This window comes from Phocoena sinus, chromosome 13 (assembly GCF_008692025.1).
Source record: "Phocoena sinus isolate mPhoSin1 chromosome 13, mPhoSin1.pri, whole genome shotgun sequence".
In the NCBI taxonomy this organism is placed as follows: Eukaryota; Metazoa; Chordata; class Mammalia; order Artiodactyla; family Phocoenidae; genus Phocoena; species Phocoena sinus.
The window spans coordinates 82,414,016-82,479,608 of NC_045775.1; the positions used below are offsets into that span (position 1 = coordinate 82,414,016).

The following is a 65,593-nucleotide window of genomic DNA, read 5'->3' on the forward strand; positions in this document are numbered from 1 at the left end:
ATCATTGAGAAGGAAACAGGCAAAGTGAGCCTTAAAATCTAAAAACAACTGCTTCTTCCCACCTCGGGGCCTTTCCTCCCCAGATGACTTTGCACTGATGGCAGAAGTTTTGCTGGGGAAATGGGTTCATCATTGCTTCTCATGTGAACCTTGCCTGCCTCTGCATAAATATGTTATTTCCTCAAAGCCATTCCTACAAATTGCCTTATCATTTACCAAGGATCTAGACCATCTGCCAGGGTAGGCCCACACCCTCCCCCTTACTGATAACTGGGCTTATCTGTTTGCATTTCTACTTCTCATCTGCTAGTCTGGCTTATCTGCTTATCCGATTGCATGTTCTTTAGCACAATGGACACCATATGGCCCTCAGCAGAAGTAGCTGCCTTGTTGCCCACCTATGGGCACAAATTATGTGCCTTCCAACCCTAGCCTATAATTATCAGGTCACCAGGACCTCTGAAATTTGTTTGTACTGGGCAGATTTTCCATAATTAGAATAGCAAAAATTTAGTTCCCCTCCCCAGTTTATGAAATCAAAGCACATCATGTGCACCCAGAATAAATAACAAATTGTATATTTACAGAGTAAAACTGAAAGACCTAAAGCTACAAGAAACATCACTGAATCTTAATAGTGATTGAAAAAATAAATCCCAGAAGACTATATAGACCATAATTACACCATTTCTAAACTTTAAAACAAAACTACATATCACTGGGGAGTCCCCTAAGCCACACCTATACAGGCTCATACTCGGACTCAATCCTTCTGGGCATGGCGAGTATTTATCCTTTCATTTCTCTGGCATTGAAATCACAGGTGAATAGAACTGGTCTCACCAGGTTCCCTGGGGCCAGCCTTCCTCAGCTCCTGATGGCTGGGTGCCACCCTTTTCCCCACAGACCCTTTCTCATTTCTTTAGTGAGTCCTGGCTGAGGCTGAAACAACCTAGGATTCACCTAGTCCTCCCCCACTCCCAGTCTCACCTGCCCCACCAGAATGAGGAAGCGATACCTTCTCCATAGCACCCTTCAAACTGTGGACTCCCTCTTCTGGCACAAGGCTTTGGGTTTCTGAAGACCCCTCTGCTGGGTGTCTGGATACCATGGACCTGTTAGGACCTCCCACTAACTTGTCTGGGATTGCCTGGTGCTGACAGTGTCCTGCATCTTGATAAAGGATTGCTGACCCTTCCACACTGTGCCATACACACCTGCTTGTACCTCAGATGAAGCTTATTAAGCAATAGGACAGGTCCCCAGAGGCAACCCCACTCAGTGTGCCTTTGGCCCTATCTGGACCTTCCATCCTGGCGGCCCAGGATCTTGCCGCTGGATGCCTTTCCAGGCAAATTCACAGATATATCTTCTCCGGTCTCTTTCTGTTCATTTCCCGTCTCAGTTCACCTGTTTCCACATTTCAGGTGCCAAAAGTTCTTCAGTGATAACTCTAGCCACCCACATTATTTCCTACAGGGCAATTACATGCTCCGTCCTGTAGTGGATGCTCTACTTCATCAGATTCAGTGCACTTCTCCATTTTATAGTCAATTTTGTAAGGTCTTGCTTTCCCCCTCATATCTTAGAAATGGTCTGCATTTCAAAAACAAAGTCCAAATGGATTTTTCATTTTTAGTCTTATGCCTTAAAATTGTCTCATGATAACTACTACTTTCTCCAAAATCAGCATTTAAGATTCTTTAGAAGCTCTGAAATGTTTCTGGGCAACAGAGGATTACCACCTGCTTCCTGTCTTCCCTGAGGACAAGGCAACAGGAGACAGCTTTAACTTGTATGGTAAGTTACAGGGATTAGAGGAAATGCAGCATTTCCCAATAATGAGGGCCGAAAACAAAATTGCTCAGGGTAACTGATGTATGTGGGAGACTCTCTGGATTGAGGAGACTAAAGGTCTTAATGAGGCCATAGTCTCATGAATTATGTTTTCTCGTGTGTTAAATTCACTTCACATTTCTTCCAGGAGCCCAAATGATAAAACAAGAACTCTCCTCCAACTTCTGTGGCTTCAGCTTTGTTTTGTTGACTCACCACTTCCATTCGTTTGCTTTCACATAACCAGAATCCTTTGAATCTGATTAAGCCTGACTTTTCAAGGAAATTTTTGCTAGGCTTTACTTCCCTTCTCTAAGATGAATGTGTGTACATGTACACGTGCCATTCTAACTCTTTATTTCTCCAGTGAATACTGTACACTTCATCTCTCCCTTGAAATGTTGCATGAACTTGAAAACTTGTCTTCTAAAGACAATTTGCTCCATGAATGATAGACAGTGTGATATGTATGTTCAGGAAATGCCACATACTTGAAGCCCTCAGGGAAACCTCTGGTTTTCAGGCTGCTGGGGGAACTGCTCCTTCGGAGTTTCTTACTATAAGAGTGTCACTCATGGGAACCTAGAACCCAGAGGCTTCTTGTCCCAGACAAGAAGGCTCCTGGGACCTGTTCCTTCCATCTAGAACCTAAGTGAAAGGGAGGTGAGATTAGGTCTTCATCCTGAATATGTCCTTAAATAAATGACTTCTGTGGAGAAAGTGAGTTTGGAGAAATGTGGAGGTTTTGTTAAAGTTATTTTCTTTGAAAAGACTTTAAGAAACTCATAAACTCTTCCACAGAGGGCAATGAATAACAACTGGATTGGTGGGTTTTAATTTTTGATTCGGGGAATCTGTGTTGTCTGGTGTGATAGAAGGAAACCAACATTCTGCAAGGAGAATACACAATATCCCTAAGAGACATTTGTTTCTAAAACCCTCCCCATAAGATTGTAAATGAGTTTAAGGGGATATATATTCCCACCTTTAAACTTCAAACTCCCAGATCTCTGCTGTGTCCTCATGCCGCATGGATTACACTACTGGTAAAACATCCCAGGAAGGAGTCCAGGGAGGCCGTTCGCGGTTAGGGGAGGGTCCGTATTTGACAGACAGACTTTTCTGCTTTCTTGCTCCTGGCTCGCCCCTCTTCCCTTGGAGGCCATGGTGATGCGAACGAGTGGCTTCTGCCTCTTCGGGGACCGCCTTTGAGGCTCCAGAGCTCACCTGACTTTCGCAGAGAGAGGCGGGCAACCGGCTCCTTACGCCACCTGAAGAGGAGGGTCCTGGGGCCCGAGAGTGTGGGAGGGAGTGAGGCCGGAGCTGCGGCCCAGAGCGGGGAGGAGACGCTCTGCCAGACACAGGCGCGCCGCGGAGAGCTCAAACTTTGAAGTGGGGTAAGGATTTTAGGGGCCCTTGAGCTGGTTGTTCTTGGGGCGCTGGGAGGTGCGCGGGGGACGCAGACCCCAGTCACCGTGTGGATTAAAGTACGCCCAGGGCAGTGGGGTGGCGGAGCCCTAGGGCGGGCGCGGCGCTGTCCTCACCCCCCGGTGCTGAAACGGGCCACATCTCGGCAGGAAAGGAAGGAGCAGAAGCAAGAGCCAGCTCTGGCATCTGCTCCCACCCGCGGCACACACACAACTCCCTCCAGCAGGGATCAAAGGACTAGAAGGCGTCCCCTGCGCCTCCTAAGTCTATCGCACCCCTTTCTACTCACGTCCCGCAGACGCGCTGGGCCAAGTCGGGCTGAGCCGTCAGGGCAGGAGGCAGAAGAAGCTGGGCTCCTTCAGCAAAAGGATGGACACCACCCCCGAGACACCTCCCCAAGAGACCCTGTACCCGGAGGCCGCGCCGCCTCGTTCCCCGGGCTCCAGATCCGGCTCCCGAGCAGAGTCTCCCCGAGTACGCGCGGCGCGGGGGGAAGTTGTGTCCATGGCTTGGAGGGGGCAGGAGCCAAGGGGACCCCCGCCGGGGTCGGGGGACTGCCTCCGCTGGGCCCTGCTCAGCCGTGAGGATGCAAAGAGACAGGTGGGCTGCGGAGGAGGCAAAGAATGAAAATACTTTGGGGGAGTGAGCAGTCACTCTTTTTTTTTTTTTAACGACAAAATCATAATCCGCGATCTTGGCTGCTCTGGCCTTAGGGACTTAGCGCTCAGGAGCGAGGAGAAGGGGCGGGGTGGGGTGGGCCTCCGGTCCTTTGCAAACCCCTAACCGGATAATCACACGGGCCCTCTGTCCTCGTCCTCCGGCTTTTCTCCCCAGCTCAGCCCTCACCCCCGCCCCCGACGCCCCGAGGGGGGCGCGGCCAGCAGCCCCTCGCTCCCCGGCAACCCTGGGCAAGGACTGGATGACTGGAGGAAGTGCCGATTCATTTTTCTCTCCGTGTGATTCCCCAGTTCACAGCTGCCCTACTTTATGCTGTTGTTGAGACTAAAATTTGTCATTCTGAAGTGGGTATCTCTAGTTAGACACGGCATGTGGCCGAGGGTCAGTGGGGCAAGAGCAGAGGGGACCTGGAGCCCGTGGCTGGGACCCCGTGGCGGTGGACGCGGTGCCGGGGACACGCAATTCGCTCGCTCAGCGCTCTCCCTGCCAGCTGTTCCGCCGGCGCAACCCCTCTCCCGGAAACCAGACGGCCCCACGGTGGGCGCTCCTCACCAAATGTTCTGGAGGGGCGAAGCTGGGGCCGGCGCCTTCCCTGGTACCTCACACCCTGGGGCAGTGACTGGCTACCTGGGTTCGGGCTCTACCCCGGACTGGTCAGTCCAGACCCCTGTCTCTATGGACCTGTCCACCAGCCCCTCCCTCGCACACACACGCACACACACACTTTCATTCATTAAAACGGGCAACGACGTCGTTGTCTAGGCATGGGGTGACATACTCCCTGAATGAGAAATCACTGGAGGGGGCGATGGAAAGCCGGGCCGGGAGGAGGGAGGTGACCCCTGTCACGGCCACTCCCTGAGCTAGGTCCTTGTACGCCAAAGTCCCGGAGTCTTGACAATTCCGCTAGGTCAGGGAAGCGAGTTAGCATTTCACTGAGCTAGCGGGACTCCCTTGGCGGGGAGCGGGTGTGGCAGGAAAGACGCGAACTTCCCTTCGCAAGAACGCCCGAGCGCACGCACTTTTCCTTCTCAGCCTTTGTTCTGTCATAAACGGGGCCCTCGTCGGGCGTGGGATGCCAGGAGAGGGTGACTGGCTGCTCTCCGGGTGACTGGTCCCCACACGATCTCAGTCACTTTATCTGGGACTTTGGCCGGGACTGCGTGTGCCTCTTGCCTTTGATGCGCCTGTGTTTCTGCCTTTTCGGTAGTCATTCACTATCTGCCCGCGATTGCTGCGGCTGGTTAATAATGGGGTTGCCATGGCGACCAATTTCCCGTCGCCATGGTACCCAGGAGGTAAACAGTTGGAAGCCACAGAGGCTCTTCAGTAGCTACCCCCCCCCCCACCCAGATCTTGTACAGGCTGCGGGTTTCCTGTGGTTGTGAGGGAGGGATGGCAATGATCAGGTGCTGTGGTCCCCTCTTCCCTCCCAACCCACACTGTCTAGCCGCCTGTTCACCTGAAACCCTCTCTTAATCCCTGCCAATCACTACGGCCTCCAGGTTGGGATGGGTCAAGCTTTTACCTCCATCCCCCGACTGCTACAATGAGGCTGGGGTAAATGGTTTTCCCTCTGACCTAATTCATGTCAGCTGCACACTGTCTACTCCTGAGTACAAATGACAAGACTAAGCCCTGCGGGAGACAAAATTAATTAAACAAACACAGTCCCTGGCCTCTGGACATCATGGTGTAGAGATGGCCTCTGCTCTGGGCTGCAATAGGGGTGATAACAGTGTCCCCGAGTAGAGAGAAGTGGGAGTGACAGACCCCCCCCAGGGGAGGCCATAATGGAGTTGAAACTAAGGAATTTCAACTGCTGAGCAAGAGGGAAAACGTCTCTCTAGGCAGAGGGACTAGCAGGAGCCAAGATGTGCGTTTGTTCAGGAGAGGATAGATCCTGCCGTGGAAACACATAGACTCGTAATAGGGGCAGAGCTGCGCGCAGCCCTTAGCGCACGACAGTTATCGCGAGACCCTGAGCACGCGAGACCCTAAGTGCACGAGAGCCGGAGCGCTCCAGGCGGTTGGAGGTCTGGCTGACCCGAGGAGCACAGCTGTGGTGTTCCTCGTAGCAGAAAGTGCGGCGAGAAGCGGACCTTGGCCTTCTCTCCTGGGCCCTCCAGGACCTCCGATCTCCGAGCCTGAGGGTGAGCTGGGGCGGGCGGGGGGGGCCCGGGGACAGGCTGAGGGCTGTGTCCCCCAGAGCTCCAGAGTCCTCTTCACTGCCACCCACTGGCCGGGCCCAGGCCTTGAGGCAGCAGCGAACCCCTCCCCCATCCCCGCCTCCGCGACTTCATGGCGGCGGCCGTCTCCATGGGTTGCAGTCCCTGGAGGCCTCGGCAATGGGAGTATATGGACACAGCCATGAAGGTAACAGCTTCAACCAGCTTCAGTCTGTCCGTTCAAGTTTCTAAACTTGGTCCAGCTTAGATCAGTTGTCCACCCCTAGGAGGTGGCCAGAGGTCAGGGTTAAATTGCAAGGGCATTGCACGTCGTGACTGCAGGTCCACCTCTGTCGTGGGGCTGTTCTCAAAGCAGGGCACTTGTGGTGAGCTGGGCATTCACCTGCTTGGTATTTGCTACCCCGTGTGCTCCTGTTGATGCTCTGCGAATGATTCTCTCCAGCTTCAATGAAAAGCCTGAGGGCCGACTGGGTGCGGCGTGCCTGGCTCCCTCAGGGATGAAGGCTGGGCGGGGTCTGGGGACCTGGCCCCGAGGGCGCCACCAGCTGAGATCTGCCTCCTCAGCGGAGCCTGGGCATTGGCGGGAGGACCCAGACTGGGCGCCGGATGAACACTCCCGGGCAGGGTGAGCGACCTGCACAGGCTCCTCTTAGGCAGGACCTGGACCTCGGAGGGCGGAAGTTGAGCCTTGGGCCCTTGCCCTTTCTTGTCAGAATAGAGAAAGACATTTGTTTTGGTGGAGATTTAGGGGAACATCATGACCTGACCGAGACCCGACCTCAAGAACGAAGGATCAGACACCAAGAAGTTAGCAACAACTAACCACGCCCCTCCCTCATCTTTCCTGCAAAAGGGCTTTGCTGAAAACTTTCAGGGAGTTCAGGGTTTTTAAGGCATGAGCCACCCGTCTCCTTTCGTGGCCCTGCAGTAAACCTTCCTCTGCTGCAAACTCCGACATTTTGGTATTGTTGGGACTCACTGTGCATCAGGCACACGGACTTGCGTTCGGTAACAGACCCAGAACGTCTCAGTGGCTTAGCCCATGGCCTATGCGATGTCTGAGGTTCCGAGGCACTGGGGGGCCCTGCATCATGGTGGGGACTCTGCTGGCCAAATCCTGCCACCCAGCCCTCAGCTGGCCTGGAAGGGGGACTGAGAAATACAGCCAGTACTAGGGTGGGCTTTGGTGAGCAGTCTCTGCCACCAGGTGGGATGAGAAAATTCATGCCACTCTTAAGGGAAGGATGAGTAATTTCATTTAAATGGAGCATCCCTTTTAGGCTAATATGATCCAGGTTACAAAAAAATCTTGAATGTTAGGCTAAGACTGCATGCTGGAGAAAATAGGCAACCTCTGAAAGTTTCTGAGTGACATGGTTAGAACTATCGTGTAGAAAGACCCCGATGTTAGTGTAGAAGATTCATTCATTCTTTCATTCCACACTCACTGAGCACCTCCTGAGTGCCAGGCCTTGGATGAGTTGCAGAGGTGAAACTAAAGATGGGAGTTGCGCAAAAAGAATTGTTTCAGCAGTCCTGGGGAGGGGGAACAGGGCCTGGACAGAGGTGGGAACAGAACTCAAGGAGGTCAAGAGCTGTCTCTGGCTTGTTCGAGCCCTGGCATATGGTTAGGGCTCAATGCATTTCTGACTTAGTGAATGGATGAGTGGAAGGCAACAGAGGGGACAGACAGTTGGGTGGTGTAACTGAAGGACTTGGTGATGGTGGATCTGGGGAAGTGAGGGAGAGGGAGGAGTGGAAGCTTATGCAAGGCTTAGCTGGGTGATTAGTTGGCTCCAGGTGTCGTTCATGGGGCATTAACCAGAATAAGACTCAGGGGAGGAAGGGCATATTTGGGAGCAGTTGGGACGGTGCCATTCAGGACATTTAGTTTTGTACCAACAAAAACTTCCTGGATATACTGTATCCTCCCTCACATGGCCCACACCTTGGACCTCATCTGATCCCCTTTTTGAGGAACTTCACACATTCCGTCTTGTACTATAATAATGCAGTGTAGGGATTTAAAAAACAAAACAGGCTTTTGTTCCTCAGTTCTGCCACCGGGTGACTTTGAATAAGTTGTTAACCATTCCAAGTCTCAGTTTCTTCACGTGTAAGTTGGTGGTAGTAGTTATAACATCTGCCTCATTGAGTTGTTGGGAGAAGAAATGAAGCGATTGGTGTGAATTTCTTAGTTCAGTGCCTGGCATGGCAAGTGCTCAAAGTTGGACATGACCATCTTATAATTTCCTGTAATGACAATGCATTACCTTTATATCATATCCCAAAAGTTAATTAAGGGAAAAAACACGCTTTACCTCCTGTGTCTGCAGCTAGCCTTGGGGAAACAGTCCTTGGGGAAGGAAGGGAGGTCCTTTGCCTGGCTTGATGACTCTGTGTGTGTGTGTGTGTGTGTGTGTGTGTATGTATGTGTGTCTGTGTGTGTCTGTGTGTGTGTGTTGGGAGGTGGGAGGAAAAGATGGAATTCTGGGCAGAGCATCTATAGGGCTGGCTACAGAGGTACAGGTTCTCCGGCCCTAGATACATCTAGAAAGCACTTTCATCCTCTTGGAATCTCAACCTGAGCAGCTGAATCCTATTGCAAAATAGTCATTTAGAAACTGAGTGCACGTAAAGCTCAGGAAACCAGAGTCCCATTAGTTCTGAGTCATCTCTACAGAAGACCAAGACACTTTCTAGGCATGAGGCAAGCCCCTGTCTGGTGGTTGAGTTACATAATTGATAACCTTGTTACAATTTCAGTGGGCTCTCTTTTACCCAGAATCTCTTCCTGTCTGGAGGAACAATGTTAGCTTTTCTTCTCAGGCAAGAATTGAAAATCTACAGCTGGTGTATGCAAGCTTCCCTTTGCTTGTGTTATTTCCCTTCGTCAACCGGGAAGCTCAGCTCCAAGCACAACTGGACACATCCTCATGGTCTAAGACCTGAGCTACCCTTTTGGACATTCCTTGGGCAGATGGAGGAAATGTTGATACTTACTGGTCCCAGAAATTGGCCTCGTTTCTTGAGAGGCAGTGGATTAAGCTTTCAGGCTTTACAGTTAGTTTGCCTGCTACAGTCCTGGCTGTGTGAACTGTGTACCTTGGTTTGCTCATCTATAAAATAGGGATAATAGTTGTACTTACTTCATAGGGTTATTGTGAAAATTAAATGAGTTGTTACATGGGGAGAAGTACCTAGCATCATGTAAACTCTCAAAAATGTGATCATTATCAGTATTTTTATTAATAGGATATTTTGACATTTCTCTCCTTTAGTATATTTATGTTTCGTGAGTTTCTTGTAGCAGACATTGTGAGTTTTGCATTTGAAAAGTGTTTTGATTTTAGATTTAACACTACTTCTTTTTTAGGTATAACTCACATGTGATGAAAGTCTTCTAAAGTATATATTTCAGTTATTTTTTAGTATATTCACAGCTGTGCAACCATTAACTCGATATAATGTTTAAACTTTTGTAGGGCCAGGTCACTCGAGATTGCTGTTCTCTTGCCCTCTGTTCAGCCCCCAGCCCAACAAATGCCTGCTTCACCTGTATCTTACACACCTGACTGACCTTCCTACTACTTGCCCCAGCCCCCAGCTAGTGATTATTCTTATGGAAGGGGTGGCGAGGGGCGTGCCCCTCTGCTGGTTTCCCTGGTAACTAATGAGCCCACCTGCCGTCAATTCTCCTATAAATGGTAATCCCCCCTTCCTTTTGGGGGCGAAGACTGCCACCAGGTCCTGTCTGCCCTGAGCCACACACAGTGGGGTGTCACTCCAGGACCTTGCTTCAGACGTGTAAGGTCCCCCCATCCATTAAACCGTTGATGTCTCTGTTGCTGACTCCAGGCTCTTTGTTCGGTCTTAAAGCTGGGCAAGCGCAGGCCTTGTGGGCCTGCGGGGTGCAGCCCAACACTTTTCAACACTCCCAAAAGAAACCCTGAACCGATTATCAGACATTTTCTTTTCTGACTCCCCTCCCCATCCTTGCCCGTGGCAGTCACTAATCTATTTTCTATCTCTGTGGATTTGCCTATTCTGGACATTTCATATAAACGGAATTATACAATGTGTGGCCTTTTGTGTCTGGCTTGTTTACTTAGCATAATGTTTTCCAGGTTCATCCATGTCGTAGCAGGTATCAGTATTTTATCCTTTTTAATTGCCAAATAAATTCCACCTGAATAACATTTCATTATATAGATATACCACATTTTGTTTATCCAGTTATCAGCTGATGGACATTTAGGTTGTTTCCATTTGGGGGCTATTATGAATGATGCTGCTGTGAACATTGAAATACAAGTTGTGTGGACATGTTTTCATTAGGTATATGCCTGTGAGTGGAACTCCTGGGTCACATTGTGACTATTTCTAGCATTTTGAGGCACTGCGCCATTGTTTTCCAAAGTGGCTGCATCATTTACATTCCCACGAGCAGTGTATGAAGATTCCAACTTCTTCACATCCTTACCAACCCTTGTAATTGTCTGTTTTTTTAATTATAGCCATCGTAGGCAGTGTGGAGTGGTTATCTCATCATGATTTTGACTGACATTTCTCCGTAACTAAATGTGTTAAGCATTTCTTCATGTGCTTGTTGAACATTTGTAATTTCCTTCAGAGAAATGTCTGTTCAGCTCCTTTGCCCATTATTTAATTGGGTTATTTGTCTTTTTATTATTGAGTTTTAGTAGTTCTTTATATATTCTGGGTACAAGTCTCTTACCAATTTATGATTTTAAAATATTTTTTCCATTCTGTGGGTTGCCTTTTTACTTTCTTGGTGGTATCATTTGAAGCACAAAGGTGTTTTTGTGTGTGTGTGTGTTTTAATGAAGTGCAATCTGATTTTTATTTTAGTCACTTATACTTTTGGTGTAATATATAAGAAACCATTGCTTAATCCAAGGTTGTGAAGATTTACTCCTATGTTTTCTTCTAGGAATTTTATCGTTTTAACCCTTACATTTAAGTCTATGATCTATTTTGAGTTAATTTTCATGTATGGTATATATTCTTTTACATGTGAATATCCAGTTTTCCCAGCAACATTTGTTGAAAAGACTGTTTATTCTTTCCCCCATTGAGTTATCTTGGCACCCTTGTTGAAAATCAGTTGGCCGTAGGTGTATGAGTTTATTTTTTGTACTCTCAATTCTATTCCATTGACCTATATATCTATCCTTACACAAGTACCACTCTGTCTTGATTACTGTAGCTTTGTAATAGGTTTTGAAATCAGAAAGTGTGAGTCCTCCAACTTTGTTCTTCTTTATCAGGATTTCAAGTTTGTTTTGGCTACTCTGGGTCCCTTGAATTTCCATGTAAATTTTAGAATCAGCCTGACAATTCCTGCAAAAATTCCAGAAGGGATTTGATAAGGATTGTATTGAATCTGTAGATCAATTGGGGAAGTATTGCCATCTTAACTATTAATTTTTCTAATCTGTGAGCAGGAGATAATCTTTCCACTGATTTATGTGTTTTTAATTTCTTTCAACAATTTTTATAGTTTTCAGCGTACAAACCTTTCATTTCCTTGATTGAATTTATGCCTAAGTATTTTATTCTTTTTACTGCTACTAGAAATGGGACTGTTTTCTTAATTTCATCTTATTATCTATTGCTAGTGTATAGAAATACAGCTGATTTTTCTATGCTGGTCGTGTATCCTGCAATACTGCTAAACTCAATTAATTCTAATAGTTTTTTAGTGGATTCCTTGTGATTTTCTATATATCAGATCATGTCATCTGCAAATTGAGATAGTTTTACTATCTCTGCCTCTGATGCCTTTATTTATTTTTCTTGCCTAATGGCCCTGGCGAGCCATCCCATGTTGCAGAGAGGTGATGAGAATGGATGTCTTTGTCTTATTCCTGATCTTAGGGGGAAAGCATTCAGTCTTTCACCATTATGTCGTTAGCTATGGCTTTGTCATAGATGCCCTTAATCAGGTTGAGGACGTTTCCTTCTAGTCCTAGTTTATTGATAGTTTTTAACTTGAAAATATGTTGGATTTTGTCAAATGCTTTTCTTGTGTCTGTTGAGATGATCACATGGTTTTTACCCTTTATTCTACTAATATGGTGTATTATGCTGATTGACTTTGAATGATAAATCAACTTTGCATTCCTAGGATAAATATCACTTGGTCATGGTGTAAAATCCTTCCTACGTGTTGCTAGATTTGGTTCACTAGTATTTTGTTGAGGATCTTTGCATATTAATATAGTTTTCAAAATGCCCTCTCACGTTAAGTTCTGATATTCAAGTTGTTTATACTTATATTGTGCCATGTCCAGAGAATATTAACATTATATAGTTTTTTCCCCTTTTTGTTTTCGAAGCTCTGGAATATTTTTATTTTCTCCACATAGGATCACACTCACAGAAAATATGAGAGGACCCTTGGGTACAGTATTTGCACTGTAGAGTTTTGTCCCATCATGGAACTTCTGAAACAGAAGGACCTTTAATAATCAACTTGGCCTTGGTTTTCAACTCTGTTCCACAGAGTCCCCTAAGGTATTCTGTATGCATTTTAAGGGTTTTTTAAAAAAATGTATATTTAAGTATTTTAAAATCCCAAATAAATAAAGATAGCATTGATTGACCTGTATTCCATACCAAACTTTACTATATTGGATATCATGGTCAAAATTAACTTATGTCCCACTGATTGTCTTTATAAAATTACAAAATACGTTTAAATAAAATACTACAAGTGAATGTTTTATGCATTGGGTTCCTATGAAAGATTTCATCTGCAATAAGTCTATGTCCATCAGTAGATGAAGAAACTAAAGTGCTGGGTCACTCGCCCAAATTGGAGGCTGAGCTGAGAAGAGACCCCAGCTCTCCTTTCTCTCAGTTGAGTGCCCTTGACTACCTATATTGTCTTTCCAAAGTCATTTGTCTCAAACAAAAGATATTACTCAAGGGACTGCTTGAAAACACACAGCCCTCGTCATTGGGTTAGTGTAGTGACGTCTGTTCTGGTCCTTGTGTTTGTTCTCTGGCTGGTTCGCAGGTCTCAGAGTGATTCAGTGCCTCAGCATTGGACGTTTTCCCTTCTACCCTGAAGTTCTCAGATGGAATAGGAAAGAAGGGAAAGGCAATTAGAAGTGTGCTTTAGACAAAAGTTCCAAGGCATGCAGACCTTGTGGGAGTTATTGATTTATCTTTGGAGTTTAATTTGACACAGTGAGCCTGTCCAACCTCATACTTACTGAGAATTGGCTGAGTGCTTTTGCCTAGAACAATGATGAGAAAGTTGAGTTGTGGAGGATTGAAATGGATGAAGCCCAGAGAGAGGTTACTTCTGAGAAGAGCAAAGACCCCAGGTGGTAAAAGTGGTCGATCTCCATTGGAGAAGACAGAGACCTGGGCCAAGAGTGCACATCCAGCAAGACTGGGGGGCTCCCCTCTGATTGGGGTTCCCATTTATTTGGCGTGGCTCTGTGTCTAGACTTGGCGCCTCACTAATTGGACCTGCCAGTCCCCGGCTGAATAGGAGTCATCACGCAGGACAATGATAATTCACAAAGACCTCCAGTGGGTTAGACGGGCATGCATGTTGGGCTGCAGGCACCTCTCTATTGATGAGATACATTCAGGGTTTGAAAAATGACAATGTTTCAAATGACACAAATTGAACCAGGACTGGTTTTCATGTCTAAGCCATAATAAAAAAGAGGACAGAACATGGACAATACTTTTTTAGTATGAAAAGTTAGTCATCATAAGTGGGGACCAAGGTTTTTTTTCAGAAGCACACTTCAATTTAGAAGAAAGGGTTTCCCATGTTTTGACCTCCCTTGTTGCTCACTTGCTCTCTCCCTCATAAATTCCCATCCATTCTTAAATAGGATAGAAGTGTTCAGCGTGACTCATTCACAGGAGTGCTGTGAGGATCAAGTGAGTTGATACACCCTGAAGTTATCAGAACAGGACCAGGCGAAGAGTAAATGCTAGTAAATGTACTGTTGTAATTATCAGGGCCACCATTACCGTTACTCACCTGGTCCTCCTCCATTTATGCCACCTACTTTTTATTACCTACCATGTGTATATGCTGAGTATTTTGGAGGATAACATATTCTAAGTAAAAGGAAACAATTCTTGCCTTCAAGGCTTTTGGAGTTAATAAAGGAGTGAAAAAAATATATCTGGAATGCAGGCGAGCTTTGTTAGATTCCTACCTACTTAGGTGTCCCAGCCGAGAACAGTGGAGAGAGTTAAAGATGTGCACAAAAGACAGTCAGATCCTTAAAGGTGCACAGCACAATGGCTAACACATAGTACATGTCGAATAATGTTAAATAATTATTGTGATTGCTCCTCCCGTGAGGAGCCTTCTCAGACCTCAGTGGTCCCTAAGGCAGAATTAGTACCCCCCATCCACATTGTTCCCCATCATGCCTCTGTCTCTATTTCAGCACCTCTCTTTCCTCCCCCCGCTGTTTACATACCTGTTTTCCCAGGCAATTTTGCGCTTTCAGAGACAGGGACCTGTCTTCTTCATCGTAATCCTCAGGGCCAGGTGCAATGCCTAGGACGCTGATGGAGTCAATAAGTGTGTCGGTGGGAAGAAAATGTGTTGGGTTTAGTGATGTTGTAAAGCAAATGGGAATTGTCTGGAATGGTGTGTCCTTAGTTCCCAGTCAAGCCCTGGAAAACGCACATGCGTTTGGGAGATGCTCACAAACGGCTCAGGCCTGGGATCCACTTCAAGGTCACCCTGGTACTTGGCAGGATCTTCTTCCCGTGCTTGAAAATTAAAATTATATTTGTGCACTTCTCATCTCCTGCAGCGGGCATGATAAACAAAGCAAAACAAACCACAACACAGACTGCAGGGTCAGACTGACCCTAGCCCGCATTTCCGTACCTGCAGAATCAGCCTCGCTACTACCTCTTGGGGTTCCTGAGGATGAATGAGCAATGGGTATGCAGGTGCCTCACACTCGGGGGGCCCTGGCGGGATGGCAGTTTCCATTTTCAACAGAGCCTCAGGATCATGTGTTGTACTTTCATCATCTCATTTGTGAGTTCTCCTAGAGTTTATGGGGCCGGGAGATGTGAAGACACCCTGGCGGTTGGGGAATCACTTAGGATGTCATGGCTTACAAGCTAGTAGATAAAGGGAAAGAATTAAGTGTTTGTTCTGCCTTTCCTGTATGAACCATACCACTGAGCAGCCAAATAATAAGTCAGATTTTCTTTTTTAAGAATATTTCAGCTAACTGATGAAGATGGAATGCTAGAATATCACCAATTTGCAACTCCTAATAAATCAATAGATCCAGTCAGTGATCACCAATGGCTGCTAAAATCACCCAAGAAAATATGGAACCCAAATTTGAACAAGCCCTGAGTACAACTTCTAATTTACGGGAAACATCGTAGAGTTGGAATTGGCAAAAATCCATATTGTGGGAAATTCTGCAGTACAAACACTTACGTTTCTTCCGTAAAGAGAAAGAAGAGAAACGCATAGAAACTTTAGATTTAAAAATACCAGTGAGATACATCAACCAATCAGAATATATAGACTTTGTTTGTGTCCTGATTCTTTTAAGTAATTTTTTAAGACAACCCTTATGACATTTATGAAACAATTAGGGGAAAAAAGATCTTAATGATTTATCTTAAACTAACATTTTCCTTTAATGATGTACATTTTGCCCTGTCCTACCCAACCTCATTCTCCTGGATAAAGAACACGGAATTAAGAAGGAAATTAGGTTACTTCTAACCCTTGAGGGACCTGGGTCAGGAGTGCGCACGGCCCACTTACCATGTCTAAATAACTAAAAAGCATTCTCTTAGCTGAGGTAATCCCCTCCTCCCACCATTAAAAAAAAAAAAAAAAAAAAGAATTTTTTGGGTAACGGCATGCTGGCAGGCAACTTTTTTGGGGAGTGGTTCCAAGGAAGAGAAGTAGGGGTCTTGGAAGAGAAAACAAGGGAGGCAGGGGAAACTACCCCAAGTGTACATTATCAAACTAATCACCACTCTGGGCAAGTCGTTTGATCCTTCTAGGGCTTCTCCAAAGAGCCATGTAGAATATATGTCTGAATTATCTTCCTGAGGGGACAGAAAAGGGGAGTATTTACCCATGGTTCCAGGTTCTGTTAGTCAAGGGTTGCCCAAGGGGAGTTAACTCTCTAGCACTTCGGGTTTGCACGTGTGTCAGAATGGCCTTGGAACATAGCGGCATGGGGACATTTGATCTCTGGTCCCCCATCCATGGCCTGCCCCCTTCTATTCCCAGCCTTGAGTCCACCCCAAGCCACAGGGGGCCTTTCACACACATGCGTGGACAATCTGCCCACACCTCCAAGCTCCATTCACCTCACCCTCACACATAGCTCCTCCTGCACCACCTGTAGGTCTAGGGGCAGCACATCAACACCGTTCTCGGGAAGACAGACCTGGGAAGAGGCCCAGGCAGCCTCTAGAGCCCGTCCACAGAGAATTTGGGGGTCCCGGGCGCCCAGAGCATAGTCTAGAGCAGGGCATGGGGTTCTGGGGAAGCATGTTCCCTTGGCCCCATGGACTAGGGCTGGAGGGGAGTCAGAGTGGGGGCCTTTAAAGGTACTGGTCCGAGGCCTGTTAGGAACTGGGTGGCGCAGTGGCAGGCGGACGGGCAAGCGAAGCTTCACCTGCCACTCCCTGTCGCTCCCCATCGCTCGCCTTACAGTGATCCATACCCGCCGCCTGACTCCTTGTCCGTGGAAAAATTGGCTTCCACGAAACCGGTCCCTGGTGGCAAAAAGGTTGGGGACCGCTGCTTTAAAGAATGGGGCCCCAGGCAGGACCCCTACTGCTCAGGCCAAAAAGTAATGCCAGTTCTTTTCCACCCACTGGCTTTATCGGGCTCTGGAGTCAGACAGGTCTTTGTTAACCTTGGCTCAGGCTGCAAGCAACAACATTAGGGAAACTGCTCACCTGTTGAATTTCTTCCTTGGAAAAGGGAGGGAAGAAGGCTGTTGTGAGGATTGAAGGAGACAGTATTACACGAGCAGCCACTCTGAGCCTGGCACGTGGGAGCTCTCCACAGGGAGCAGGTCTGCAAGGGTCCAGAGGTGGCATCTGGGGTCAGGGTTTGTGCCCAGGATGGAGGGGACAGCTGAGGGGGCTGAGGGAAAGGGCACAGACTGGCTGCAAAGAGCTTTTTCTCTGTTTGGTACAATTCTCATGAAAATACACAAAGAAGAGTAATTTAATAGATTTTCCACGGAGTCCCAAAACTTCTTTAAGACTTGTTCTAGGGACTTCCCCGGTGGTGCAGTGGTTGAGACTCCGCACTCCCAATGCAGGGGGCCCCAGTTCGATCCCTGGTTGGGGAACTAAGATCCTGTATGCTGCCTGGTGCAGCCAAAAAAAAAAAAAAAAAAACAAAACCAGACTTGTTTTAGATCCCACTGGACCATAAGCTCCTTGAGGACAGAGCTGCATATCATTTTCTGATAAAACCCTAGCTCTTAGCATACTGCCTGGCACATAGTAAGTGCTCAGTAAAAAAGCACTGGATGGATGATTTCAAATTTGGTGTATTTCTTTTAGTGGGAGGCTCTTGGTTCCTATGTGGCTTCATAGTTTCTGCAGACATCTCAAACTGGAATCATTCTCTGCCTCAACCCTGCCCCTCCCGCAGTCCCTGCCTCAGTGGGCAGCACCACCAACCCCCATGCCAGCGGTCACGGCAGCGTGACCCCTCATCCTTGATCAATTACCATGTCCCGGTGCTTCTATCTATCTGGTAGTTGTGGGGTTTTTAAAATTTATTTATTTTTATTTTTGGCTGCATTAGGTCTTCATTGCTGCGCACGGGCTTTCTCTAGTTGCAGCGAATGGGGGCTACTCTTCATTGTGGTGCGTGGGCTTCTCATTGCGGTGGCTTTTCTGTTGCAGAGCACGGGCTCTAGGGGCGCAGGCATCAGTAGTTGTGGTGCACAGGCTTAGTTGCTCCCTGAATATATCCTCCCCAGTGTAGCCAGAGTGGCCTTTACACATCTGACCACATCCCTGATGGGCTCAGAGGTAAAGCCCAAGCTCCGTGACTCAACTTTCAGGACCCTCTGGTATACGTCATCTGCCCCACTAGACTTGTAAGATCCTTGAGAACAGTCGTTATCTTATATTCCTTTGTGTCTCCTGTGGTCAGCCAGAAACTAAGTTACATAAATGAATACAGTTTTTAAAAATCAAAACTATTTTTTATCTATTGAGAAAATTATAAAATTTAAAAATTGTGGACTTAAACTATCAAACATCAGAGATAAACCAGGACTATCTGAGCCACCAGCTGCCCCTCCCTGAGTAACCCGTGGTGAGCAGGGACCACATCCATGTTGGGTACTTCAGTGCAGTGCTCTGGGCTCCTGGCACTGACCTTCCTTTGGATATGAAATTAATTTAGTCCTGGAATTAGTCACTGGGCTATTTCTGGAAATCACCATCTTTCTCTGGAGTGGTCTGTACTGACTTCTGACACACTTAAACCATGTGGCTGCTCAAGAGAGCCTGTGCCCATCTGTTTCAGAGAAACTGTCCTCAGGAATTCATCTTCCTTCTGGAAGATTGTGATCAGAAATCATGCAGTTGGCCTGTCTTCGTATCCATCGCGCCAGCTGTGCACTCACATCAGTTTTCTTTTCTCATCAGTCAGAGGGCCACCTTCCAATGTTTGCTGAAGGGAAAGTATTCACGGTCAGATTTCTAGCATAAGGATCATGCCATTGATAGGTTTTATCTATTTCTTTGCTTGTACAAGCTGTTTGACATCACTGAGTCTGTTTAGTCATCTTTATTTTTTTATTTTCTTTAAATTAATTAATTTATGTATATTTGGCTGCATTGGGTCTCTGTTGCTGCACGTGGGCTTTCTCTAGTTGCGGTGAGCGGGGGCTACTCTTCATTGCAGTGCGTGGCCTTCTCGTTGCGGTGGCTTCTCTTGTTGTGGAGCACCGGCTCTAGGCATGCGGGCTTCAGTAGTTGTGGCACGTGGGCTCAGTAGTTGTGGCTCACAGGCTCTAGAGCACAGGCTCAGTAGTTGTGGCGCACGGGCTTAGTTGCTCCACGGCATGTGGGATCTTCCCGGACCAGGGCTCGAACCAGTGTCCCCTGCATTGGCAGGTAGATTCCTAACCACTGTGCCACTGGAGAGGTCCCTCAATTTAGTCATCTTTAAATGGAGACAAAAATTGTAAATATCTGATGAGGTTATTGTGAAGATTAAATGAGATGAAGTGAGTACTGGGTTGAACATCACATTGTAAAGGTTTTATAAATGTCAAGTACTTAGGTTTTTTATACTTTGTTTTAAAACAAGATTTTGGGGAGTTACTAAAACATGTGCAAAATTATAAGATTAACATAGGGTAAATGAGAAAGCCAGAGTTAGGAGGGACACTGCATCGTTAAAGAGAATCATGAGGGTTTTAGCTTTCTTACATGGGATACCAACTTGGCCATTCATTCATTCATTTGCTGAATCAGCGCTTAACTTTGAGCAGCCCTTGGGAATTCCCTGGTGGTCCAGTAGTTAGGACTTTGCGCTTCCTCTGCTGGGGGCCCAGGTTCAGTCCCTGGTCGGGGAACTAAGATCCTGCAAACCACGAGGTGTGGCAAAAAGCAAAACAAAACAAACAAACAAAAAAAACCTTTGAGCAGCTCTCAGCATGCAGCATATACAAAGGAGTAAAAGACCTTGTTTGTGCTTCTGGTTCGCACAACTAGCCCGGAGAGATCCAACTAAAACACAGTGTGGCAGGAACTGGGAGAGAAATGGAGGAGGGCACGTGTGCCAGGGCTTGCCTGGGGGAGTAGCCCTCCCATACCAGCTGGGTTTGCAGTTACTTCCTGGGGGGTCCTGATGACATATCTGCTTTGTGTTCATGTTTCAGCAACCACTTTGGAGCTGAATGTGACAGAGCAAGAAGATGGCCAAGATTAGCACCCAATACTCCCACCCTTCCAGGACTCACCGCCTCGTGGTAAGGACCACGGACAGGGATCTCGATAGCATTGAGAACGGCCTCAGCAGGTAGGATGGGCTTTTAACTTCGTGCCTGGAACAGGTTATTTCCGTAGCTGATCTAGACCTGTGGGAAAGACTGCCTTAGCCTGTGGGCAAGCGCAGGTCGGAGGGCGGGCTCTGTTCACAGCACTCCTTCTAACTTCATTTTCCATGTCCCTTACTCCTCACGACCCACACTGAGGTAGTTTTTATTCTCATTTTAGAGATGTGGGAAAATGAGGCTCCAAAAGTTACATAACTTTTGTAACTTTTTTTCTAGAAGGCAAGAAAATGAAGACCGTTATGCAGCTGATTAAATTCTACTGTAAAAATGTCCCCAAACTGCCACACTTTCCCTTGTATACATCAAACATTTATCGGGCTCTGTCTGTGCACCAGCCACCGCCCTGGGCACTGGCTTCCAGGAGAAGGCCAGGACTCAGCCGTGCTCATGTACCTGGGGGGAGTGGGCCGTGCCTTGCCAGCAAAGCCATCGGCCCCATCAGTGACATCCCGACACAGGCAGCCACATGGAAACTTGGGGCTTTGAGTTCTACTTCTAGCCCTGTTCCTAACTTACTAGTAGACCTGGGAAAACTCACTAACCCCTCCACGCTTCAGTTTCTTCAACTGCAAAATGGAGCAGCATTGGGAAATGGGAAATGGGAAATGGGAGAGTATCTATTTGGTGCAAATGGACTTACATTCTTATGTCTCTTAAATTCTCAGTGAGTTGATTGAGTTGAACAAGAAGAAGCTTTATTTCCAATATTTATGTTATTTTTGTCTCACAAGTATAACACTCAAAACCTCCCTCCCATGAAAACTGCATATTATCTGACGGCCAAAAGTGCAATTACAGTCCTCAATCCTCACATCCCTGGCACTAGGCCCTCCTCCATCGTTTCTCCTCACTAACTTATATATGTCACTTCCTCTCTCAAATGCACATTTGGTTTTTCCTACGTCTAGGTGCTTTGTCCCAGCTCCTTAGCAACTCAGCTAATAAATGATAGACAGCAATTTCCCTATCTTTGCAAACTTACGTAGTCTTTGGACCTCCACCTTCTGGGATTCAGGCAAAGGAAGGAAATCTCAAAGCATGGCAACAGATATTCCCTCCAACTCTTTTAAGTTGGTGCTTGGACCCAGGAAATTTGATAGACTCAGGGGCATCAGAAATTCTCACCCTACTCAAATTTCTCCCTCCTAACTGGCCGACTGTCAATACTTGTGTTCCACAACTGAGGACTCCTTCCTTTAGGTTAAGGCATTGCCCTTATTTAAAAGGAAGAGGAACACTATTAGGACAGTTATCTGCTATTAAAACTTTGGTGTGTGTTAATAGTTTCTTTCCCACACCTGAGCTAATAAAACCCCCTGAAGAGGGGCTTAAAAGAGGATTGCGGTAGAGGGGAGAAAAGTCCCAAGCTTGGAGCACAGCAGGAAGTCAGGCTCCCTGGGCAGCAGCAGGCTCCTGGGATCTTGGGCCCAATGGGAGAAGGAAGAAGCTGTTAGGATCAAGAAGAATTTGAAGCAGATGGAACTTTTCCCCATTGCTCCCTTTTGCCTCGAGCGGGATGAAACCAGAGCATCTCGTGGAGCTTCCAGAGTCCCTGGAGTGTCAGTCTGGCTCCGCCCAGTGAGAAGGCGGGCTTGGCGAGTGGGCTGGGGCTCCTGCCCAGAATGCCTGCTTGACCTGACACCACCACGAGCCAGCTCTGCCCGACTCGTCCTGGCTCTGCCTCGGCCGGTGGCCGACAAGCTCCGTCTGGCTTGCGGGCTGTTCAAGAGCCTCTGGCTTCCGAGAGCCTCGCTCTGGGCTCACACTGGGTCCATGCACGCTCCGGGGATAGGTTGTCCACACAGCCAGCGCTCTGAAGTGATGCTCTTGGACAGTACTCTGCCATCTCACAGGTGAGCAAATGCCCTCCCATTCCCCACCCGCATCCCCAGGCCAGCATGGTGACCAACAGCACAGGCTCGGGGTCAGACTGCCGGGTTTGAAAAGTGGCTTTGAAAAGCTGCTCAACAGCTCCAAGCCTCAGTTTCCTCATCTGCAAAATGGACTAGTACTGACCTCAGGGCAGAAATGAGGGTAAAACAGGGTACCCCTGCCACGCAGTGAGTGCTTCATCGGTGCTCACTGCGGGTCTTGGAGATGCTGCCCCTCCTATGGGCCTTCTCTAGCATCCCAGCTGAAGCCTTCTTCACCTCCTCTGACCTCAGATGGCCCCAGCTGTCCCGACATCTGGAACGGGCCATTTCCTGCCTGTGCCCACATCAGGCTGTCTCAGCCTGACCACTAGCCGAGTCTCAGTGCCCTCCACTTGGGGCCGTGCCCAGCTACATACGTGGTAAAAGCTTGTTGACAGATTAGTACAGAATCCCGTGGAAACACTTGAGAGGTTTCAAAAGGAGAGAGAGGAAAAATGCTTCCTTCGTGAGAAACATTATCTCATGGAGGCAGGAGTGGGTTAACAGACAGAAGTTTCCAGAATGGCTCCTTAGCATCACCAAAGATTGAGAATAGGAGTTCAGGCTGAGGGGAGCAGCCTTGGGCCGGAAGGCTGGGTCCAGAGCCCTCCCCTGCTTCCCAGAGCAGCCCAACATCTGTCAATTCCCAGACTAGTTTTCCCTGTAAGATTGATTTCAGCAAAGGACTCTGGCACAGTCACATAAAATTTTTAAAGTTTCAAATCACTATTTGCAGGGAGGAAATGCTGTTTGAACAAATCGTAGATCTTTGCCTTGAAATTCCAATCCTTTTAGAAAACTTTTGGGAGAAATAATTATGAATGTGTGTCCTTAAATATTAATCATTCTTTATCCTCAATGATATCACACAGCTGTGCTGGGAACATATGCATTAGGAACATATGCATTTGCTGAGTGCCCCCCAAAGCGGGGAGTATCATTTCCCGACCCCTGAGACATCCCGCCTCCCAGGTCCTTCACCAAGTTAGAGACCCAGGTTTTCTGTTTCTCTTTTAAATCGCTGGGCCCATTTCCTAGTGAAGAGTCATAAGGAAGGATGAAAATGTTTCCTTTGAACAAAAAAATTAAGTTTACACCTTGAAAAGACCAGAAATAAAGATGTCTTGAATTTTGCTTTTCCTATTTAGATCTGTTTGGGTGACTCAGTTATTTGAGAGCTGGCTGGCATATTTTACAGATACTGCAACAGAGAAAGACTTCACAGTCTGCCACAGAGGATTGCAGCCTGGGACCGAGGGCACCCCAAACCCCAGATCAGTCTCCTAGTGTAGCTATTTAGGTGAGCTTTTGGGCATAAGGGGTTGTGTCCTACAGAGAAGGAGTCTTCTTCATGCTTTACCCTGAACAGAGCCCAAAGCAATTTCCACAAAAGAAAACCATTTTCAACCTGCTTCCCCAGGACCCAAGACAAAAATGCAGTAACTTCAGTTCCCTGGTCACACGTGGCCGGGGCAGTACCTGTCCATCACTCTAGTTCCTCAGGGCTTGAGAGCAGGAAAAGTAAAATAAGGTATCATCTTCTCCACCCTTGTTCCAAAAGGCCACTTCTGTTTCCTCTTATGTCCCCAAAGTCACTGAAAGAAGACACCAGATCCACAGAGCACAAAGTTAATCACCAGTTCCCGTTCTGATGAGAACCTCTGCTCCCTCCCAGTGACAAAAAAGCTTCACCTTGTGGACATTAATTCCTCTGTATAAATAAACTCAGAAGATGAGCTTTACAGGTTGAAAATGACCTTGTCTTTCAAAACAGTCACTTCATTTGTTTCACCAGTTGCCCTTGATCTTGCTAGTTACTAACTTCACAGGGCTTCTTCCTTGCAAAGGCACCATCACCACGGAGAACCGGAGACTGTGGGTAGAAGGCAACTTCATGTTGTCCTGGCCTGGTCTGCTTGTTTTACAGAGACCTGAAGCCTGTCGAGTCCTGAGCCAGCTCCGGGCCAGACAGTACCTGGCCCGCACTCTCTCCTGCCTCTGTATTTCCCTGGGAAGTTCTGGATCCCTGACCTTGCACTGATTGCCAGAAGTTTCTCCCTTTTGGCAGTACCTGTGTGTCCTTGGGGACACAAAATATCACCTCAGACATTTGGTTCCTCTCCTCCTAGCCAATCTCCTCTTCCATTTACCTCGTAAAAATCAGTTTCTCTGAGGAATAACTAATTGGGTTTGCTATTTAAATACCCCCAGGCATTTAACGAGGGTAGAAACTATGGAGCTGGGAGAAAGACAGCAGGGTAGAACTCTGGGCATCAAGAAACAAGTGGGGAGATGCATCAAGAAGAAAAGACCCCTTGGGGCCCTTGAACTTACATCGTATAAGACCCTTCCTATTCTTCACAGCTAAATGTGCCTTTCTGGACTTGGGTGTTTGACCAATACTTAAATCAATATGAAATCAATTTTTCCTTTGTTTTCTTTTCGAAGACCAGGAAAATTGAACTCAGGGAGGGTAAGTGACCAGCCCACAGTGCACTTAGTTAATAGGTGCTGGGTTAGGGATTCGAACCCAGGCCTCCGGGCTCCCCACTACGCCACCTCCCCTTCATGTAGGTGTCAAAGGTCCAGGCCACTTGCAGTAGCTCTCACTGCTGCCAGCTGCAGGCCTGCTTTGAAATCTGGGGTGAGTTCTGCCCTTCTCACCCACCCACAAGCCCTGATGTCATGGGCATTGAGTCCTTTGCTGCTAATGCAGATAAATCTGGTCTCAGGATGTACCCCCCCCATCCCCCCGCAATGAACAGAATCCAGACTGGTCTCAGGATGTACCCCCCCCATCCCCCCGCAATGAACAGAATCCAGACTGGTCTCAGGATGTACCCCCCCATCCCCCCGCAATGAACAGAATCCAGACCAGGCAGAAATGCTGGCCCACCTGCTCCATGCCTAGAGCTCCCTGAGGAGGGAGCTGCTCGTGGGGGCAGAACACCTCGTCCTGGGATTGCCTCTAGATCTTCCAGGCACACATTCTGTGGCAGAGCTAGAGCCCAGCTGTTAGTTGCTGCCCGCACCCCAACTCCCCACCCCCAAGCATGCCAGCTGCTAGGATCCAGGCACTGGAGAGATGGACTCACTTGTCCCCCTGCCGCCTCCTCCTCCTGTAACTGACCCGGGTGCCTTGCAACATGCATTCCCACCTTTGCAGTACGCAGAATATTAGAAGCTCAAGGGTATTGTAGCTTCCTAACTGCAGCAGGGCTTCTGGTAGGGTCTCTCATATGTATAAGGATGAGGTGTGAGTGGTCTCTTATGAGTATAGAGAATTCAATTAGGCGGTTTGGAAATAAAAAAGCCATGCCCACATTTGTGCAGCCGGGGGAATCAGAGCCATGTGTCTAGTGGCATGCCACAGGGCTCAGCTCTCAGCCGTGTCCTATTCATCTTTTGCTTTAATCAGTGCCATATATGAAAATACAGAAGGCAGATTCATGGAGTAGGTGAGAGCAGGCTTTGAAAGGAGATGGAATGGCATACAAATCTCAGCTTTGCCACTTGGCTGTGTGACCTTCGGGAAGTTACTTAACCTCTCTGAACCTCAGTTTCCTCTCATACAGTTTTTATGTGGATTAAGTGATCAAATGTATGTGGCTGACATACAGCAAGCAGTCAATAAATGGTGTGTACCTTGGGTATCACATCTGTGAATGAGACGGAGTTGGGAGGACCCTGCATACCAAGGGTGCCAGAACATCAAGTGACTCAGATAAATGGGAGAGTCCAATACTTATTTCCAACAAATCAATTGTACATGCATAAGACAAGGCCTTCTGGCTTAGCAGCAGCACATGTTATAAGACATTGGGTTTTGGATGATGGTAGCTGGTGATGGGGCACCAAAAGCATGTCTTGGGCTCCAGTGACAGCAGGGTGGTTCTCTGTCTCTGTGCCCAGTCAGGCAAGAATACAGGAACCTGCTCACAGGAGAATGACCGTGACAGGGAAGAGACTTGAACCTGATGAGGAAAGGCTGGGTGAGCTGATGCGTTTAGCCTGGAAAAGCGAGGCAGCACAGGTGTGAGAGCTCTCCCTTCATGGAAGGCGGTCTTTTAGAAGATGAAGTTGCCTGACTCCACGTGGTTCCAGAAAAGAAAAAAAAAAAAAAGTGTATCCTCGATATGGGGAAGCTGAGGGAGAGAAGAACCTGCCGGCAATCAGGGCTGTGCAGAGAAGACCTGGAGGAGCCATGGAATGGTAGTGAGCTCCCCATGCTGGAGACGGCAGGGAGGTTGCAGAAAGGAAGAGGCAGCGGCTTGGCGGCTGAGATACAGGATTCTGACTTTGAATCACTCACTGGGGAGAGATAGAGCCTTTGCCCTGACATTAATTCTTGCTTCTTCAACCGTGTTGCCACCTTGTTAAGAAGGCTGATTAGGCTGGAATAGGTCATGTGATCGAATTAATTTGTCTTGCCTGGGCTCTCCAAGACTCATAGAATGAAGTGCAAATCCCTGGAGGCCAATGCCTGGATGGCTTTTAATCAGGCTGATCAAACTTCAGCCCTAGGAAGTTTTAAAAGGAAGGGAAAAAAGGAAAATTACACCCCAGCAGAGAGGTCTTATTCCAGGAAGTTCAACAAACACGAGGCTCTGCCGATGCTCAGACTGAGCTGTGGACACCTGTCCTGTGGGTGCTGTTGCTTTTCGCCCTGAGTTGCACAGGTGAGGTCCCCGCCCCCCTTCCCTCCGCATTACAGGGGACACAGGCTAGGGCTTGGCAAAAGGGCACAGCAGAAATGGATTTTCATTTGAAAGCACTACACAAATGCACGTGGAGGGCTAGGCCAATTCCTTACAGTATCGCCGGACCCTCCTCTTAACCAGTGGGCTCCCGCAGTACCCACACACTACGACAGAGGGCGAGGGAAGACCTCTTGAAGGAGGCGGCACTTGATCCGACTTTAGGAGATGGGATTTCGGTATGCAGAGATGTGTGTGAACCAAAATCCTTGTTCTGGAATCCTTGCGTGGAAACAGCTGCTGTGGCTCCAGATGCAGGTCCGGGACCTCCCCGCCACCACCCCGCCCCCAGTGCTCTAATAAGGACCATTTGCTGCTGGCCTGCCCTTTTCACCTGGGCTATGGGCAATAGCCTCCTTGTCATAAAGGAAAAGCCACTTTCTCCTGAAAGCCAGGACCTGCTGGCTGCTGCTGGAGTCTGAACTGAAGTGGGGAGCTCTGGGGTGAGGATCTGTGACAGTAGCTTTCCTCTTTAAGCAGGGCATCTGGCCATCTCGGTCCTCAACGTGTCCAGGAGGTTGGAAATCAATGTCAAGGATGAGCTTGAAATCAATTTTGCTTGCTGCATATTTGATTTCCTAGGACCCACTTGCCATGTGAGGAGACACCGTCAGAACTGCAAGAAGGCATCACCATGGAGACCAGAGGACTGGCTGAATCCAAGCGAAGCTCCTTCACCAGCCAGGGGCCCACCAGGTAACCGACCAGTCTCAGCCCTCACCTTGGGAAAGGGCAGACGGAGGCAGAAAGAAGGTAGATAAGTCTCAGGAAGAAATGGTGGTTGAGGGTAGGGTTGCAGATTTGGAGAAGAAAGGGGCAGGAGAAGCGGATTCAGAAATCTATCAGGGAGTCATTTCCTCTTGGGTCAGGTGTTCCGAGCTCAGAAAAGTCTAAGAAAAACTGCCTCTATCTGAAATTGCTCTCATAAAAAGTGATATTGAGGTACGTGCTCAATTCTGGAAGAATTCAAGAAAAAAAAAAGCCAACCAGAGAAGTTTCAGAAAAGAATTCAGAAGAAAGATCAGCCAGCCGTGGGAGACCGTTGGGTGGATCACGGTGGCACACAGAGGGCAATCGTGGCTCTGTCGGAAATAGCCCCTGGCAGGTCCTCACTCGTATGGGTCTAGACTTCATAGCTTACGTCCTCGCAAAAGTATTTGAAAGATTAACTAGGCTCCGAGCTCTGTCTCCCTTCTGATGACATCTGTCCTCCCGCTTCAGTAGCTGTACCACCTGGAGGAAGTCATTTCACCTTTCACGTCTCATCTAAAGATGCATCTAGTAACATGAGGGCTGCGGCAGAGCCCACTCCTGCCCCACGACGGGCGCTCAACAAATGTTGGGCTCATTATTTCCTTCCACTGATATATTTTTTTTTTTTTTTACCAAAGCCAGAGTTTCATACAGTCACGTGTTCTACAGGTTTTGCTTAAGAGTATTGCAAAAAAATTAATTTATCTAGTTATTCTTCATGGTTTTCATTGTGGAGGATTATTTATTTCACTAGCCACTTACAGCTGGGCATTTAAGTGATTTCCAGTGTTTTTTGTCTTACTAATAAAATATCTTACTAATAAAAGGCCTGTTGATCGTAAGTTAGAGAACACCTTCAACTAGCTCAAATGAAAAGGGTAGGGCTGGGGCAGGGGCTGGTGTAAGCTAAGATCCAGGCCACCTGGTGGAAACGGAGCCAGTGGGGCTCATAAGGGGCCGTGGGGAAGCAGCTGCCTTCCCTCTCTCGTTCCTCTAGCAACACTTCATGATCTGTGTGCTTTTTGCCTGCATGCCTCCTACATTTCTGGCTTTCTCGGCTCACACCTCAGCAGGCACAGGCTGAACACAGCCTTCACCATATGATCCTGAGTTGAAACACCCAACCCCATCTTGGAGTGGTTTTTAGTTCCGAGGCTCGAGTGACTCTGTGGGTCAGTCGTCTGTCCCCGAGCCTGTTGGCTGAGGCTGGAGCTCCGGGGAGTATGACCTTGCTTCTCTCCCTCAGCAGAGGGAGGACGTGGGTGTGGGGAGTGTCAGAGCGGAGAGGTTGGGCTGGGCAGGCACCTTGCCATTCATCTGCCGCGGCCGCTGTGAGCATCTCTGTTCGTGGCATGTTGCCTCACTTCAACTTATCCCCTTAGGCTATGGTCACAAGTGTGTGATGGGGATCAAGGTATGTGACAATTCATGACTCCATGCCAGGTTGCTCAGAACTGATTTCTTGGGGACAGTGGCGTGCACAGTGGGTGCCCAGTCAGGAAAGCTGAACTCCAAGAAATAGTTGAGTCTGTCTTTCCGTTCCCCCCTGGCCAAGACGGGGAAGCAAGAGGCAGGGCTGAGGGAAGCTTTTTTACAGAAAACTGAAGCTAAGATGAGCTCTGGGCGTGGACTGCCTGGTCTCAGGTGCTTGCGGCCCGGGTGGCGTCCGCTCCAGGAGAGAGGTCAGGGCACGTTGCACAGGAACTTCTGCACAGGGCTGGGGAGAAAACAAGAGTTTGTATGAAGAGCAATTCATAGGACAAGGGTTGGGGAAAGAACCTAGGTTGTATCTGGGTGCTTGTTCCTTTATACCTTGCTCTGAATTTTATCACTATTCGGAAATTGTATTTTTTACTGTGCCTATGCTTACCAGTCGTAACAAAGAGCTCTACATGGGACAGAAGGAAAGATGAGCAGAAAAGCTTGCTAAATGGCCCATTGGCAGGATCGTGCCTTTGATGGAGTCCAGGTGTTAAAGGGACAAAGCCATAATGAAGAAATGTCCCTTATGGAGGAGGCTGCGTCCCAGGTGGCAGAGGTGGAGGGAAGAAAAGGCTCTGGCGAGTGGGGGCAGGGGGTGGCGTGCAAACCTGAGACCGGCCCTGGGACCCACATTCTGCCGGCATCTCTGCCCCTGCCCCAGCCCTCTGGGAGGGGGCTTCCGTCTCCTTCCGCACCGGCCTCGCTGCGGGTCTGTGCCCTTCCAGGTTGTCACGCCTCATCATCTCGCTGCGTGCCTGGGCCGCCAGTCACTTAGGCCACGAGGACCAGAGGCCTGACTCTTTCCTGGAGCGTTTCCACGGAGCCGAGCTTAAGGAGGTGTCCAGCCACGAAAGCCATGTCCAGAACAACGCGGGCAGCCAGGAGCCGCCAGACAGAGGGAGAAGGTAAGGGAGGCGGGGCTGCCTGCCCCAAACGGGGAGGGAAGCACCTGCTGCCCCCTCCGTGCAGTGTGGATACCCGCCGCCCCCCGGGTGGCCGGGAGCACCCGTCCCTCAGCTGTTCCCTGAAGAAGGGGTCTGTCCTGGGGGAACACTCATGCTCTAGGAGTCTCCACACGAGCCCAAGAAGCCCTGCAGGAGCGGAAACCCTTTAACCAGAGCCCCCAGCCTCATGGGCAGCTGACCCTGTCCTCCGCGGAGCTCCCGCTAGCGCCCCCTGGAGTTGGTGCTCTCAGAATCGCACCTGGGACGTTAGCCTCACCAATCTCTCCGTTAAAGGACCCTCATCCTACTCACCTTGCACTGTGATCCGCCTTGCTAAAAAACTGGGGCTTTTGTACCACGAACCTCAGGGAGTACCTAGATGGTACCCACAACTTTATGGAGGGGTATACGTACATTCTTCTGGGGAAAAGGTCCAAAGGTTGGTTAGAACTTTGAAGGGGAACCATCCTCGCCCCAGGTTGGTTTAAGAACCGTGGGGAGCACAGTAGGTGGGAGTAGAGTGGGGGATGAGGAAAGTGTCTGCTTTCTAGTAGGAGAAGGGTCTGCAGAACAAGGGCTCTGAGCACCTTGCACGGCCCCCTGCCCAGTGGGGAGCTTGTGGCTGGTGCTGTCTGGTGCCTGCAAGTAGAGAAATCTGCAGGGGCTGGACTGACACCCCGCAACCCCCATGCCCCCCCCCCCCGCACAGAGCTGCTGCCTCCCCTCCCCCTCTTCTCGTGTTCTTGAGAAGTCACCCCAGCCTCTGGTGGGCGGGGAGACCACTGGGCGACCGTGGGTTGAATCCATTGTCGCTGAACAGCAGAGGGTCTCTTTAGGACCCTTGGGGCAGTTGAGGGAGAAGAGGTAACACGTTCAGGGGAAGCAGACCTCCTCTCAGCCTCACAAACAGGAGGACACTTGCTCAGAACCTGTTTTAAGGAAAAAGGGGCTTGAAAAAGATCTTTTGGCTGAATTCTCTAGGTTATGCCAGGGTTTAGAAGACGTAAAGTGTGAAAAAAGAAGCATGATTGCTGCCGAACAGACAGTCCCTGTATAATTTGCTAGAGAAAATGCTGTCTGTTTTGGAGTCAAAGGAACAGAAGGGCTCGGTTGCGGGCCCCTCGAAAAGGCAAAGAAAACCCCTGGGGAGTAAAGGCCATGAAGCCTCAGGGGAAACAGATGAATCTTTTTGGAGCTTTGATTTTATTTCCAGATTTGGGGCAGGGGGTTATGTTTATTACAGGTTATGCAGTGCATTGCAAAATGTACAAGATGTACAAGCGTATTTAAGATAGATTATGAGAGTTCAAAGAGATGTCTTGCCAGAGACATTAGGAGACGTACATTAGTCTTCTCTGCTGGGGAAAGGTGTGAGCATCTCTGGCTGAGAGCCGGAGGCCCAGTGGAGCAGCGTTCTCAGGCTCCCTTTTCCCATGAGCTTGGACTATAAACCCTCGGGCTCCCTGGGCTGTGGGAAGGGGACCGTGGAGGGCCTGGGTGCCGGCTGGATGTGTGCAGGGCCATCCCAGGTTCCCAGGGCCGGGCATCCCAGGCTGTGAGGGAGCACCAGGACCATGAGGCCCACATGCTGTTCGCTACTGAGCCAGAAAGACAGGAGGGCTGGCAGCTAAGGACGAAGGGAGGGTGGAGGAGGAGGAAAGAGTGGGGGAGGAAAGGAGGTTTGCTAGCAAGCCAGCCAGGCTGGTTCAGTTCCTTTTAGGCAAGCAAAGACTTCCTTGGCTTAATTGATCAAACTTCTTCTCCACAACTTTAGACTCGTGGAGATGAACATTAGACTCTGCCCATTTCCCTATGTGACCAGATTAACGGGGGGTTGACCCCATCAGAGCCAAGCTCCAACTATGCCACCAATGCCTGGTCACTTGCTGGAAGGTTCAGAGTGGGCAGGTGAATGCATAGGTGCAGGATGGGAGCAGATCAATCAGGGAGGCTTCCTGGGGGAAGAAGACTTTGAATTTTCAAGGCCAAGTCCCATCAGCCAAGCAAAGTGTATGCAGAGGTGGGTCTTAGTTCTCCTGTGGGTTTGGCCCGATGAGATTATGGCAGATCATGGTGCAGCTCACGGGCAACTGCACCCCAGAGAGCTAAACTTTCCTCCATAATCTCCCAGTTTTGATTCCCCAGGGGAATTTTAGATGATCTGAACCGATCCTGAAACAAGCAGTTAGAGCCACATCCTGGATGGGGAGAGGGAGGCTTGGGAGGGATGAGCAGAAGTACCAAAAAGGCATTTGGCTGGATGTTCAACATCATAGAACAGGTGTCCTGAGAGTCAGGCTGGAGTGTCACCAGCGCCTGGCTCTGGGCCCTGGGGTCTCCTGCCCTGTGAATGGTCTGCAGTCACCACAGACAGGCAAACTGCCCTCTAGCCCTGTGAGGCCAGGCTGGCTTTCTAAAACCAGCTGTCAAAGATGTGAAGTGGCAGGTGAGCTCAGGGAGATCACGCCTTTTCCTAAAGAACATCACCAAGTACTGCCCAATCCAGCTTTCAGTAAACGTGCTTGGTTGTGAAACCAGCCCCTACCTTCTACCAGATTCTCACATAGATCTGGGATGGCAGGCCCTGGAGTTCTAAGATGAATGTGGGGCAGGGGAAGGGGGAGGATGGGCTGAAACCTGGGGCAGCTCTGCCCAGAGTCCTTTTTTTTTTTTTAATTAATTAATTTATTTATTTTTGGCTGTGTTGGGTCTTCGTTGCTGCGCGTGGGCTTTCTCTAGTTGCGGCAAGCGGGGGCCACTCTTAATCGCGGTGCGCGGGCCTCTCACTGTTGCAGCCTCTTTTGTTGCGGAGCACAAGCTCCAGACACGCAGGCTCAGTAGTTGTGGCTCACGGGCCTAGTTGCTCTGCGGCACGTGGGATCTTCCCAGACTAGGGCTTGAACCCGTGTCCCCTGCACTGGCAGGCAGATTCCCAACCACTGCGCCACCAGGGAAGCCCAAGAGTCCATTTTTTGTCCTGAGAACTGGAAGCGGGCCCTGTGATGGGGTTTCCAAGGGAAGGGCCCTGTGACAGCCATGTCTCTGCAGAGGGGGCAGCAAGTTGCTGCTGCTGCTGACGATGTCCATTCTGGTCCAAGGAGCTTGGCCTGTTCACCCAGGAGCACCCAAGGGCAGGCGCCACGCCGGGTGGTCTCTGTGCTCCCCCCTCCATAGCGCCTGGCCATACTAAAACTGGAGGACGTTGAGAGGAATCGAGGCTAGGATGCTGGATGGGATTCAAAGAGTTAATCTTCAGTTATTCAGAAGCCTCAGTTTACCCAGGTGTTCATCCTCTCCCGTTCACCAACACTAGTCACAAAACAATGTCTGTCCCTGACAATAACAATTCCCTCTGTTCAAGCTGTGTGGAAAGGCCCGTGAGACAGGGGATGGGAGTCCCAGAATAACCGCCTGGGGGCAAGGGGTCCCCAGCAATTGGACTTGAGTTCAGATTCCCATGCTGTGCTCTCTTTACCTCCCCGCAGTGACTGGCCCCTGGCCAGAAGCAACACCAATGCCTGCAACAACTCAGAGGAGGAGTGAGTACCTCTGCCCCCTCCCACTCCCTGCGGCCAACCACCTCCCGGTAGACACCCCAGCTTTGTACTGCTACCTCCCTCAAACCCCACCAGACCATTCTAGGGTCCTGCTCCTTCCATTGGAAACCCATCCCCGTGGACAAATGGGGAGAGGGACCTGGTCTGTGTGACTTCTTTGGGCAGGTCCTTTTATCTCTGTGTCTCTCATTGTCCTCATCTAGAAAGCGAAGGGGTTGGCTCGGTAAACATTTTCAGTGCTAACACCTCTGTTGCTATGTATCTGAAGGTGCAAAGCTGGAGTCCCTTTACAGAGCAGTGGATAAATCTCCTTCATGATGAGAATGCACTTTCCATTCTACATCCTCAGGCTCCTGTGTGCCAGTGAAGTGCCCTTGTCTTCAAGCCAATTCAGGCCAATTTGGAGGGCATGATCGGGACCGTGGAAAGAGGAGATTTAAATAGTTCCAGAGATTAGCCTCTTGAAACCGTGACCCACCGTAATTCCTTCCCGCCACCCGATGCTGAGCGGGCAGAGTAGTTTGATGTGTGATTCTGGCAACATCACCCAAGAGCCCAAGCAGACGGTGTGCGTATGTGTGTGACCATGTTTGTGTGTGAACACGTGTGTGTGTGTGTGTGTGCCCCGCTCTCCAGCCTTCCTTTTCAGAACACCGTGGAGGTAGGAGCGGAGGGGGGTCTCAGCTGGAGCTTAGGGGAAAACCTTCCGTATCAGCCGAGAAATGCCAATTCCTTGACTTCCAGCCGACCGAGAACTGTGCCGAGGCTTTTTCTCGTTATTTCCCTTTGTTCTTCTGATAGAACTTCTTTCCATTTCCCCTCCGTGAACCTTAGTTGCATTTGGGGGCTTTTTTGTTTGTTTTTTAAATGTATTTTTTTAATTGAAGTGAGTTTACAGTGTTGTGTTAGTTTCTGGAATACAGCAAAGTGATTCAGTTACACATACGTATATTCTTTTTCAGATTCTTTTCCATGATGGTTTATCACAGGATATTGAATATAGTTCCCTGTGCTCTACAGTAGGACCTTGTTGTTTATCCATCCTATATATAATAGTTTGCATCTGCTAATCCCAAACTCCCAGTTGATCCCTGCCCCATCCTCTCCCCCTTAGTTGCATTTTGTTTACATAAATTGGGACATGAAATCCAGAGACCCAAATGCCAACAGTCAAGAAAAATGAAATGATTTAATCTGCAAAATGATAGCTACTGTGATATGTGTTTGATGCCCTTGGAAACCTGGTGTTGAGTCCCGCAGTCAGGCAAAGGCTCAGGGCACCAGAAACCATAGGTAGAGGTCTTGTGGGTGGGTCTCCAGGCTTCTCCATCCTGGGGCTGGGATGTGGGCAAGGATGGCGTGGATGCCGTCAGCTACATCAGGCTCTTATAAATCTTTTCAGATGGGCTCGTATCGTGGGTCCACACTGCAGCCAAGGACTGAAGGACAAAATTGGGGGCTGCCCCCAAATGGAGCCACCTGGGTACAGAGATACAGAAGTAATTCTTATGAACACCTTCCCCCATTCTTCCACCACATTTCTAGCATTTTCACTTAGTCCCATGGGTTCTGAAAGTTTCTTTCTCCCGATCAATCTGTTCTCAGCCAAAACCAGCCTCGTTTTGTAGCTCTGTGTTGGCCCCCTGGGGCAGTGCTGGGTGGATCCCGGGACACGGCTGGATGGCACGGGGTCTTCCCTAGGCCCTCAGCAGGTTGGTAGCCAGAGGAAAGTCCAAACCTTGTAACCTGGGGCCACAAATCCTGAACAAGGGTGGCAGAGCCTGGTGTAATTAAACTCCCAGCAGGGCTAAGTGTGCCCGATAAGCTTGTGGGCAGCGCCCTCTGCTGGTGACTTGACATTAAGACTTCAGCTGCAGAAAAACCAGTAGATTCAAGAGAACAGAGGATGGGTGAGTGTCCTTGCTCTTCTCATTTAAAGATTCTAACAACTTTTGTTCTTAGTTTATTAATATGCTCATTGTCAAAAACTTAGAAAAGACAGAAAAGCACCCACGAGGATACACCCATAAAAAAGTACACTCTATGTTAGCAGTTGAACCCCATTATCAGAGACAACCCCTCTTCACATGTTGGCAAATATCCCTCCAAGTTTTCTCTAGGCATATATATTGAATAGATAGATACGTGGATACATAGATACACAGATACATAGACAGATGCAATATGTTTAATATATGTACTGGTTAAGTGCATTTGCATCCCAACTCAACCACCTAAGAGCTTTGTGACCATGAGCAAGTTACCTGACCTCTCTGTGCATCAGTTTCCCGACTTGTGAAATAGGGATTGTAACTGGCGTCTTACAGAGTTGTGTTAAGACTATTCTAATACATGTGAAGTGCCGAGTACATTGTAAATGATCAATCAATATTGACTACTGTGGGAAGCAGAGTAATTTCACTACCACAACCTCACCAAAAGTGTTTCCATCCTAATCCCTGGAACCTGTGAGTAGATTATTTTACATGACAAAGGAGATTTTGCAAATGTGATTGAATTTAAGGACCTGCAGATGGAGAGATTATTCTGGATTATCCAGGTGGGCCCAATGTAATCACATGAGTTCTTAAAAGCAGAAGCGGGAGGTAGGAGAGTGAGCCAAGAGATATGAGATGGAAGGAGGAGAGATTCGCAGTGTGAGTGGGACCGTCCTGTCATTGCTGGCTTTGAAGATGGAGGAAACGGGGAGGGAGGCCTGAGCCACGGATGCAGCAGCCTCCAAAAGCCAGGGATAGCCCTCCATCTACAGCCAGCAGGAGAACAGGGACCTTGGTCCTGAGCTGCAAGGAGCTGGATTCTGCCTGCAATCCCAGTGAGCAGGAAACAGATTCTCTCCAGAGCCTCCAAAAAGGAACACAGCCTGAGGGCACCTTGATTTTCATCCAGATTATACGAATTCTTCCAATCTCCAGAACTGTAAGAGAATGAATTTGGGTTGTTCTAAGATACTACATTTGTGGTAATTTGTTATGGCAACAGTAGAAAATCAGTAACACAGCTTTCGATCCCAGAAGTAGAATGCTGCTGTAACAAATACCTAAAATGTGGAAGTGGCTTCAGAATTGACCCTAGGTAGGATCTAGAAGAATTTTAAGGAGCATGTTTTTGTTTAAAAAGCCTAGATTGCTTTGAACAGGTTGTTAAAAGAAATATGAATGTTAAAGACTCTACCGGTACCACAGGGAGATAAGCTCGATGCTTTGTGACCACCCAGAGGGGTGGAATAGGGAGGGTGGGAGGGAGGGGCTATGGGGATATATGTGTGTATATATATATATATATATATATATATAGCTGATTCACTTTGTTGTACAGCAGAAACTAACACACCATTGTAAAGCAATTCTACTCCAATAAAGATATAAAAAAGCGGGGAACAATCATCAGAAAAAAGACTATAGCAGTGAGGGTTCAGAAGGAAAAATGGGGAGCATTACAGAGAAAAACCTAAGCTGCCTACATACTTAATACCTAAATGGTCGAAACAGACTATTAGTAGAAACCTGGACTTTAGGGGTGCTGCTGGTGAGGGCTCATAAGGACGTGAGGAGCAGGCTTTTAGAACCTGAAGGAAAGGGGATTCATGTTGTTTAGTGGCAAAAAGCTGAGCGGGATTATGTCCCACAAGTATGGGGGAAGCAGAATTCGTATGCAATGAGCTTGAATATTTAGCTGAGGACATTTCTAAGCTAAGGTACTGAGGGTGCAGCCTGGTTTATTCTTGCTGTTGATGGTAAAACTTAAGAAAGAAATTGAGGGAAGAACTGATAAATGAAAAGGAAACAAGACTTGATGACTTGGGAAGTTCTCAGCCTGCTCAGATGGCAAAAGAGAATAAGTTTTAAAAAGTCACTGTCAGGAAAGCATGCCTTCAGGAAAAAGCCGAGGGTGCGGCTGAACTTTTGCTAATAACTCGAAGATCAAAAGCTCTGAGTATTCAGTCACATAAAAGACCCTCTGAAGAGACCGAGGGTGTGAACCACGGCTCATCTCAACAGAAGCCAAAAATAGAGAAGAGATTTCTCAGAAAGATCTGTGGATGAGCCTCTGTCTAGGGGAGTGGATCCCTCTGGTATACATGACCCATTAAGGTCTAAAAGATTTTATGGCCGCAGAAACGCTGCCAGCTTGGAGCTGAAGGATAGAAACAGTACAAAATGAGGGAGAACTGTTAGACCTCTAAATTCTAGATGCAGAAAGCAGGCTGATAAAAAACTACTCAGCTACAAGCAGGTGCTACCTTTCGTGAAAAAGGAAGGATGACTGAGGGCGGGGCCATGAGCTATAGAGGTTTGTTCTCAGGCCTTGAAACATACTGGCCCATGGACCTGCTGGATTTTGAAATCACGCGGAACCACTGACTCCTTTTGTCCTCCCATCTTCTCTCTTGCTGAACTAGAATATCTACATCTGGTGTCCTATGCCTGCTCCTGCATTGTGTTTATGGAGATGATTCGTTTCTTTAGTTCCACAGGTAGGGAGGACTCGTGTCTCAAATGATTCACACCCAGAGTCCACACACACCTGATTTAGATGATGAGATTTGAGACTTCTCAACTGATGAGACTTAGATGATAATTTTGGACTCTGAGTTGATGCTCTAATGGGATGAGGCTGGGGGATTTTGGAATGGGGGTGAAGTCATTTTGCACATGGGATGCAAGGAAATCTTTGAGGGCCAGTGAAGACTGTAGTAGGTAGCCCGGAGGTGCCCATATGCTAATCCCCATATCCTGTGACTATGTTACCTTACACGGCAAAAGGGGGTTTGCAGATGTCATGAAGTTTAAGGACCTTGAGATGGGGAGATTTTCCTGGCTTATCAAGGTGGACCCAGTCGAATCACATGCATCCTTAAAAGTGGAGAACCTTTCCCAGCTGCAGAGAGATGGCATCTTGAGAAGGACTCAACCCGCTGTTGCCGGCTTTGAAGATGGAGGAAGGGCGCCACGAACCAAGGATGCAGCAGCCCCTAAAAGCTGGGAATGTCCTCACCTTGCAGCCGGCAAGAAAATGAGGATGTTGGTCCTATAATTGCAAAGAACTGAGTTCTGCAAACAATCCAAGTGAGCAGGAAACAGTTTCTTCCCTAGCGTCTTCAGAAAGTATTACAGCCCTGCCGGCACCTTGACCTCGATGAGACCCCTACCAGATCTCTGACCTACAGATCTGCAAGATCATACATTTGGGCTGTTTTAAGCCACTAAGTCTGTGCTAATTTGTTCTGGCAGCAACAGAAAACTAGTACAGCTATTATTAGAAAATCTTTTGTAGTCTACTTTTTAACTTAGCGAAATCTGAGGAACATTTTCCCCTGTCACTGAATATTCTTCCCCAACCTCGTTGTAAGTGGCCTCATAGAATTCTGTGGTTGAAGAATTTCCTCTGTTGTATGATCAGATTGTTTGTGCTGTGACTTAGAAATAATGGTGGTGATGATTCTTCTGTATGCATGTTTGCACACACCTTTGATTATTTCCTGGGGAAGTGCCGTGTAAAGTGCATTGGTCCTTTTCAACGAGTGTTTAACTAGCAGACACTTATTTCTCAGCCCTTCCTTCCTCCAGGGGAAGGAACAGGGGAATCAGAAGGGCCTGTGGGTGATTCCGGGGGTGCCCTGAGGCAGGCAGGGTCTTTTACCCTCCACCTTTGTTTCCTCAGGCTGTTCAGTGGGCAATAATGCGTGCCTTGCAGGACTACTCTAACCGTTAACAGGTAACCCTTGTAACCGTGTCCAGCCCATGAAGGACGTGCAATAAAGAAGGGGAAGCAGAGTAAAGCTGCGTTGAGGAAACATCTGCCCTTACAGGCCCTTCCTGCCGATGCAGACAGGAGGGCGAGGCCCCACCTGCAGCGCCACATCCAGCAAAGTCTGGAAGCATCTGAGCGTGGCTGCGTTTGCCTCAGACGACTTGAAGACTTGCTGCTGCATAGCACACCTGTGCCTGCCTAAGGGTCTTGCTTCCTTCCTGTCCCCTGGCTTTCCCATCAAGGGCCAGGTTTTCATGTGACCCCAGAACAACGGAAAAGCCACCCCCTTTCCTCAGAACAAAGAGCGTTCCATGTGACTCCCAAAACTCTGAGTGACTTTTCCACCCTAAACGTGTGGATTTGGGTTTATTTCCCATTACCTCAAAAGTTTCCAGTCTCAAGCTGCTTGTGACCTTCTAGGGACTCACGGAAATAGGTCAGAAATTGTAGAATGTTAGACTGAACCATTGTGTACATTTCAATGTATACAATGGATACTTCAGTGGAGGTGGTACCCTCCCCCTTCAGGAATAATAATAATGATATTATTCATGAAATCAACAACCTCATTTCATCCCAGTGTGCTAGAAAGATTGGTTTCCTGCACCATGCCCTCTCCCCCATGTCACTGTGGCCTACCCTCTCCCCGTGGTAATGACCTTGGTATATGAAAATTGCTAAATGTCACCCTGTGTCATCCAGTGACAAGGCGAAAAAGGAGAAAGAAAAAAAGGAAGAGAAAAAGGAAAACCCAAAAAAGGAGTAAGTACTGGGAGAAACTGCCCCCAAAGAGGGGGTTCCATGGTCACAGCAGGCCTGGTTCCACACCACCCGGCCCTGGCCCTGGGGAGGAGAGAGACGCAGTCAGGCCTTAGGGTCAGCCCTGGAGAGAGGGCTGCTTAGGGCCACAGAAAAGGAGTTGGTCTCAGGCAGGGATCAGGCCTGCTGAGATCACGTGAGGGTCTCGTTCTGCAGGGAAAGTCGGGGAGCCCAAAGGGGGGCTTGTAGGTAGGCAGGTTTGCCTACAGCCTCAGGTGAGCAGTTCGGGGCTTCCCTGGGAGCCTGCTCCGGTGCCCTCCCCTTGGGCATTCTGTTTGCCCACAAGGTGGCCGTCCACACAGTGGAGCACGTGGAGCCCTTTCCCTGGGTACTAGAAAACACTATATTCACAAACTTTAATCCAAACCCAGTGGCAATGAGTGTTGGGCACGTCCAAAGCCCAGTCAATCAGCAGCTGATCTCGGACTTGCCGAGTTGAGGTGAAAACAGGCAACTCAGGGTCTCCTCTGGGGAGCGGGAGCAGCTCTGCAGGCCTAGGCGGGCATGGGGGGGGGGGCAGATGGGGTGGGAGAGGAGACGCGTGGACCCAAAGAAAGATCTCCAGTACCGCCTATAAATTCCAATCCTCTGAAAATCCTGAAAATAAACACCGAAAGCACCCTAAGCTATTTCTTCCATTCAGTGTTGGCTGACATACCTCGATGATTCCCAGGTTGGTGGTGTTTGGTGGAGAGGCAGGAAATGTCTTTAGAACATCTGCACGATTGCAGTTAGTGAGGTGGAGAGAGCACATTCCCAAGGGAGAGCTCTGGGCTCCCAAGCTCCCAAGTTCAGTCCAGAGAGGAGCTGTCTCAGAACCACCCAGGACAGTGATTAAATGCACATTTCCAGACCCCAGTCCTGGAGGGGTCTGGCTGGGCCTGGGAGTCGGCATTTTCACAGAGCTCCCCGGGATGGTTCCACCATCACTGTGCTCCATTTTCCTTCTCGGCACCCTGAAGGCTATGGATGATACCCCAGGACATGGGAATGTCATCACTGTAGTTTTGTAGTCACCGGTGGCTTCCTGGGGTGCTGAGCTGGGAGAAGGCCTTCGGAGTCTGCCCTGCTCCCAGCCTGGGTGGGGGCACCCATATAGGGACACCCACGTGACCCCCCCTGGGACTGACAGCACCCTATCTGGGAAGCCATCTCTAGCTGAAGCCCGCAGTTGCCCTGGGGTCTCTAAGCTAGGCTGGGTCTCTAAGCCTTTCCAAAGCTGTGGTCTTTCAACGCACTGCGCTGCTTGTGTGTCGGTGTTTCCAGAAAGAAGAAGGACACCACCGTGGTGGACCCCTCCAACAACATGTACTATCACTGGCTGACCATCATCGCCGTGCCCATCTTCTACAACTGGTGTCTGCTCGTTTGCAGGTAGGGGCGTGGGGCGGGGCCTCAACACAGAGCTCTGAGTCCCTGGCAGCCACCATCCAGCTGCGTGTGCCTCAGTTCCTCCTGGGTCCCCTGAAGCACTGGGGGAGGCCTGGCTTTGAGATCAAAACCATGGTCCTGGCACCTTGGAGCCTCCTTGATGGAGTCGCAGGAGGAAGATGCAAGGGCGAGCCGTTGCTCTTCTGAGGGGAAGTGGGAGGGGCTGGGTCACTCCTGAGCTGACCTGCAGGACAGGGATGCAGGCGCCAGGCGCAGTTCTCAGGCTGTCGGCTGTGGGCCTTGGGTTTTCTGAGCCGGTTGGGATGCAGGGTGAGCTGCTGCTCTTGTGAGGGCGGCCGGGGCCTTGGGGTGCTCCCGAACTGCTAATTTGTGGGGATGGATGTGGCTTGTTCTGTTGTTAATCTCTCAGAAATTGTTATATCTTTGTTGGCATTTAAAATGGCCCCAGAAAGGGCAAGTTCTCAGCCCCTTCATCTGAGGCCTGGATAAACTGCTCCCCGGCCAGGGGAGGGGAGCAGTCTTGTCGCTACTGCTGCAAGGCAATGGGGCCCACTCTTTGGGGTCAGTCCCAGCTCTTCTTAGGAGCTCGGTGACCTTGAGACAGAAAAGCTTCTGAGAGCCTGGGTCCCCTCATCGGGGCTGGGACGCTGATGCTGGGGTGCAGCCCTGTGGGCTGGGCTGTTAGCGGGACGAGCTGACCCCAGGTTTGTAGCACAGAGCTGCTGCCCGCCTTGGTCCTTCCCTCCTACACACCTGCCCCTTCTCACACTTGTTTAGGGCCTGTTTTGATGAGCTTCAGTCTGAGCACCTGATGCTTTGGCTGGTCCTGGACTACTCAGCCGACTTCCTCTATGGCTTCGATGTGCTAGTCCGAGCCCGGACAGGTGAGTGGGCCCAGGGCCGCAGACCCCACAGCATGATTCGGGGGCCACCTGGGGGCTACAGGGCAGGTTCAGGGAGATCCAGAATGGTAGCCCTTGGAGTTCCTCTTCTTGGACAGTGAGAGGAGCCAGGGCATGTTACCCCATGGCTTTTAGAGGAGGTGTAATATACTAAATTTATATTAGTTTCAGAACTAAAATCTAAAACAGGGCCTAGAGGGATATGACTTCCTTCAGATTAAGACAGGCTGGGACCTGGGACCCTCTACCAGAGTGCTTGCACTTGCCGCTAGACAAACATCTCCTATAGCAACAGGACACAAAGAATCTGTAAAGGACTAAAAATAACTACATGCACGTGCAGACCACCTAAGCGCCCCTCCAGCCCAACCCACCAATCCACCCCCATATCCTTTAAGGGACAAGCTCGCTCCCACCCCTCAGGGAGCAAGCAAGGCCACCTGTTACTGTTTTCACTCCCTTGTGCTGCAGCATGAGTCCCAATAAAGGCCCGAATTCCTCATCTGGGCCCTTATCAATTTCTGTTGATTAAAGAGTCCAAGGACACCAGTCGGTAACAAGATCACCTCTAGTTATGAGTGGGGGCTAAAGCCCCACCCATGCCTCAGTCTCCAAGCTGTGCCTCCTTGGGCCTCCTTTTTCTGATTTGCACAAAGGCATCACATAAGCTGGTGGAGGCCCTGCTTGTCATTTCCAAGATTTTTAAACTAAAAACTGTGCCATGGTTGTGGATATAAAAACCACTGGATCACAGCAAAACCTCAGGGTGGCTTCATGGTATACAAAGCGTTCCGAGCATGTCTTGTTTTCTCATGAGAGCTGCTGCAGAAGACAAGAAGTGTAGGCATGATTATTTCCATCTTACTGCTTTAGAAACTGGGGCCCAGAGATGCTGAGTGGCCAGCCTAAAGGCCACAGTCACCACCCAGCAGGCCAGATGGGTGCCCCCCCTGCTCCAGAATTAGTGCCCTGCATCGTAACTTAGAAGATCTCAAGAACACAGCTTGAGGCTTGCCTGGGTGACTTGGCCAGTCCTGGTGGCCTGCCACTCCATGGTTACACAAGCCTATGGAGATGCAAGAGCCCCGTGGGTGGCTGACTCGTTGCGGGGACTCCCTGCATCAATCAGGCTTCGGTGGGACAGGCAGCCCTCACCCAGACGTTGACCCCACCCCTTTTTGTGCTTGGTACTGTCCTTGGCAATCTAAGATTCAGCAGAAGGCTGGGAGAGAGAGGGGGACAGGTAGGCACAGACACCAAGAGGCCATGGATCATACTCCAGGAGAAAAAATCGTCAGAATTGAGACAAGATTATTAAGGAGGTGTTGAGGAGTCCCAAGGCGCACGAGTGCAATGTAATGATCTAGGCACTCAATAAACACGAGTGTAACCAAACAAATAGGGGATGGGGAGCTGTGAAGCCAGGTGTCCCTAACGTGACAACAACCTTGATGTTTGCTTATCACAGAGGGGGTGATCCTACCTCGGTCTAGCCCTCAAAGTGTGGCCCTGGACTAGCAGCATCACCTGAAAGTTGTTAGAGATGCCCCAGACCTAGGGGACCAAACTCTGGGGGCAGGTCCAGCTCTGTGACTTGCAGAGCCCTTGGTGTGTCACTGTTGCTCACCCAGATCTAAAAAGCATTTGTTACATTAGTCTCTCTACTCTTTTGCATGTTTGAAAATGAAAGAAAGAAAGGAAGAAAGAGGGAGGGAGGGAAAGGAAGGGAGAGAGGGACGAAGGGAGACGGCAGGTCATGGCCTATGTGGTGGATTTCACCAGTAATAACGCTTCACGACTCCCAAGGTCCAGCCCCTCTCCAGACCAGGGTGGGTCCCAGGCTTCATGTGTTTTCAGAGCCCCTTGGGTGACAGTAATGTGCAACCAGGAAGGAGAACCACTGTGTTCCTGGGCAGGGTTTTAGAAAGAGAGGTTGCGGGACTTCCCTGGTGGCGCAGTGGTTAAGAATCCGCCTGCCAGTGCAGGGGACATGGGTTCGAGCCCTGGTCCGGGGAGATCCCACATGCCACAGAGCAACTAAGCCCGTGCGCCACAACGACTGAGCCTGTGCTCCAGAGCCTGTGAGCCACAACTACTGAGCCTGCGTGCTGCAGCTACTGAAGTCTGCGCACCTAGAGCCTGTGCTCCACAACAAGAGAAGCCACCGCAATGAGAAGCCCACGCACCGCAGCAAAGACCCAATGCAGCCATAAATAAATAAATAGTTTAAAAAATAAAAAGACAGGTCATACGCCATCGGTGACTTGTAAAGTCAGTTTGCTAGGCCATGACCAGTGTTTTCAATTTTTTTTCATAAATTTATTTATTTTTGGCTGCGTTCAGTCTTCATTGCTATGCGCAGGCTTTGTCTAGCTGCATCGAGCAGGGGCTACTCTTCGTTGCGGTACATGGGCTTCTCACTGCGGTGGCTTCTCACGTTGCGGAGCATGGGCTCTAGGCGTGCAGGCTTCAGTAGTTGTGGCTCACAGGCTCTAGAGCTCAGGCTCAGTAGTCGTGGCGCAGGCTCAGTAGTTGTGGCGCACGGGCTTAGTTGCTCCGTGGCATGTGGGATCTTCCCCGGACCAAGACTCGAACTCATGTCCCTTGCATTGACAGGCAGATTCTTAACAACTGCACAACCAGGGAAGCCCTCAAATTTTTTATTGTTAATATTTTCAAACATATACAAAACTGAGACAGTAGTGTTATGAATCCCCACATATGCTTACCCAGCTCCAAATGTTATCAACATTTTGCTTATCTTTTTTCATTTATCCTCCCACTCCCTGTTCTTGGATGGAGTTTTTGTTTTTTGTTTTTTTGTGTGTGGTATGCGGGCCTCTCACTGTTGTGGCCCCTCCCCGTTGCGGAGCACAGGCTCCGGATGTGCAGGCTCAGCGGCCATGACTCATGGGCCTAGCCGCTCCGTGGCATGTGGGATCTTCCCGGACCGGGGCACGAACCCGCGTCCCCTGCATCGGCAGGCAGACTCTCAACCACTGCGCCACCAGGGAAGCCCTTGGATGGAGTTTTTTAAGGCAAATCTCAGACAGTAACCACGTTAGCATGTAACCTTAACTAGGGTCCCATTTTTTAAGTATAACTTCCATTTATCTCTGAAAATTTAATAAGCATTCCTTACTACCATCAAATACCCAATCCACATTCAAATTTACCTAACTGATCTAGGTTTTTAATTGAATAAAATAGATCAGATCGTTGAATAGAAAATACCAGAGTGCATTTCCTGTAGTAATGGTATGTGTGGTTTGTGGAAGTTGTTTCTTTTATATATGTATAACCACGTTTTGTGTGGTCTTGAGGTGAGATACCTTTCTGCGGGCCATGGTCATAACAAGGCCGTTTTGATGCCCACGTGATCCATCTTCTTCATCAGGCTTCCTGGAGCAAGGCTTGTTGGTCACGGATGCCAACCGGCTGTGGAAGCACTACACAAAGACCTTGCACTTCAAGCTGGACGTGTTGTCCCTGGTCCCCACGGACCTGGCTTATCTTAAGCTGGGCATGAACTACCCAGAACTGAGGTTCAACCGCCTACTAAAGTTGGCCCGGCTCTTCGAATTCTTTGACCGCACAGAGACGAGGACCAACTACCCCAACGTGTTCAGGATTGGGAACTTGGTCTTGTACATCCTCATCATCATCCACTGGAATGCCTGCCTCTACTTTGCCATTTCCAAGTTCATTGGTTTCGGGACCGACTCCTGGGTCTACCCAAACATCTCAAACCCAGAGTATGGGCGCCTCTCCAGGAAGTACGTCTACAGTCTCTACTGGTCTACCTTGACCCTGACCACCATCGGCGAGACCCCACCCCCCGTGAAAGATGAGGAGTATCTTTTTGTGGTCCTCGACTTCCTGGTGGGTGTCCTGATTTTTGCCACCATTGTGGGCAACGTGGGCTCCATGATCTCGCACATGAATGCTTCGCAGGCTGAGTTCCAGGCCAAGAGTGACTCCGTCAAGCAGTACATGCAATTCCGCAAGGTGACCAAGGACTTGGAGACACGGGTGATCCGGTGGTTCGACTACCTGTGGGCCAACAAGAAGACGGTGGACGAGAGGGAGGTGCTCAAGTGCCTCCCTGACAAGCTGAGGGCCGAGATCGCCATCAGCGTGCACCTGGACACTCTGAGGAAGGTCCGCATCTTCCAGGACTGCGAGGCGGGGCTGCTGGTGGAGCTGGTGCTGAAGCTGCGGCCTGCGGTGTTCAGCCCCGGGGATTATATCTGCAAGAAGGGGGACATAGGGAGGGAGATGTACATCATCAAGGAGGGCAAGCTGGCTGTGGTGGCCGAGGATGGGGTCACCCAGTTCGTGGTCCTCAGCGATGGGAGTTGCTTTGGCGAGATCAGCATCTTGAACATCAAGGGGAGCAAGTCGGGGAACCGCAGGACGGCCAACATCAGGAGCCTCGGTTACTCGGACCTGTTCTGCCTCTCCAGGGACGATCTGATGGAGGCGCTCACCGAATACCCTGAGGCCAAGAAGGCGCTGGAGGAGAAGGGGCGGCAGATCCTGATGAAGGACAACCTGATCGACGAGGAACTGGCCAAGGCCGGGGCGGACCCCCAGGGCATCGAGGAGAAAGTGGAGCATCTGGAGTCCTCCCTGGACACCCTGCAGACCAGGTTTGCACGGCTCCTGGCTGAGTACAGTGCCACCCAGATGAAAGTGAAACAGCGGCTCAGCCAACTGGAAAACCAGGTAAAGAGCGGCCTCCCGCCTGACGGGGATGCTCCACAAACAGGCCAAACAACAGTGAAGACGCAGATGTCTGTCTCCCGCCTCCCAGAGCCAGCTGTCAGTGTGGTGCTGCATGGCGCGGGACTTGGCCAGGGCTGAATTCCAGCTTTCCTTACCCTTTGCGAGCCGCATGGCCTCAGTTTCCTCATCTAGAAAATGGGACTCTTTCCATCTGCCCCAGTTAAGGGGCAGGTTGCTGTGAGCTCCACAAGAAGCACTGCATGCAGCAGGGCTTTGTAAAGTGTGGGGTGTCCCCTGCTCGAGAGTATGAAAGTGTGAGCACAGAACTCTCTTAATTTTTATCCACAGGGAATTTTTAGACTTTTGAACTTCATTTTTTTTTTTTTTTATAAGTGGAAGATGATTTAGTCACCCACCCGCTTCTGCCCCTCACTTTACCCCCTTTTGCTGAGGGGGATGTAACAGAATCTGAAGTACATGTGGTAACTCAAATTCAATACACGAGACGGTTTGGGGCTTGTTTCTGACTCTGATATATCCTCGTGTGCTCTTTGGGATCCTAGGAACCCTGGCCATTGGTGCTGCAACAAGCACAAGGGATAAAGCCAGGTCGCCCCAGTTGAGGTCACTTCGAGTCTGAGAAGCAAATCCAGGCTCCCTGCCATCCAGCTGCTGTGAAACCGGAATCTGTTTCATAGAAAAGAGCATCTCCGTTAGGGAAAGAGACATCTCCTAACTCGCCAGCGGGGTTCAAAGACAACCTCTCTCCTGGTACCTGAGTCAGGGTTCTGGGGCAGCCTGTTCTGACTTGGTGGGGAGACTTATGTGGAGGGGAAAGGCTCCCAGGTTGGAGGTTGGAATGGGGTCCTAAGCCAAACAAGCTGACCACTAGGACTTTTAGGAGATGAGACCCTTAGGCCATGTCTTTGCAAATGGCTCCTTGACCCCTGAAGAGGAAGCCTTGCTCTCCCTTGGAATTACATCCTGAGGCAAAGCTCTTAGCTGAAAATGTGCAGAGTGTAGAACCTAGCTCTTTTTGTCTAATCCAGTAAATAGTATTGCATTAACATTTTATATAAGATATCTCTAGATTTGGGTTCTATGTTTGTGAATTATTACCTTAATGGTCCATCCTTTGCTTAATACACATTGTAAATTACCCAAAGACGAGTCACGTTCCTGATGCAGAGAAGCCGTATATGTAGGTTTTCCTGATCCTCTCTTCCATCAACCTCTCTGTCTCTGTCTCCCCTTCTTCTTCCTTCTTTCTATTCTCTTCCTTCTCCTCTTCTTTCTTCCTGTTCTCTCTTGTCCTCGGACAAGATGCCCCATTTGCTTTGAAGTCTCTGTGGTCCACTGTTATATAATCCATATCCTATGTAACTCGGCCCTAATGTAGTTCATCCAAAAGGTGCTGCCTTTTCAAGTATGTATTTTGGATTTACATGGGTCTCTTCTGGTTTTTACTATGAATCATTTGACCATTTTAACTTTCTAAAAGGAATTTCAAAGGCCTATTAAAGGAAAGTGTGATCCAAGCTCATATCAACAGCAAAATGTAACTAGCAACGTGTTATCAAAATGCATATATTTTAAAAAGCCTTTTGACTATTAATGTTGCCTACATTCGTGTTTGCACAGGAAAAATAGAGACCTGGATTTTAAAAATACTGGATGACTCCTGCTTCATAGTTTGTTATAAGGGAAGATTCAGTCCTGGGGTATGTTTCTAGGGCAATGAGCCCGGCTTCCCCAGAAGAACGGGCGCTGGTGAACAGGGACAGCACATGCTCGATGTGAAGGGGATAAGTACAAAAGCAGGTAAGAAAGTGCAACTGAAGCGGCAACGTTTGTCAGAGTGAGTGATTCAAAGCATTCAGATATATAAGAAGTGTATCCCAAGCAGGATGCTAAGATTCCTGGCATCACTTGTCCCAGGTCACCATGGGGGTTGGTCAGGCAGTTCAGGAAGGCATGGATGGACAGGAAGCTGGGTAAGCGTTTCCCCAGCTTTGTCTGTGCTTATGCCCAAGGAGTTTGGGTGGCAAGTTAGAATATGGGCCTTGGGGAATCAGGACTGCTGTCATGCAAGTCACAGCCCTGCCCCTTGGGCAGCTTATTTTGCCTCACTAGGCCTCGCTTTCCCCACCTGAAAAATGGGAACCATATTGCCTACCTCACAGAGTTATAGTGAATAAACTTTAAAATAACACAGTATAATGGGGATGGCCCGTTCAACTTCTTGGCTGTACAAAAAGTCACGTTATCGTCCTAGAGAAATAAATGAATACAATTTCATCTAGTTAAGATGAAAAGATTGTGCCAAGATTGTTGGGAAGTTGGGTCTCGGGTTGTTTTCAGGACTACCGTTCACTGTCTTGGAACCGGAGACAGGGTTTGTGGTCTCCCAGCCATTGTGCTGCCCCTGGAGGCCATTCTTCCCTCTGTACTGGGTTCAGCCATGGGGATCCATGCTGGGAGATAGCTTCTCTTTGTGCCTTTTGTGGGAATCTAAGCTCATTGAGGTCTGTGTGTGTGTGTGTGTGTGTCTGTCTGTTTGTCTCAAAAGAGAGAGTCTCTGAAACAAAAAAGAAAGAAAATGTTGGTGGGCACCCCTCAAGGTATGGACTGATGCAGGATCCCTGGCAGAACCCTGGGGAGGTGAGAGGTGGCAGGACCTCAGATGAGCGGGCTGGAGCTTTTTGGCTCTGGGGAAACCAGCCTGGTAAAGAGTCCAATGCCTCAAGCTTGGAAAGTCCCAAAGCTTCCAGGCCTCAAGGAACCACACAGAGCTGGGCAAAGGATATCTTGGCAGTAACGGTATAAGGAGCATCTGAAAAAATTTGTAACTCAACTGATTCAGTAAGAGAGAAGACTGCTTCATCCCCCATGAAACACTGGCCCTCAGACATACGATGCTACCAACTCCCAAAATTAAGCAGGACCAGAGACCTGCTGTAACTTTATCAAGTACACTCTGGTCCCTCTCAGACCCTTCTGCCAGGGTTCTGTCAAATAGAAGGCAGCCAAGGCAGATTCCTTCTCTGGGTCTGGGGCCATTAGTAATACCCTGAGGAAGGAGAGGTGAAATGCAAACCCTGAATGAATCAAACGGAGAAGAAAAATGCTTCTCTGAAGTGCAGGGAGTGATTTTGTTTAGTAAAGTTGAAGACTTATTCCTGTAACATAGCAACCACACTTCTGGCTCCCATACACAGGTAAGCGTTCACACATGTGTACCCAGAGACACGTACAAATGTTTATTGCAGCGTCATTTTAGTACACAAAAGAAAATAACCTAAATACCAGAATCTAAGAACACCCTTGCAGCCCACAGTTATTACAAGGGTTGGGGGGGGCACCCCTCTCCTTTCAATTTAAAGCCGGAAACATCCTGTGATCTCGGTCCTAAACGGGCTCCTCCTCTCCCTCCCACTTTGCACCCTCGGTCCAGCCTCTCTTCTGACATCACACACGAGCAACCCCTGTCCCTCACTGGACACTGGCCTCGCACTCAGCTGCACACAAATGCAGTCAAGGTTGGGGGAGCCTCCGAGACCCACTTCCGAACCCCTACAGTGCTCCCGGAGCCCTCCAGAAAGTTTTTCTAAGTGCCAAGCAATTGCCTGGCCCCCAGGGTGGGCGCTCCCTTGCACCGCTGGGGCACAGCTGGTTCGCAGAGTGCACTGGTACGAGCCCGGGAGCCTGAAAGAACAGAAGGAGCACCCCTGGGCTTCCCAACTGTGCAGCCTCCTCTGCAGAGAGGAAAAGCAAGTGGCTTTCGGCGCCTGGATTGTGGGTTTTTTCTGTCTGGTGTCTGCCCCCTGGTGGGTGAGGCTGGTCTAGAAGCTGGTGCAGGCTTCCACCGCTGGGTGGAGCTGGGTCTTGGCCCTCTGGTGGACAGGGTCGTATCTAGAGGTGGCTGTGCGCTCAGGAACTCTTCAGGCAGCCCGTCTGCTAATGGGTGGGGCTGTGTCCCTGCCTAGTTAGTTGTTTGGCCTGAGGCTTCCCAGCACTGGTGCCTGTAGGCTGTTGGGCGGGGCCGGGTCTTGGGGCTAATGAGCCAAGGTGGAAGCCCCAAGGAGCATTGTTCCCACACTAGAATGTTCCCCAATATTGCTGCCACCAGTGTCTGTGTTCCCCAGGTGAGCTGCAGCCACCCCCTCCCTCACCCTCTCTGGGGCACTCTCCAAGACCAGCAGGTAGGTCTGGCCCAGGTTCCTGTCAAATTACTGCTTTTGCTCTGGGTTCCCGTGAGCGTGAGATTTTGTGTGTACCTTTATGAATGAAGTCTCTGTTTCCCCCAGTCTTCCCAAAGACTCCTGAAATTAAGCCCTGATGGTCTTCAAAGCCAAATCTTCTGGGGGCTCATCTTCCTGGTGCAGGACCCCCAGGCCGGGGGGCCCAAAGTGGGGCTCAGAACTCTCCTGTGGGAGAATCTCTACAATATAATTATTCTCCAGTTTGTGGGTTGCCCACCCAGGGGTATGGGACTTGATTATATCACAAGTCTGCCCCTCCTACCTGTGTTGACATGGTTCCTTCTTTATGTCTTTAGCTGTAGAAGGTCTTTTCTGATAAGATTCTGGTCTTTTTTATTGATGATTGTTCTGCAAATAGTTGTGATTTTGTTGTGCTCGTGAGAGGAGGTGAGCTCAGGGTCTTTCTACTCTGCCTTTTTGGTCATTCTCCCCTCATCCTCTCAAATCTGACCTGCACTTTGTCCCTCAACCTTGGACGTGAGCCTGGATATAACTTGAACCTCAAAAATAGTCATGGGCCTTGAACCAAATCCTGGACTTGGACATTGGAAGTAGACCTTTGACCTTGCACCTGAACTTTGAACCTGGAACTCAGACCTAGCCCTAGACCTTGGACCTGATCTTTGGACTATACCTCAGGTCTCAACCTGGTCAAAGGCCTTGGCTACTGACCTTGTCTTTGGACTTGGACCTGAAAACCAGACACCAGACCTCAGCCATGTACTTGGATTAGTCCTGAACCTTGACTCTGGCCTTAAATCTGATCTTTAGTTATAGATCTGAACCTTGATACATGGTCCTCAAACCTGGACCCTAGACCTCAGTCCTGGACTCAGATATGACCTTCATCCTGGAACTTCATACTGAAACTTGATCTGCCCTTGAACATTGAACCTGGAGCTTGGACATGAATTTGAAATGAAACATGTGCTTGACATTATTATACTTTGGACCTAGAACCTAGAATTTGGAACTGGACTTCTAAACTTGAATGTGGGGACTTCCCTGGTGGCGCAGTGGTTAAGAATCCGCCTGCCAGTGCAGGGGACACAGGTTCGATCCCTGGTCTGGGAAGATCCCACATGCCGCAGAGCAGCTAAGCCCATGTGCGCCACAACTACTGAGCCCACATGCTGCAACTACTGAAGCCCATGCGCCTAGAGCCTGTGGTCTGCAACAAGAGAAGCCACCGCAATGAGAAGCCCACACACTGCAACAAAGAGTAGAGTAGCCCCCACTCGCCGTAACTAGAGAAAGCCTGCGTGTAGAAACGAAGACCCAACGCAGCCATAAATAAACAAACAAACAAATAAACTTGAATGTGGACCTTTGGTTTAACCTCAGATTTGGACCTAGACCTGACCTTGTTCACAGACATGGGCCTGGACTTTAGATCTGGACGTGGATACTGAACTTGGACTTTGGACCTGCGTGAAGTCATCAGGGCTCGTGGCTGAACTGTTCTCCTATACTTTGGTAATGAACCTAGACCTGGACCTTGAACCTGCACTTGGACACTGGTCCTTCATCTTTGATCTGGATTTCTCCAGGATCTTACGGTTCACTAGACCAGCCAGGGGTGAAGACAGAAAAAAGCTAACTGATTATTCATTGCTATAATCATGCTTTCTTTATCCAACCCAATGAGAATTGTGGATTCAGTGTTGAAAATAATCAGGTATTTTAAATGTCAGTCCATTTCAAGGTCCTGGGCTCTAGGCATTGATTCCTCCCCCCCGTCCTCCAACATTGTATTTTGAAAATTTTCAAACAAGCAGCAAAACAAATAATTGTGCAGTTAAACAACCATATACCCACCACCTAGATTCTACAATTTACATTTTACTGTATTTATTTTATCACTATCCATCTATCCATTCTTCTATCCATCCATTAATGCACCTAATTTTAAAATATATTTCAAAGTAAATTGCAGCTATCAGTATTCCTCCCAAATACTTCAACGTGCATATTATTAGAGTTCTGTGTTTATAGATTTTTTTTCTATTGAGGCAAAATGCCTGTGTGAACTATGAAGTACACAGATATTAAGCATATATCCTCTGAGTTTTGATAAATGTATACCCTGCAACATACCCCTATCCAGATGTAGAACATTACCAACACTCCAGAAAGTTCCTCACACTCCTTCCCAGGCAACCTCCATTCCACTCTCAGAGGCGACCACCTTTCTGAGTTGTTTCCATCAGAGATGGCTGGTTTTTAAAAAATATCTAACAAAGGTTTTATACTAACCTTTCCTGATATATGGGGCCCATGTGTCAGTGGTCATGGCTTTGAGTGGCTTTTTGTGAATGCTGATGGGAAGTGCGACACCAGGCCAGGTCAGGCCCTGATGGCTCATCAGGGGGATCTTGCATTTGCTGATGGATGACCTAGAATCCAAGAATGGGGGCTGGCTTATGACCAGAAAGTACTAATTTGCCTTGGGACGGCATGGAACTGGGATTTCCCAGACCCAGGCTCTAATCAGTTAAGCTAATAGGAAGAGAGTTGGAGACACATGCCGTAATACTCCCCGACGCGTGGAAGGCACTTGCTTGGTGTCTGATACAACATCAGGTGCTCTGCATTTCTTTTATATTCAACCCTTGAAGGCAAGGAGTAGAATCCCCATTCTACAGCCATGGAAACTAAAACTCAGTAAAAGTTAAATATCCTACCCAGTGTCAAATCAATTGAGATAGAGAAAAAAAGCACCAAATGTTGGCATTGAATTCACCCATATGCATTATCTGTGATCAGAGCATAAACATTTATTAGTATATATTTTGTGGCAAATTTTGGATTCGCGATTTTTTTTCTAGCAGGATAGCATGCCTGCTAAACAAAAATGAAGTTAAATGCAGCCCAACAAAAACCTGGACTAATGAGAATTTCACATTCTCTTAATGATTTACTAGGGTAATCACAGCATAGAAGAGAGAAATTTATCTGAATTAAAAAATTTTTCTTTGAGCCAGTCATCGGATGAGTCTGTAGCTCAGCTGTCCTCACCCTCATCCCCACTGAGACTTCAGTATGTATTTTATAAGAAAAAGAACAAGAACATTCTTTTACCACAGTGCAGTTTTCAAAAGCAGAAAGTTTAACTACTTCCTGATTTAATACTTTTACCTGATCTGTGATCCGTATTCACATTTCATTGAGTCCCAAGAAGCTCTCCTTTTTCCATGTCCAGGATCTAATCCAGGTCCAAATTGCATTTACTGTCACATCTCCTTAACCTCCTTTCATCTGGAACAGTTGGCTCCTCAGTCTTTTTTGGTCTTTTGCTCCTTTGACAGTTTTTTGTGGTTTTTTAAAAAAAAATTTATTTATTTATTTATTTATTTTTGGCTATGTCGAGTCTTCATTGTTGTACACGGGCTTTCTCTAGTTGCACTGAGCAGGGGCTACTCATCATTGCAGTGTGCAGGGATCTCATTGCAGTGGCTTCTCTTGTTGTGGAGCACGGGCTCTAGGTGCGCAGGCTTCAGTAGTTGTGGCTCGCAGGCTCTAGAGCGCAGGCTCAGTAGTTGTGGTGCGTGGGCTTAGTTGCTCCGCGGCACATGGGATCTTCCTGGACCAGGGATCGATCCTGTGTCCCCTGCACTGGCAGGTGGATTCTTAACCACTGCGCTACCAGAGAAGTCCCTGTGCAATTTTGGGCCCTAAGATTTAAATGATTAAAGGTTGAACATCAAATTGGGCTCCAAGGATCCAAACAATGAAAGTAAAAAGGCAAACACTGTAAGTCACATGACTTGTTATCAGAAACCAAGAAACCATGCCATTCTTATTCAAGGGGCTTACACATTTAGCATTTTTATACATCATGCCTGAGTCCCCCACCCCGCAACAGCTCTATCAGTGTACATGCCCACCCCCTGTCTGAAAGAGCAAATTCTCCCAGTCTTGCTGGTGGTGAGTGCGGTCAGTCTTTAATCACACATCTCCACTATTCATTTCTTATTTTGTGAATGATTTTTTTATTCTCTTTGTTCATTTTTCTATTGAGGTTTCATCTGATTACCTCCTACGCTAAATTCCATTCTGACAAAGATCGGGTCTTTTTTTTTTTTTTTTCTTATCACAGTTTACCCAGCAAAGGGCCAAGCGCAATAATAGGTGTTCTATAGTTAGGTGCTGAAAAGTTGAAGGATTGAAGCTCCTTAGGGTAAATTCCCGGACGTGGAATTAGTGAGTCAAAGTGTAGAAATTCTCCAAAAAAGGCTTTTGATGCCCATTAAGTTGCTCCCCCAAAAGTTTACATCATTTTACAGTTTATAAGAGTAACTGTGTATTATCACTTTTTTATTCTTTATCAAGCTGATAGTTGGGAAATTATCTTATTTTAATGCGATTTATTTCACTATAACTATAAATGGATCTTTTATATAATAATTGGTTATTTATCATTTTTAAACCCCTGTTTATAACTCTTCCTATATTTCTGTTTTTCTTCTCTTTCTTATTCATTTGTGAGACGGTATTAGGAAAATGAATTGGTACTCCTTTGTCAACATGTGATCCAATTTCCCCTCTGCTTAGTTTTTGTCCACAAAAGTTTCCACATTTTTATGTAGTTGAAGTTATCAGTCTTTTATTCGTTTTGGCCTTTATGTCATAGTTAAGCCTTTTCATTCAGGATATAGAAATATCCACCCATGTACACCTCTAGGATTTTATGGCTTCATTTCATATATCTGAATTCTTTATCTATTTGGAAAGAATTCATTTTGGTAAAAGGAGTTAAATGAGGTTGAGACCACAAAGTTCCAGAGCAAAGGTTTTGATGTAGATAAGATATACACAGTGAAGTGGGGAAATCATAGATGTGGATGTTCATGTCATGTGGACATGAACTCACAGGCATAGAACAGTTCCAGCATCAGGTAAGACCCCCTAGTGTCCCTTCCCAGTCTAGAACCCCCTGAAAGATAACCATTTTGATTTCTATCACTAGAGATTAGTTTTGTCTGTTCTCAGACTTCATATTATGGAATCATATTGTATTTGCTTTCTGTAGCTGACTTCTTTTGTTAAACATAAAGTTTTCAAGATTCATCCGTGATGTTGTGTATAGCTGTAGTCCATATTCTCATTGCTGTCCACTATTTCATTGGGTGAATAGAACATGATTTATTTATCCATGCTGGTAGTGACGGGCTTTGGGGCTGTTTCTGTTCTTGGTCATAATGAGTAAGGTTGCTATGAACGTTCTTGTGGTGGATGTATGCGTTCATTTCTGTTGGGCAAATATACCTATGGATCATATGTTTTTATCTCATGTTTTCTCACAAAGTAATGGGATGGCTCGTGAAGTGAGAAGCTCCTTTCAAAAGTTCAGCTATGTTATCACTGGTAGACTTTGACCACCACACTGTGGAGTTTCAGGATCACTCAGTACCAGGAGCTCTGTTTTGGGAAGAATAAAGAATCTGTTGCTGGGAGCTGCATGGTTCTACTTCAAGGCCACTGAAAGGAAGCAGCAAACAAACAGATGCCTTTATTAAGGATTCTAATAGTTATTTCTTTGCCTATTCTGTCTACTTGCCAAAATGTAAAGATTTGACCATGTAGAAAAGATAAATCATGTTCCCTCTCTCCTTTCTAAAGTATAAAAAAAGTATAAAGCACATTCAGTTCACTTAAAATATGAGCAACAGAAAAGGATCACAGCCAGATTCCAGGCAAAGTCATTATTAAAAGAGAGAGAGAGAGAGAGAGGGAATAAGATAGAGTATAAGGTCTCTATATATAATGAAATCCACCAAAAAGACATGCTCACAAAACAGATGTGACCTGACATTTCAAAATCAGCCCAAAGAGATTAGGAAAACGATGGACACTCTAAAGAACAATGTAAAGCAAAATCAGGATCGAAGTGATTGAGGAAAAGGGAGAGTCAAAAAGAGAGGTCATAGAACTCAGAAGAGTATTGGAAATAAAAGAAAAAAATCACTTCAAAATAAAGACTGAAGTAGAAGAAACACTGAAGCAAATAAACACAATAGATGATGAGAGAAATATCAAAGATGGAAAGGAGGAATACTTTAAAACTCAAAAGTAAATGAAAAAATTGAAAAGATTTGAAAGCGATAGATACAGAGGACAAGCAACAGAGATCTAACATGTTGGCAAAAATTTCCAGAGAAGTAAACCAAAACTCTGGAAAAGAGCCAACACTATAACTTATAATTTAAGAAAACTTTCCTAAAATAAGTCAGCTTGAACTGTATATTGAAAAAGCATCCTGCATCCTGACAAACCGACCCAAGAAGCTGGCATTGAGACATATTCTTGCAAATCTTATGGATCTTTCTTTAAAGGAAAAGAAAAAAATATTTTAGGCACTCAAGCAAAAAGACAAAATCACTTGTAAGGGGGGAAAAAACAAGGGGGACTTCTATAAAATAGCACATGGTGCTAGAAGACAATGCAGTAGCACATTTAATATATTTAAAGAAAGAAAATATGAGCCACAAATTTTATATCCAGCCAAACTGACCTTGAAGTATAAAGGCCACAGATAAACAGTTAGAAACATGCAGCAACTCAGAGAATACTGTTTCAATGAGCCCTTCCTGAGTAATCTCCCCAAGTACAAGAACCTTCTGAAAATCAAAAGGTTGGGAAGGTATTGGCATAAGGAGTGTCCATTGAAAAGGCTCAGAAACAATGACAATTCGGTAGTATGAGTATCCATAGAACCCAGATTGCAGTCTTTGAATACATTTTCACATTTAAGAAACCAAAATGAATCCGGACATTTTGTTTTGCCAGAAAGCAAGGGAGCTATCAAAGACTACGTATTGGGGTTACATCCATAGGACACGGGAGCCGGCCTGAATGAACTTCCAGTGGCCAAAGATGGGAGATTTGAGCATTGAAAAGAAAAGCAACTGCAGTGGTTTGAACTAAATCAAATATATATACATATATATATATTTTTTTAACCTGTGAGTTGATAAGTGTACTAAAAAGTAATCTGTTAGTCACCATTGCAACTCGACATTCTGAAAACCATTGAGGGGAAAGAATCAAGCACTTATCCTGATCTTCCTGTACAAACTGTATTTCAGAGCAGCCTAAACAGTTGAGGAAGGAAAGTTCTTCTTTATAGAAGAATTCCAACTAAAAAAATCACCTTGTGAAATATTGGATCTAGGCACTAATATTAAATGGATGTCAAAACTGCTAGTTGAGGGCTTCCCTGGTGGCGCAGTGGTTGAGAGTCCGCCTGCCAATGCGGGGGACACAGGTTCGTGCCCCAGTCCGGGAAGATCCCACGTGCCGCAGAGCGGCTGGGCCCATGAGCCATGGCCACTGAGCCTGCGCGCCTGTGCTCCGCAATGGGAGAGGCCACAACAGTGAGAGGCCCACACACCGCAAAACAAAAAACCCCCAAAAAACTGCTAGTTGAAAAGTTGATGGGGAAACTTATTGTGGATCAGACTGACAAATCTGAACGCAGTGACCCCCCTTAACGTCACTACAGGTGGATGAATCAAGCATTATGGGCCCCCTCACTTACGTAATAAAAAGGACACACCACCAGTTATGAAATGTTTTCACCAAAAGTGAAAGGAAGGAAGCAAAGGAAGGAGAAGGGAGGTAAGGAGGGAAAAGGAAGAAAGGAAGGAAAGCGCTTCCTCCCTATTACCTCAGCCCCTGATTTATGACAGTCTTTACGGAAAAGATGGCCTTGGAGATGTTCCAGAGCCTCAAGCTCTACACCTGGATCAGGTGAGTGTGAACAGCAATGTTACAGCGATGAGGACAATCGGAGAGAGGCCTGGTAGGTACAGGAGAGCTTTCTGCCATGTACTTACCACCACCAGGCTGTTCTCCTGAAGCAGTGAGCAGAAAGCAGCCTTCCAGAAAGCCTGTTCAGGGATTCTCAAAACCATTTTCTCATGGAATGTGTGTGTGAGCTATGCTAGTACTTTGCTCTGAAATTTAGAAAGGGCAGTCTTTTGCCAATCAACAGAAAACAGTAATGGCCTTACCTTTTCATTTTCCTCCTTAAGGTTTGCTGAAACTTTTGCTCCCCGGTACTATTTGTGCTATTAGCAGACAAAATGCATTAACTATTAGCAAATTGTATTAAGATAACGCTAGCTGCTGTGATAAATGAACTCCCAAAGGTTTGTAGCTTGATGCAGTACAAGTTTCTTACTCTGCAACAGGGCAATGTGGGTGCTCCTGGCTGGCAGGGATCCAGGCGCTGTCTGTTTTGGGGGTGTGCCCTCCCCTTGGGTCTCAAAGCTCTGAAGCCTGCAGATGGGGGGCAAGGGAGTTAGGGAAGGCACCCCTGCTTTCATAATCACCTCAGCCTAGAAGAGATGTACATCACTTCTCTTGGCAAAAATTTGTCATGTCTAGACACACAGGAATACAGGGAGGGGAGTGAAAATTATGGTCCTTGACTAGGCAGCCCCTTCCTGGTGACAACTCTACACTCTGGAAGGGAGCACAGTCTTTTAATAGACCTACAGTTGTCCATGCAAACTAAAATTAGCAGAAAAATCCTTCAGAACTCATGTAGCTCACCAGCTTCCTTTTATGTCCTCGTACTTGCTCTTGAATTTGATGTATTTCATATACATATAATAGAGTCAGTCCTATTCTCTGATGACTAAACATGCCAGGGAAACAGGATCACCCTTTATATAAAGTCTGGGTAAGGAGAAAATCAAGTGTAGCCAAAATTACCCTAGGAAATGTTTCAAATTGCCCTCTGTGTACAGTCTAGGATTGTGTTAGGTCCAACATGCCTGTATTCCTTTCAGTGGAGCAGATTGCTCACTCTTTGGCTGGGAGCCAGAGGAAGGCATTGGCTTGCTTTTAGTGACTATATTCAGGACTGCCACATATGGTTGCTCTAGTTGTGTACTGCTCAAAAGTGTCCCTTCTAAAGAGGCATCCTGCCTTGTTAGCATCACAGATTTTTGTACTTTTTATGACATTTCCAGCAGATGGTAGTAGAGGGTCCTTTTTTTTTTTTTTTTTAATAGGAGTATAGTTGATTTACAATGTTGTGTTAGTTTCAGGTGTACAGCAAAGTGAATCAGTTATACATATACATATAGCGACTCTCTTTTAGATTCTTTTCCCATATAGGTCTTTACAGAGTGTTGAGTAGAGTTCCCTGTGCCAGACAGTAGGTCCTTCTTAGTTATCTATTTTATATAGAGAGAGGGTCTTATTTTAATATGACAAGTATAGTATGACAGTTCTCTAACAGGGTAGGTAAAGAGTCTTGTCTGGACAGGGCAGCTGTATATCTTTCCCTTCCGTATAACGGAGAGACGTGAGTTCTTAATGGAGTCATTTTTTGACTCCCACGAGGGTGTTGGAGCATACTTGCAGTGATGATTTACTGGATTCATTTCTGAGTTCTTTTGTATATATTTATATACAAAATCAGTTAGCCAATACCAGTTGTCAGTAGAAAATGTAGCTTCTTAAGGTTTACAATGCCACAAGAAAAACTGGCAAATGCAGTGATCATTTCTATAGAAAAGAGATAATGGACACACCACCATTAAAACTGGCAAAGCATTTCATTTCCATGAAAGCAATAGGTGTATCTGTTTCATAACAAATTAATTTTTCTTAGTGATTTTGAGTTTCCAACTCATTAACAATTCAAAATTTCTATTTTATGTTTGATAATTAGCTTCATATAATTTTTTAAATTAATGAGTCTTTATTGTATATATATATTTTACATCTTTGGCTTCATATAATTTTTTTTTTTTTTTTGCGGTACGTGGACCTCTCACTGTTGCCGCCTCTCCCGTTGCAGAGCACAGGTTCCGGACGAGCAGGCCCAGCGGCCATGGCCCACGGGCCCAGCCGCTCTGCGGCATGTGGGATCTTCCCGGACCGGGGCACAAACCCGTGTCCCCTGCATCGGCAGGCGGACTGTCAACCACTGTGCCACCAGGGAAGCCCAGCTTCATATAATTTTTATTGAAGTATTTTTTTAATTGAAGTATGGTTAGTTTATAATGTTGTGTTAGTTTCTGGTGTACAGCAAAGTGATTCAAATATATATATATTCACATACATATTAATATAAATGTATTATTTTTCAGATTCTTTTCCATTTAGGTTATTATAAGATATTGAATATAGTTCCCTGTTTTATACAGTAGGACCTTATTATTTATCTATTTTATACAATGTAGTTTGTATCTGCTAATCCCAAACTCCTAATTTATCCCTCCCCTACCCCTTTTCCCCTTTGGTAGCCGTGCGTTTGTTTACTATGTCTGTGAATCTGTTTGTTTTGTAAATAAGTTCATTTGTATCATTTTCTAGATTCCACAAATAAGTGATATCATACGATATTTGTCTTTCTCTGTCTGACTTACTTCACTTAGTATGACAATCTCTAGGTCCATCCATGTTGCTGCATATGGCATTATTTCATTCTTTTTTATGGCTGAGTAGTATTCCATTGTGTGTATTTACCACATCTTTATCCATTCATCTGTCAATGGACACTTAGGTTGCTTCCATGTCTTGGCTATTGTAAATAGTGCTGCTATGAACATTGGGGTGCATGTATCTTTCCAACTATGGTTTTCTCCAGATATATGCCCAGAAGTGGGATTGCTGGATCATATGGTAGCTCTAGTTTTAGTTTTTTAAGGAACCTCCACACTGTTCTACATAGTGGCTGCACGATTTTACATTCCCACCAACAGTGTAGGAGGGTTCCCTTTCCTCTACACCGTCTCCTGCATTTATTATTTGTAGTCTTTTTGATGATGCCATTCTGCCAGTGAGAGGTGATACCTCATTGTAGTTTTGATTTGCGTTTCTCTAATAATTAGTGATGTTGAGCATCTTTTCATGTGCTTGTTGGCCATCTGTATGTCTTCTTTGGAGAAATGTCTGTTTAAGTATTCTGCCCATTTTTTTGATTGGGTTGTTTTTGTCGTTGTTGGGGGTTTTCTGTTTGTTTGTTTTTGATATTGAGCTGTATGAGCTGCTTGTATATTTTGGAAATTAAGCCCTTGTTGGTTGCATCATGTGCAAATATTTTCTCCCATTCCATAGGTTGTCTTTTTGTTTTGTTCATGGTTTCCTCTGCTCTGCAAAAGTGTATAAGTTTGATTAGGTCCCATTTGTTTATTTTTGCTTGTATTTCTTTTGCCTTAGGAGCCTGACCTAAGAAAACATTGCTGTGATTTATGCCGGATCATGTTTTGCCTATGTTCTTTTCTAGGAGTTTTATGGTGTCATGTCTCATATTTAAGCCTTTAAGCCATTTTTGTGCATGGTGTGAGGGAGTCTTGTAACTTCATTGATTTACATGCTGCTGTCCAGCTTTTCCAGCACCACTTGCTGAAGAAACTGTCTTTTCTCCATTGTATATTCTTGCCTCTTTTGTTGAAGATTAATTGACTGTAGGTGTGTGGATTTACTTCTGGGCTCTCTGTTCTGTTCCATTAATCCTTATATGTCTGTTTTTGTGCCAATACCGTACTGCTTTGATTACTGTAGCTTTGTAGTATTGTCTGAAGTCTGGGAGGGTTATGCTTCCAGCATTGTTGTTTTTCCTCAGGATTGCTTTGGCAATTCTGGGTCTTCTTTGGTTCCATATAATTTTATGATTATTTGTTCTAGTTCTGTGAAAAATGTTATGGGTGATTCAATAGGGATTGCACTAAATCTGTAGATTGGGTAGTATGGCCATTTTAATGATATTAATTCTTCCAATCCATAGCATGGGCTATCTTTCCATTTCTTTGAGTTATCTTCAATTTCCTTTATCAGTGTTTTATAGTTCTTAGCATGTGTCTTTCACCTACTTGGTCAGGCATATGATTTTTTAATAATGGTCTTATGTTTGTTATAATTGTTAAGACTGGGAAACAAAAAATCTATTAACTGAAAAAATGTTTGCCTTGTTCTGGCACGTTAGGATGTCTGTGTGGTAAACTGCTCACACTCTGAGATGCTCTTGGGAATCCCTGCTCACTTCAGCAGCAGAAGGACAGACAGGGTCTGCCATACTGTTCAGAGTGCTTCCCTCCTTCCCTCCCTTCTGCTCAGCCCCAAACTCAGACAGTTGGATTTGCAGAAGCTAAATGAGCAAATGCTACAGCTCCACCATGTTTCCAGATGTTTTATTGAGAAAGGCTACTGTGTCCAGGGTTCTGGGGCCGCTCTGGTCAGTTAATACTGTTGCCAACAGGGTGAAGTCACAGCTATTGCATCTCTCTGCACCTGGGGCAGGGCTGGGGGTGTGGGGTCAGCCAGTTTCCAAGGCCCCTCCAGCTCTGCCCTTCTCTGATCCTACCAGTAGGAGAAAGGGGGACTGTGCCCCTTGTGTTTTATAGGTGGGCCTTATCCTTTGATACTGGAGGGTTCTGAGCTGCCTCCTAAATAAACCACCGTGTGTGGGAGTTGGATTTGGAGACCTAAGGAGACCAGTTGGGAAGCCTTAGCGCTGGCCCAGGTAGGGAGGATGGCAGGCTGAACAGTCAAGAAACATTTAAGAGGCCTAGTAGTTAGTAGTATTATAAAGCCTGGGGAGCTTCACCATTTTTAAAGGGTAGGAGAAAGAAGATGCACCCATGAAACCTACAGAGAACTGAGGCAAGCAAGTAAGTGGTCAGGATGTGGTCAAAGTCAGAGATGGAAATTCAAGGAGGAGGGTGCGATCGATGATGTCACGTTCTGGGAAGAGCTGCAAAGTGTGCATTGAACTTGGTAACAAAGAGGACATCGGTGACCTTGGAGAGTTCTCTTGTGCTGTTTCATTCAGTCTTTCCTTCTGGAAGGGGTAGGTATGATAGCGAAAGGTAGAAAGATACATGCAGTAAATCATTAACCGTTGTCTCCTGGTAGAATTGTGAATGATCTTTTTGTCCTTCTTTGCCTAACTGTACCTTCCAATTTTTTTTAAACCACAAGCATGTACTACTTTTGTTATTATTTATGAAAAAAGAAATAAGAGACATGAAGGAGGAAGAAGTCTGGGCCAGGGGCCCTCAGAACCTTTGGTAAGCATCTTCTAAATCCTGTCTCGGCCAGAGAGGATCCTGCACGTCTAATATTCTTTATTCTCCAAGTCTTCTGTTTTAACACTTCGCTTTAACCTTGTATTTGCTAAACCACATCACGAGTACAGAGACTAGATAAGCGGTAAACATGAATGAAACCATTAAAATTAAAATGATAGACCATTATTTTTTTCTGTATGCAAGAATTTCACGATGAGTGGATTTCCCAGAACCACAACAAAGCCAGATTTTGGGGGGAAAAAAACCCTCATGCCCGTGGGTGGCATTGTACTTCAGAAGTTGCCTGTCCCCAAGACAAGGCAATTATATGAGAAACCAGGCTTTGTATCTAGTAATTGCTACAATGTGGCAACTGCAGTCCAGAAGAATCTGATGTCAGTGACCTTGAATATAACCATGTAACTGGCTCCCCAACTTGAGCAATGATGCTTTAGATGCTGAGGATCAACTTCTTTTTTTAAAACAACGAGGGGCTTCCCTGGTGGCACAGTGGTTAAGAATACGACTGCCAACGCAGGGGACGATCCCTGGTCCGGGAAGATCCCATACGCCGCGGAGCAGCTAAGCCCGTGCGCCACGACGACTGAGCCTGTGCTCTAGAGCCTGCGAGCCACAACCACTGAGCCCATGCGCCACAAATACGGAAGCCTGCACACCTAGAGCCTATGCTTCACAACAAGAGAAGCCACCGCAACGCGAAGCCTGCGCACCACAACAAAGAGTAGCCCCTGCTCGCCGCAACTAGAGAAAGCCCGCATGGGTTATGAAAACTTCAAAACTCTTTTGATAGCTCCTTCAGAATAATCTGAGTTCTGTTTTACTAAGACAGGCATTTTAAGATGAGAATCTCAAGATGGTCTTTGGAAATTTTTTAAACTTCAAATATACTTTCAAATATTAAAATTAAATTTTGGTCAGTACGTTAATAGGCACCTTATATTACCAGTGAAATTGCCTAAGATTACACAGTTACGAATGACACGTTATGAATCATTTGGGTGATATTTTCCCCTGGGGCCTGGTG

General features: G+C 47.3%; 1 protein-coding gene across 2 annotated transcripts; it reads left to right on the plus strand.

Annotated features, from left to right (window-relative positions):
* The first annotated feature begins 3,003 nt into the window (after nucleotides 1-3,003).
* CNGA3 (cyclic nucleotide gated channel subunit alpha 3) lies at nucleotides 3,004-48,917 on the plus strand. 2 transcript variants are annotated; one of them, XM_032653508.1, is made up of 9 exons: nucleotides 3,004-3,233; nucleotides 20,060-20,199; nucleotides 27,489-27,602; nucleotides 29,867-30,046; nucleotides 33,571-33,624; nucleotides 40,117-40,176; nucleotides 41,500-41,607; nucleotides 42,403-42,509; nucleotides 45,925-48,917. In XM_032653508.1, exons 2-9 carry the CDS (start codon nucleotides 20,096-20,098, stop codon nucleotides 47,391-47,393), a joined length of 2,196 nt encoding a protein of 731 aa, XP_032509399.1. In that variant the 5' UTR covers nucleotides 3,004-3,233; nucleotides 20,060-20,095; the 3' UTR covers nucleotides 47,394-48,917. The 2 variants fall into 2 exon arrangements, with proteins under 2 accessions (XP_032509399.1, XP_032509400.1); XM_032653509.1 differs by having other exon boundaries at nucleotides 20,060-20,149; nucleotides 45,925-48,912.
* Nucleotides 48,918-65,593: the final 16,676 nt, after the last annotated feature.

Excerpts from the sequence above, each read along its gene's own strand:
- CNGA3 (XM_032653508.1), top strand. The coding sequence starts at position 20,096 with ATGGCCAAGATTAGCACCCAATACTCCCACCCTTCCAGGACTCACCGC. Across the intron at positions 20,200-27,488 it reads ATTGAGAACGGCCTCAGCAG|GACCCACTTGCCATGTGAGG; the intron begins GTAGGATGGGCT and ends TTGATTTCCTAG. Across the intron at positions 30,047-33,570 it reads CCGCCAGACAGAGGGAGAAG|TGACTGGCCCCTGGCCAGAA; the intron begins GTAAGGGAGGCG and ends ACCTCCCCGCAG.